The 55,501-nt window shown below is 63.0% G+C and overlaps 3 protein-coding genes across 9 annotated transcripts in view; 2 read left to right on the top strand and 1 right to left on the bottom strand.

Moving 5' to 3' along the window:
• The first annotated feature begins 4,898 nt into the window (after positions 1-4,898).
• On the top strand, positions 4,899-16,508 carry ARFGAP1 (ARF GTPase activating protein 1). Of its 7 annotated transcripts, XM_079945506.1 has the most exons (14): positions 4,899-5,045; positions 7,791-7,854; positions 8,038-8,147; positions 8,331-8,502; positions 8,868-8,968; positions 9,708-9,794; positions 10,252-10,348; positions 11,146-11,202; positions 12,326-12,358; positions 12,971-13,000; positions 13,700-13,756; positions 14,251-14,310; positions 14,856-14,932; positions 15,930-16,508. In XM_079945506.1, exons 2-14 carry the CDS (start codon positions 7,795-7,797, stop codon positions 16,273-16,275), a joined length of 1,287 nt encoding a protein of 428 aa, XP_079801632.1. In that variant the 5' UTR covers positions 4,899-5,045; positions 7,791-7,794; the 3' UTR covers positions 16,276-16,508. The 7 variants fall into 7 exon arrangements, with proteins under 7 accessions (XP_079801632.1, XP_079801634.1, XP_079801633.1 ...); XM_079945508.1 differs by lacking the exon at positions 12,971-13,000 and having other exon boundaries at positions 12,326-12,346; XM_079945507.1 differs by lacking the exon at positions 12,971-13,000.
• A 5,014-nt stretch (positions 16,509-21,522) lies between these two features.
• Positions 21,523-48,493, top strand: COL20A1 (collagen type XX alpha 1 chain; the record flags this gene model as incomplete). The annotated part of the gene is made up of 34 exons (XM_079944594.1): positions 21,523-21,604; positions 24,084-24,194; positions 28,806-28,949; positions 29,123-29,266; positions 30,601-30,759; positions 31,095-31,214; positions 31,801-31,965; positions 32,617-32,781; positions 32,963-33,132; positions 33,357-33,486; positions 34,201-34,346; positions 34,436-34,559; positions 34,720-34,859; positions 35,323-35,452; positions 35,646-35,788; positions 35,940-36,072; positions 36,386-36,528; positions 36,712-36,841; positions 37,877-37,912; positions 38,556-38,694; positions 39,916-40,058; positions 40,220-40,329; positions 40,771-40,929; positions 41,020-41,097; positions 41,635-41,721; positions 42,402-42,455; positions 44,692-44,745; positions 44,871-44,924; positions 45,204-45,257; positions 46,067-46,138; positions 46,551-46,586; positions 46,692-46,758; positions 46,946-47,092; positions 48,309-48,493. 34 exons carry the CDS (start codon positions 21,523-21,525, stop codon positions 48,332-48,334), a joined length of 3,795 nt encoding a protein of 1,264 aa, XP_079800720.1. The 3' UTR covers positions 48,335-48,493.
• A 5,524-nt stretch (positions 48,494-54,017) lies between these two features.
• CHRNA4 (cholinergic receptor nicotinic alpha 4 subunit) overlaps positions 54,018-55,501 on the bottom strand; it is a gene marked incomplete at its 3' end in the record, with an annotated part of 13,820 nt that continues 12,336 nt past the window's right edge. Inside the window, exon 6 of the mRNA XM_079944851.1 lies at positions 54,018-54,143. Within this exon, the coding sequence (XP_079800977.1) occupies positions 54,018-54,143 (126 nt within the window). The remainder of the gene's footprint in view (positions 54,144-55,501) is intronic.

Here is a 55,501-nt window from a genome sequence, read left to right as displayed (position 1 = left end):
AGAGAAGAGGAGACAGGCAGAGCCCCACCCAGGCCTCCCCAGTGTTCGTACCACGCTGGCTGGGCTCATGCTGGGCCCCGGGGACACAGAGGGGAGCCACAAAATGCCCACCTCAACCTCGGCCACAAGGAGAGCTCACCTGACCTTCAGACTTCTGTTTGGGGTCCTTGCAGTCCTGGGAACCTGCCTCCCCTCTGGGGCTCCAGGGCTGGAGCTCGGGGCTTAGATGCCACAGATCAGCACATTCCATCCCCTTGGCCTGTTATTAGTGTATCCAAGCTAGTGAATCTTGGGGTTTTAGCTGGGATGTGAACAGGGAGCTTACAGCCTTAGGAGCTGCATTTTGGGACCTTCGGGTGAAAATGGAACAGCAGAGCAAAGATACAGAGAGAAACCTGTTCTCAGTGATACGGTTGAGCTGCTGGATCAAGCCTCACCTGAAAGCCAACTTACCACTGGACTTTTCACCACATGAGTCAATAACATCCCTTTGTTGCTTAAGCCATGTGGGGTTGGGTTTTCTGTCTCTAACAACTAGAATCCGGATAGGCATGGGAGGGGCTAAGGCAGGGGGTGTGTGGGTCTTCCTGTCATAGCCCTGGGATCTGAGCCCTCGGGCCTGCAGGCTGAGAAGCTGGCCCTGTCTCAATACATTCCTGGCCGTGACGCGTTAGCCTGTGTGACCAAGTGTCATTCGGCGCAGCTGCAAGTTCCTGGGTGTTTTAGGAAGAACGACAGCTCTGGGTCAGGAGCAGTTGTGCTCCGTAGAGATGCACAGCCTCGTGAATCAGCAGGACCACATTCTGACATTCCTTCCATTTCCTTCATCCTGGGGCCCAGTTCTTCCTGTGCATCATTTAGAGGCAGCAACAGGGGTCGGATGGGTGGGCATCGCGGCACCCTCTGTGCGCCAGGGCCGGCATCGGGACCAACGCTGCCCGGCAGGCGCCCCTCCCTCTCTTCCTACCAGCGCCCAGCAAACAGTCGGCTCCATCCGCATCGCTGGGACAGAGTGAACAGTCCTGATCTCGAGCCCTCCCGCTGGGAAACTGGGGCTGCTTCCATGTACCTGAGGCCCTGTCGGCCTCAAGTGGGTCTAACTGCTCCCTGGAGCCCAGCGGGGGCCGGGTGGCATAGGCATATCCCCTTAAACACTGGGAGAAACAGCCCTGCCCCCGAGCTGAGCCCAATATGGGAGCGATTTCAAGAGGAGTTAAGAGTCCAGAAAGAGACCGAGGGCTCTGGTGACATCCATGGCTGGCGACCACCTCTCCAGGCGGCCCTGGAGCGCTGGCCAGTCAATGGGATTAGATAGTCATTTCAAGATGCCCCCAAGGTCCTGCCATGCCCCAGGCGCATGGAGGCCCACAGAATGGCTGATCTTTAAATATAGGCAGCGAGACTTCCTGAGAGCCACCCTCCCAGGCAGGGAAGGAGCCTTGTCCTCACGGGGCCCCACATGGCCCCTCCTCAGCCCACACTGGTTTCAGGAACACAGACCTGTGGGCCATGCCCGGGGTGTGGGGCGGAGCAGTGCTCCTGGGGACGAGGTGGACACAGCCCTGGCTTCATTTCTCCCCGCGCGCAGGAGCTCCGGACGAGCACTGCTGGGGTGCCTCCGGGGTCTGAGTAGCCTGGGCCCGCATCTGTGTGCTGCTGCCACTGGCCGGGGCCAGGGCGGTCTCTCCGACTCCAAGCTGCAGCCTCTGCCGCTGTGCAAAGCGGGTATGGCAGACTCTGCTTCTCTGGGAAGTCCTGTGGGCGGCGCCTCTTTTGGGCACACCCCAAAGCCACACCTGTTGTCTCTGTGCGCGTGGGGGACTCAGTACAATGACCTTGAGCCTAACGAGCCTTAAGGCACAGACCACACATGCAATACCGTGCACACATGTATACACACATGCACCAATCACATGCACACTGCACACACGTGCAAACCCAAACATGCTCACAGATGTGTACACTTACACACATGTACACACATGGCCCTCACCAGTCCTGGGTAGCCTCCGTTGTTTCTTTAGGCTCTGCCACCCCTGATGGCAGCTGGCTGGACCCCCGGGACCCGGCGGTGAGACCGTGACAGGGTCACGGTTCACCAGTGCTCACGGCCCAACCCAGTTTCTCCGTCACTTGCACATGTCTGGAATGAAACTGACCTCTGAGACTGGTGCTGGGTCAGATCAGAGGACACAACTGCGCCCCCAGTGGACGCTCGCCCCACACGCCCTTCTACTCTGAGGAAGATGTTACACAGGCTGGGTACCAACCTCGCCTCCACCACTTACTGCCTTTTCGACCTAGGGCAAATTGCTTACTTGTTCTGTGCCTCCATTTCTTCACCTGAACAACAGATGCACATCAGGAAGAGCTGCACTGCTGTGCAGTTTACACAAGATCTTCCTTATCGAGCCCAGGGCCTGACTTCAGACAAGCAGGCAGGAAGCGTGGGCCCCTGGCCTGGAAGGGGAATTGGGGTCCTCCTTTCACAGACGGGGAAATTGAGTCCAGGAGGCAGTAGCGATGTGTCCCGGGTCCCACGGTGACTTCACGGGTGAACTTGTGTGGCCCAGGCCAGCCCCAGCCTTGCGCAGCCATTTACCCCGAGGTTTGCATATTGCTGCCCTCGTATTCCCTTCAGTTTTACTCATATCGAGAGCTTCAGCAGCCCTGGGGAGGAAACCACAAAGATGATCACATTACTCTAACTGGAAATTAAAGTACTGCCGGCAGGTCTAGAAGAAAACCAAATTATCTAAGTATTTCAGATGGGGTAATAAAACATTTCCAGTTTGCAGCTGCGTGTTCTGCTCCATTCACCACTTCAGTGCCCAGATGGATCCTCTGTTACTTGGTCACTGAGCCAGCCTTGAGATGGCAGAGAGAGGCAGGGGCACAACGGATGCTCTGAGGAGGCAGGCTTGCCCTGTCCTTGCAATGGCCACCTCCCTGCTCTTGGCCCTGCGGACGAGCATAGCCCCAGGCCTCCAGAGCCTGGGGTGGAGTAGGGGTTGACCTTTTAGCTTTATGATCAGAAAACTGAAAGTTCAGCCTCTGCTCGTTGTCTGCACTAGCAGTGCCAAATGTTGGCTTCCTCTGTGCCCTTTCAGGGACCGCCTTCCCTTTTCCTCTCCTCCCTTTCAACGTCCTTCAGAGCCCGCTTCCTCCAGGGAGCCCACGTAAGGAATCCAGCACGTGGCTCTCGCTCTCTGAACCTGTGGAACCCACACAGTCGCAGCCCCAGGGTCTCGTGCCGAAATCTACACTGTCTCACATTGTCCTTGTGTAGACCCTATGGGTGCCCCGTGCACATCACCTCAGTCCTCTTGTTTCTGTGATGCCAGTGGCTTCTCACTGCAAGCCCTGCTGGCTCCTTCCTGAGGGCTTCCCCTGGCTGCACGAGGTGCTCATGCTAAGCTGGGCACAGGGTGGGCTGGAAGGGCCAGGAAGCTAAGATAATCCTCCAGGGCAGCTTTCAACCAGCAATGGAGGGAAATGCAAATGAGATAACCCAGCATACACGCCAGACACTGGAGCTCTCACACTGCTGGTGGGGTGTGAGATGGTACAGCCATTTTGGAAGTCTGCTTCACAATTTCTTATGAAGTTCAACATACACCTCCCCGATCACCCAGCAACCTAACTTCTAGGTAATTATGCACAAGAAATGTTAAAATATACCCATGTGAGTTTCGGGGCAGCTTTATTCACAATACCCAAGACTCAGAAATGACTCCACTGTCCAATATGTGAATGGATAAACAAAGAGTTATATTCATTTAACGGAATAGTGTTCAGCAATAAAAAGGAATGAAGTGCTGACATGCTATGACACGGATGAACCTTGAAAACATTATGCTAAGTGAAAGAAGCCATTCAGAAGAGTACTTATTGCATGATTCCATTTACATGAAGTTCTAGAACAGGTAAACTAAGAAATGGGGATAAAAGTAACAACAGTGGTTGCCTGTGATGGAAATGTTCTATAATTGATCATGGTGGAGGTTACACTGCAGTATGCATTTCTCAAAACTCATTGAACGTAAATTGTTGAATGTAAATTATACCTCAGTAAAAACGTTCGTACTTGATCACTCCAAAAGTTCCATAGATCAATGAAGAATATGTGGAATACACATAAGAGCACAGAGCAAAAACAAAACCAAAACTCGCTTGCAGTTATACTCCCCAGAGATCATCACTCTGGACAGTTTTCTTTCTACAGTCATATTTTCCATATTTGAGATTCACACTGCTTTGCAGCCTGCTTGCAACGTCTCCAGCTGTCCTCCGTGCCCACCCCCTACCCTTCTCCACCTCAGACTGCACCGGTGGGCCTGGCCAGTGGGAGGCAAAATCGGGAGACCAGAGGGTGAGAGGCCAGAGAGGCCGGTGTTTATTCCTGTGCCGCCTTCTACTAGGTCACCTTGGGCTGGTCATGCCCTCAACAAAAGATGACAGCTCCTCTTGGGCAGTGGCCCTGAGGACACTGCCCTTCCCGAGTCCGGGAACCCCTCCTTCCCTCTCTTCCTTGGAGTCTACTGACGTCACAGCTCTGCTGCTCCAGCCCTGGGTTCCCGCAGAATTCCTGCGGTGCCCTAAACCCGCGCATACCCTCCTAACCAGCCCCCTTGCGAGTAAACGCCCATGAATCGTTCTAATCTGAGCAGGCCATCAGTTTCCCGTCTGATCCTGACGGCGCACCGCTGGTGAGCACGGCTGTCGGTCCCCAGGCTACCGCGGTCCCCGCTGGACTAGCAGCTCTGACACAGCAGCCCGGAGGAGGACGCGTCCCCATAGCTACGGGGTGAGGCAGCGCTTCCGGCCAAGCAGGAGGGGAGGAAGGCCCGCCCCCGCCGGCCCGTCCCCGGCTTCCCGTGAGGCGTTGCGAGGCGCGACGTAGCCGGAAGCTGGTGGCGGTGGGGTGGGTGGTCGGCGGTCGTCTTCGGTGCGGTTCGCGGCGCGGCCGACCCCGGCCGGGACCCCGGCCCTGACCCTGGCCTGGCCCGGCCCGACCCGGCGCGCAGGATCGAGCCCTCTGCCCGGTAAGCGCGCGGCCGAGGCCCCGAGGCCCCGGCTCCCCTCGGGCTGGTCCACTGCCCCTGCCGGCGGCCGCCTGCGCCCAGACCCCCACCCGCTCCGAGGCCGCTGTCCGCAGGACCTGGAAGCGCCTCCCCCAGCCACCCCGGGGCTAGTCCACGGGCCCCCGGCCGTCCCCCCTCCTCTGGCCGCCCCCGCCTGGACCCACACGCCCCCGCAGCTCGCCCCCGGCCCCCAGCCTTCTTTCCTCTGAGGCTGTCACGGGCCGCTGCCCACCAACACCCCCTCCGTGGGGCGAGCCGGCCCTGCCCCGTCCCTTCCTTCGGAACCAGGAGCTGGTTTGGACACAGGGTCCCGTCGGGCCGGGTCTGAGCTTTGAAGGGGCTTCCACTCCTAAGAGGGAAGGGTCCTCCCCCTCGGTGTTGGAGAGGCCGGTCTGATCGGAAATGGCAGCCTCACCCTTGGTGGCCGTGGGTGATCGTCTTGGGGGAGGGAGAGGAAACCAAGAAGGGACTTTGGAATTCTCCGTCAGTGTCCGTGCGTTTAGGTAGAACTGTGCTTCTCGTCTGCCCTGTTCAACAGCTTCGTCGCTGACCACCCATGTGAGAGTTAATTGTGTCGTTTAGTGCAGGCCTAAGGGTTCCGCCATCCTCTGTTTCTGTGCCAGGTGGGGCTGTGATAATGGCCCGGGGGATAATTAGCATTTAAGTTGGCTTTGGCATCCCTTCCTGGGACCATTCCCTGCAGAAGTTCAGAAGTGATGGTGTTTTAAGTGAGAAACGATTGTTCTTCGGTGTAGGTGCTTCGGGGGCCTCAGGTGGTTTCTGGGAAAGATGAGCAGGATTTCTGCCTGTGTAACAGCCCCAAGCGGTGTCCCTAAGTCATCCCTTTTCATCTCAGGCATTGAGGAAGTCCCAACTTGAGGAACAGCGTTCTGCCGGCTGACAAGTGGCTTCTTCCTGTAAACCGAGAAGTGTTATTTGGTTCACCGTTTACTGAGGCCACGTTCACTTGCACAGAGCTGGGTTTGGTTTCAAGCATTAATGCAGGAGTTCTTGGATTATATTTCAAGACGAACTATAGTTTTGAAAGTTAGGGAGTGTTTGTTTTTTATGTATTAAAGTTAGCATTTCACAGAAGGAAAGGATTCTCACGTCCAAAAAAAGTTCCTTTTAAATCCGAGCCAAGTCATGTAGTTTTCACGTATTTCCCTTGCTGTACTTGTGCAGACACTCTCTCTGCCTTCTTTTACGCAGTTAGAAATTCAGGGCAGGCTCACCCCAGTTCTGACTTTTGTTTGCCTGGGTCCTGTTGGCCAGAAGGGGAGCCTCTGGGCAGGCACAGTCCTCTGGAAAGAGCTCCCAGGGGCCACCCATTTCTGCCTTCGCCCTGTGGGTGACTGGAGCTTAGCGTGAGGACAGGGTCCCGCCTGGATGGATTGGGCCGGGTGCTGGGTGCTGGGCAGGATTGTGGGTTCAGGTGTTTGCCTTCGAGACCGTCATGCACAGCACAGAGAAATACAGAGCAGAAAGGTGCCTCCGGCGAGCCCTTGGCTTTGTTTCCCTCAGTTACAGAAAGCAGACATTTGTCTCCTAACCTCAGCTGGCTCAGAAGTGGGCGTTGTGGGCGTTAGGCATCCTGGGGCTCCGGATTCAGGAGGCCTGGGTGTGGGGAGAGGCAGGGTCTCCTTGGGGAGTAACCGAAGGTGACTGCTGCTCCTGGGACTTTCACGCTCAAGCATTGGCAGGGAAGCTGGTTGGAGCAGTCCCTCACAGACAGCGGGGTGCAGGGTCGGAGGCTGGAGACACCGCCGGCAGCCCAGGCGTGTGGCTCTGTCCCTTAAGCGGCCTGTGTGTCCTGAGAGGATGCATGCTGCCGGGGGAGCTGGAGGGACAGCCTGCAGGTCCTGGTCACGAGGGAAGGGCCAGCCTGAGAGTCAGGCTGGGCATCCGTGGGGTTACTTTACTGCCGACACCACGCTGGGCTCCCTCCCCATCTCCCACCTGAAACTTACCGGGCCACCACTTGAACTTGAACTTTGCCGAAGCTAGGAGATCTATAAAGAAGTAAATGGGTTTTCTGTTCAGCTCAGGCTGTGTGGCTGCTGTTCCCCGGCAGTGTCCCCCTGAGATGCAGTGGCAGGTCTGCTGGTCCATAGGCCCCTGTCCTTGCCCTGCTGTGGCCATGCTGTCTGTCACCTCCATCCTTCAGATGGTCCCTGGGAAGCCAGCTTCTTCCCGTGTCAGGCGGCGCCACTGCTTCCGCCCCAGGCCAGGAGCCTCCCTGCACTGGTAGAAGGTAGAGGGGCTGCGGGGGCCGAGAAGGTGGGGCTCCCTGGCTTCGGATACTGTCAGCCTAAGTCTGATGTGTCGCCCTGAAAAGGGGAAATGAGATTTAACAGCCAGTCTGAGCACGTTTTGTGAAGACCACCCCTTGCTGTGAACTTCACCAGAAGACGGGTGTTTTTATAAATCGTGTGGTCTTGATGGTACATGATGAGCGGCCTCCAGTAATTGCGCATTGCCCCGAATAATCACGCTGTGGTTGGCCCAGGAGCGTCCAGACTGATCTCGGCTTTTCTTAGCACGTGGAGAGCAGGTTCCTGCAGTAAGTAGCCCTGTTCCCCGGTAGCTTCCAAGCAGCTTCACGGAATTTCTCGAAGTCATACTTTGTAGTGTGTTTGCGCCAGAAGTTGATCTTCTTGTGAAGTGACCTATTTGGAAGTTGAAAAGTTTGCTTTTCTCTTTCAGCGCCATGGCCAGCCCGAGAACTAGGAAAGTTCTTAAGGAAATTAGGGTGCAAGATGAAAACAACGTAAGTGTCCGCTTTTCCTTGACACTTGGCTTAGGTTTTGGGGTCCTCTCAGAGTCCTCCCTCCCTGTCACCGTTGGCCTCCCAGCCAGCCTCCCTCTGCCCCCTCTGGGGGCCCCCCATTGGGTCTTCGGGGTCCCCGGGCCCTGCCCCACCCCGGGTGAGTCGCCTGGGCGCTCTTCGCAGGTGTGTTTTGAGTGCGGCGCCTTCAACCCTCAGTGGGTGAGCGTGACCTACGGCATCTGGATCTGCCTGGAGTGCTCGGGGAAGCACCGCGGGCTCGGGGTGCACCTCAGGTCAGTGCCCTCTGCTCCTGGCCTGCCGCCTGGCGGGTGACGGGAAGGTGAGGGCCACCCACAGGCCAGCTCCTACCCGCTCCGGCGCTCTGGCACAGGAGGTGCACGTGTCTAATTCCAGACCGTTTGGGGTGGGCTCTTGGATGCTGGTACTGGTGGCGAGGTCGGCCCTCTGGTGTGTAGCTTTGTCCGGTCCGTCACTATGGACAAGTGGAAAGACGTGGAGCTGGAGAAGATGAAGGTCGGCGGGAACGCTAAATTCCGGGAGTTCCTGGAGTGTCAAGAGGTCTATGACCCCTGCTGGTCCCTGCAGGAGAAGTACAACAGCAAGGCCGCCGCCCTCTTCAGGGACAAGGTGAGCACAGGCCACCCGGCCGTGTGCAGGCTGCTCCGGCCATCGGCTGCTGGAGTGGTTCCAGGGGCTGAGATCTCCTGTGGGTTCTGACACGACACGGAGGCCATGTGCAGTCCACACACAGACAGGACGCGTGGCCCCAGCTCGCCCCACCCAAGGGGAAGCAGGTGGCCTGTGATTAGGAGTGCTGAGCCCTCCTCACAGCCTCTGGGGAGCGCTGCATCCATTCGGGGGGTGCAGAGGGGGCCCAAGAGCTTGCTCACTCTGCCCATTGTGAGAGCCCTGGCCCGTGGCAGCCGAGCCCAAGGGGCTGTGTGCAGGGCAGGCGGCATCCACGCTGCCTGACGCCCTGGCTCCCTCTGCAGGTGGCCACTCTGGCCGAAGGCAGAGAATGGTCTCTGGAGTCATCGCCCGCCCAGAACTGGACCCCACCTCAGCCCAAGACGCTGCGGTCCTCTGCCCACCGGTAGCTACTCGTCTGGCCTGTGGGCTCTGGGCTGGGTTTGCCCGGCTCTGACCTTAACTGTGGCTCAGAGTCCCTGTGCTGTTGTGGTAACAGCTCCAGTTGTGAGCCGTTTCTGAAAGTCAGTGGGAAAAACAACTTTTTAAGTTACAATTCAAACTTTTAGTAGAAATTCAACCAGTAAAGGTGCGTCTGAAGTAGAAGCGCCAGCTCTGTGCCCGCAGCACACGGCGTCTCTGTAGGACCCAGTTGGCTGCTGTCTACGTCTCCTGTCCTACTGAGGGCTGCCCACGTCCCCAGGGTGCCCCGCCCCCCTGGCGGGCCTCCTGTGTCCTCTCGTGGGTTGGAGGCTGGTGTTCGGGGTGACTGGTCTCAGAGAGAGCTCCCTGTTGACGCCAGGGGTGCCCAGCGGCCCTCCCCTCCACCTCCCCGTTGTGTGGCGAGACTCCGGTCGCAAGGGCTCCAGGTTCCTGCCGAGCGCTTGCTTTGGCCTCGACCCCTGCGGCCTCCCTGCAGGCACGGGCAGGCGTGGAGCTGCTGTGCCCCCCACCCCGGGCTGCAGCACCTCCCCCTGCTTCTTGCCGGCTTCAGCCACCGAGCCGAAGCCTGAGCCACCCTCTGCTCCACGCTTTGGAGGAGCCAGGTGTGAGCAGGTGGGCGTGACGGCGCCTCCCAGAGACCCCGTGATCCTGTGAGCGTGTGCCCACCCCGTCGGCCTCTGACCTCTGACCCTCCATTGCAGAGCCTCTGGCCAGCTGCAGAACTCCACCCCCTCCGCGGACAAGGCTTTCGAAGACTGGCTGAACGATGACCTTGGCTCCTATCAAGGGTAAGGCCTCCGGAGGGCTTTGGGGAGCTGGGGGAGGCCCAGGCAGACCTGGCCCCTGCGAGGGTCGGGGGAGGCTGCTGCCCACATGTGCAGGGGGTGCAGAATCGGCAGGCCTCCTGGGGTTCCGCCTGGCAGCCCAGGTTCGGGTGGGGGGCTTGAGTGGAGAGAAAACCACGGCTCACAATGCTGGGGAGCAGAAAGGACGTGCTTCCTTCCTGGAACCTGCCTGACCTGTGGTCGAGCCTGTCCCACTCTCTGCAGTGACTGGCTGTCGCTTTGGGTCTCGCCAGGTCCTCTGGCAGGTGCAGCAGGAGGGCCTCGTCCCACCAACAGGAGAGCCTGACCCCACACTGGGGTGTGGGAGCCGCACGTCCTCCGGGGTGCCCGTCCCGGGTCTGGGCACGTCTGCACCCCCAGCTGTCGGGAGCAGCAGGGCTGTTGCTTGTGTCCCCACCAGGGCCCAGGAGAACCGCTACGTGGGGTTTGGGAACACGGTACCGCCTCCGAAGAGGGAAGACGACTTCCTCAACAGCGCCATGTCGTCCCTGTACTCGGTGAGGATGCCCGTCCTGGCTGTCCCCCGCTCCCCAGGGGCCTCCTGGAACCTGGCCGTCCTGGGATCCCGCGCTGGCCCGTCTCACAGAGGCCCCCCTGCCTTTCTTTCACTGACGTCTCTTCTTAAAGCGCCGTTTATGGTGTTTAATCCCACGCGTGTTTTGTCGTTCGTTTACTTTGGCTACAAAACACATCCCTCAGATTTAGCAAGGCTCGTTTCCTCTGAGTGGAGCCCGCCTGGCCGCCCGCTCCTGGCAGAGTCTCCCAAGCATGTGGGTTCTGGGCCAGGGCTGCCCCAGGGAAGAAAGGGGCCGTCGGCCTGGCCCGCCGTGCAGGAGCCCGTTCTCCAGAAGCGCCTCCCAGGCTGTAGTGTGTGTCTCCGTGTCACCCCGCCCCGCCATGGGGAAGAGGCCGCACGCACTTGTCTTCTCAGTTCCTCGCGAGGGTCCCTCTGCGTCTCCTTCAGGTGGAACAGGCCGAGTTGGGATTTAAATGAAGAGTTTCTATTTCCAAGTTGCTTTCATCTATCTCGGAGGCTTAGGGGAAACAACCTTGGACTTAGAGGAAGGAGGACAGCTTTCAGTGCCCCCAGCGCCCCGTGGTCTGTCTGGAGGGGTGGCGGGGCGCTTCGGGGGAAGGCATGTCTCCAGGGAGCCGGGCCAGGAGCTGCTTCTGGGGCCCTGGCTGTGTCCTTCCCACAGACGTGGGTGCGAGGCGGCCGGCGCGTGTCTGAGGAGCACCCCCTTGGTGGCCACGTGTGGAGCCGCCACGTGGCTTGTGTGTCGCTTCCTTTCAGGGCTGGAGCAGCTTCGCCACTGGAGCAAGCAGGTTTGCCTCGGCAGCGAAGGAGGGTGTAAGTAGCCCGTCCCGTCACGCGGCCGCGCAGGCCGGTGGCTCTGGGGGACCAGGGGTCCTGACGGGGCTCAGGCCGCACGGCCATCTGCCCTGAGGGGGTTTCGGTGAGCAGCCTCTCGCCCTGGCGAATCCCCCAGGCCCCACGGACGTTATTTGTTGTGACGGTTGGTGGTGTACCGGGCAGAGCGGAGCTGCCTGCAGGGGCTGGGCTGGCTGCAGAAGGCAGGTGCCGGCGGGGCGTCAGGGTGACCCAGGCTTCCCTGCCTCCCCCTCCCCCGGCCCAAGCAAAGCCTGGAGTTTCTGCTGCTGAGTCTCCAGGGTATGGACAGCCCGAGTTTCCTCTTGCCCTCGCCTGCTCCTGGGCTTGAGGCGAGGCAGGATTTGGGGGTTTTGCCAGGACAGGCAGCTGGGCCGTGGGCACGTGCTCGGCTCCTGGCAGTGACTGGGTGGAGGCCAGGCGGGAGGGGCCAGGCCAGAGGCGTGTGCGAGGGTACGGGCCTGGCGAGGAGACCGTGCCGTGGCGGGGACAGGAACGCCCGGAGCAGGGACGGGAGGCCGCCTGGCAGGCTGACCCAGAGCACACGGGCCCTGGAGAGGCCAGGACGGGAGTTTCTGAGGGCTAGAGCCCAGGGAGGAGCCTGGCGCTGGGGCACCAGCGCTCTGCCACGTGGCCTCTGCTGATTCTCTCCGGGGCTGTGCGGGGCTGCGGTGGGGATCCAGGCCTTTCCCTCTTTGCTTATTATGAGAGCGGCCGGGGTGCTGGGCAGAGGTGAGAGGTGTGACCAGACCGCGCTCGGCAGCGAGGGGGAGAGCTCGCTGGAGAGGGACCTGCCCCACCTGTGGGCCCGTGGGCGGCCTGTGCGCCCTGCATTCCAGAGCAGGGAGGTGGGCGTCGGCCCTGCTCCCTCATCCTGGCTGCCCCTCCCCTGACGGCCTTCCTCCAGGGGAAGCGGATGTGGTGGGCAGCTTTGCAGGGCCCCTTAGAGCTGCTGTGGGGTGAGCACCAGTGCCTCGCGGCCGTCAGGAGACCAGCATGGGTGTCTGGGCCCCAAGGACGTGCAGCCCTGGTGGCCAGCGTCAGGCGGCTGACCAGAAAGCCCTCTCTCTGTGTTTCCTTTCAGGCGACAAAGTTTGGATCCCAGGCAAGTCAGAAGGTAACAAAGGAAGCCGCTGCATTCGCGCTCTCAGGGTTGCCCGTGCGTGCGTTCAGCTCCTGGCTCACATGCCACGTGTCACTTCGGGCGCCCGCGGGTTAGCAGGCGGAGGACGCTTAGACCCTGCCCCGTCCCTGGTAGGCGGGCAGCCATAGGCCCCTGGGCCCTTGGCCTCGTGGGGGACGAGGCTCTGTGCCATGTCTGGGCAACCGCACACGGGAGGCCCAGCGCCCCCCAGGGCACCGGGGTCTGCATCCTGTGGCAGCAGCGTGCCTCTGTCCCTGGTTAGCGCCCTCCCTTCTCGTGGGCGGCGTCTCGGGCCCTGGTGTTCGTCTTTTTCTCACACCTTGGCTGGCAGCCCCGGCGGTCCCGGCGTGGTGCCAGGCCGTCCAAGGAGCCTCTGGGGCCAAGGGCTGATCTCTTTGAGCCCCCATCTCAACTCCCTAACCGCTCGCTCCTACCGTGCTGGAAAGCTCCCAGGTGGGAGGTGCTGGGTCTAGAGAGCGTGCGGCGCCCACGGGACCGTGTCCTGGTTGTTGCCGAACACCGCTCCCACCGCCTCGCTCTCTCTCCCACCCCCACCCCCCGTCTCCCCATGCTGTCTGGGTGAAGTTCTGGGGTTCCAAGCAGCAGCCAGAGCTGGTAAGGCCGCGTCCATGCTCGTGCACGCCCCCCCCCACCGCGTGTCTGGCGCGTGCCCTGCTCTGAGGTGTCTGTGCCGCGGCTGCATGTCGGTGCTCCCTGTCTTCACGCTCAGAGCTGCTCCCCAGCCCGATGGGCTCCCGCGTGGCCCATCCACGGTGCTCGGGCATCCGCGTCTCAGGCAGGAGGCGCGGGATCCGGATCCTGAGGCTGCTGCTGCAGCGGTGCTGGGGAGTCCTATGCCAGTGGCGAGGGCCCCGCTCCGTGGTTGCCTCCCCTGTGTCCTGCCTGCCCCCCACCTGAGCTGCTGGCCTGGGCTCGCTCCCCAGCTCCATCCCCTTCTGTTCGAACTCCCGCAGGGCCCCTGGAGGGCAGGTGGGGCTTGGGATCCACCCGTTTGTGTCGGGGGGATGCCAGGGGCTGTTCTCCTGGGATGGATCCTGTGGGCTCCGACGGGCAGAGCCTGATGGTGGCCACCGGATGGGGTGGGCTTCCAAGAGCTGGCTGCCGTCCGAGCCCCTTCCCAGGGTGCGTAGGCCAGGGGCAGCGGTCTCCAGCCTCTGCGACAGCGCGGAGCATCGGGTGCTGGCGGGCTGCTCGCCGTCTGCAGCCTCCCCTCCGTGGGCAGGGCTCGCAGTCCTGGGGTGAACGTGCTGCCACGTACGCGGCTTTTTCTCATCGCATCTGTCCTTCCAACAGGCATCAGAGTTGGGCCACAGTCTGAACGAGAGTGTCCTCAAACCTGCCCAGGAGAAGGTAACGCGGGGACTCCGGTACTCGGCTGCGTGCGTCTCCCGTGGGCCTCATTCGGGGGGCGGTGGTGCTGGGAGGCGCTGTTCGGGCTTCAGACTCCCGTGCTCACTCCCCGTGTCCTCACGCATGCGTTGTGCCTATGGCTCTCGTCCCCCAGCCCAGCAAGGCCTGGCCTTTACTCTGCTCCCGCGTGGCTGTGTGTGTGGCCGGCCCCTCACCCCGGAGGAGGCCAAGGCGGCGAGAGAAGCTCCCAGGGGAGGGGGCGTGCGGTTTGCGGCCAGCGCCAGCCCGTGCTCGGGAGGCCAGCGGGGGAGGGTCCGGGCGAGACCGGCCCGGGCTGCGGTGTGGTCGGCTTGCTCCTCGCCCTCACTTCTGGGGAGGGGGCGACGCGGCGTGGAGACAGGTCCCCTGACAGGTGTCGGTGGGCGTTGTCCTTTGTCAGTAATGGGCAGCGGGGCATCTGCCTCGGCTATGACGATGCTGTTTCGATCCACCAGGTGAAGGAGGGAAAGATTTTTGATGATGTGTCCAGTGGGTTCTCTGAGTTGGCGGCCAAGGTAGGGAAGCCCCGCCTGACAGGCGGGCTCGGCTGAAAGCGTCGTCTCCATATTCCAAGGAGCCCGGAACCGCGAGCAGGAAGGGCTGGGCGCTTCACGCCCCGTATGGCTTCTTGGCCCGAGGGGCCTGTAGGACGTGAGGAGGGTCAGGTAGACGCTGCGGTGCCGACAGCCTGAGGAATATGGAAACGGCTTGACGGGCGCCCGTCACAGCCACTAACCTGTTGCTTCTTTTCTTTCTGCCCTTGTCTTGCTGCTGCCGACCTCCCCTGGTGAGTGCGCTGGGGGCGGCCGCCTTCTCTGCCTTAGCGCCGCTGGGGGCGGGGAGGGGCGGGTTGGCGTTTGTCCTGCTTCCCACCCAGGAGCTTCTCCGCTGAGCTCCTGGGGCCACAGCCTCTGCGTCCACACAGCGGGCATCCCACCGTCCCCAGCGCCGGGGCGAACCGCCCGAGCCCCGTGGTGTCGCCATGTTCCTAAACTTCACCCAGGTCTCAACTCTGCACTTGGCGTCAGAGCCCAGGCTGAGCGCCTACGTCTCCTTCCAGGTCCAGGGAGTCGGTAGCAGGGGCTGGAGGGACGTCACCACCTTTTTTTCTGGGAGAGCGGAGGACCCGTTGGACAGGTATACTGGCCCCCCTTCCCGAAGTGGGCCCCCTTCCGTGGCATTCTCCCCTGGGGTCTCTGGGAGGCAGGTGTGTCTCGCCCAGGGGCTCAGGGCTCACAGTGCAGAAACCCCTGGAGCCCTGGGGGTGCAGAGAGGCACGTCGGCCCCCTGACTTCTCGCTCTGAAGCCCTGCTTTCGACCTCGTGGGAGCTGCCACCATGCAGGGCTGGGGAGGGAGAGTCTCAGCCTCGCCTCTGTGGGACAGGCTGAGGGAGAGGGGGTGCGGCTGGGCTCTGACCCCCCTCCCAGGACTCCGGAGCATTCAGGGCTCCCGCCCGGGCCTTTCTGCTGCGAGCCCAGACTGGGCAGCCTTCTCCTTCTCTGACCCCAGGTGGGACCCTGGGGATCTGGTGGGGGGATGGATGGTCTCGGGCCAGGCCCAGAGCAGCGGCCGCTCCGGCAGTGGCGCGTGCTGTCCTGTCCGTGTGCCCGAGGCCTGGGCGTGTTTCCCATGCTCGCGGACGGGATGCCTCAGCGCTTCCCCCTCTGCGTGCTGTCCGCTGTGCTCAGTGGTGTGACTGTGGTTTGAGGGACTGAGGGACTCCACGGTGCAGAGAAGGGTCTGGGTTTTTTTCCCCCTTAATCGTTGCAGGAAACCAGCGCTTTACATTTTCCTTCAAAACATCCTGCGTTTGGGTGGGACTGGTGGAGAGTGGGCTCTGGTGGCAGGAGGCCTGAGTCCCTCCCACAGGTTCCACGGCCTCAGCTCTGTGGTGGAGCCGCCCTGAGGCTGGGTTTCCTCTGCCCGAGAGCGAGAACAGCGGCTCTGGGACCCTGAGTGGCACTGGCTGAGTGCCCTGGTTGGGGGTGGGGCTCTGGCTGGGGGCTTGGACTTGGCCTTGACCCCCGTTCTCTGGGGAGGAGCCTGGGGAAGACCAGGCAGCTCAGGGCCACGACGGCAACCTTCTGGACCTCCTGGTTCTGGGAGCCGCTCAGAGACCGCTCTCTGTCCCAGAGCCCCGGAGGGCCGGAGCTGTCAGAACAGCGGCGGGGACAGCTCCCAAGGCACTACCGACCGGAACTTCTGGGAGGCCTTCGGGAGCACCGACCCTGCTGGGGCCCACAGGTCCCCAGGCAGCAACAGCTGGACGTGTGCAGACCCCTCCGCGGACAAGAGGAGCTCGGATGGCTGGGACGCGTGGGGCTCGGGCCCCGCGTCTGCGCCCAGCAACGGGGGCGGTGACGTTGGTGGTCGGGAGGCCTGGGGGGCCGGGGTGGAGGGCAGGGCCAGGGCCAGGGCCGTCAAGGAGGCGGCACCGCCGGCCGCCGTGGACGACGGCTGGGACAACCAGGACTGGTAGGGCACAGCGGCCGCACCGCCGCCTTGCTCCTTTCCACCCAGGAAGCGCCGGCCGCTTGGGAGGACAGCCTCGGCCGGGACCCCAGGGGCGTGTGCCTACCTGTCCTGGCTCTCCTGGAGCCCCGGGCCGGGCGCTGTCGCAGGAAGTGCTCCCTGCTACTGCGGGGGCCACCCACGCCCAGCCACCACCCCCAGTGCGCTCGGTAATAAACGCCCTCCCCAGTGGCGCACGCGGCTGCCCAGTGACCGTGACTGAGGCCTGTCTCCTTGAAGCAACTTTCACTTCTCGGTCGCTCTCGTTCTTTCTTCCTCTGGAAGAAACTGCCTGGCGTTTGAGAGCCGCCACCTGCCCCCTGCCCTCCGCTCCCCAGTCTGTCTCTGCACCAGTGCTGGCCAGCGTCCGCCCGACCCGAGCACCGCCTTCCTGGCCTTGCCGTCACCCTAGAGCCCGTCATCAGCTCGGGGGGGTCGTGCAGCGGTGCCCTGGTACCCCGGCCTTCCTCGCAGCCCCTCTTCCCGCCTCCTTGCACTGTGATTTGGATCTCACTGTCGCCCAAGCCCACTCGACTTTGATGGCTGTGCGCCGGCCACCTCGTTCTTACGGTCCGGCGCTGACAACCACGTGACACGACGCCGTGCTCAGTCCTCTGTCCCCGCGCTTGTTTCTGCCGGCCCTCAGGCCATTCAGCCGGGCTTCCCCCAGGCCTCCTGTGTGATTTGTGGGCCACGTCCCTGCTCCCTGCCCCGCGGGACGGGCCGTCCCCGTGTGGACAGCCAGATGGCAGTGGCTCATGTGGCAGGTCTGCAGCACGGCCACCCACACTTCTCCCCAAGGAAGACGCCCAGTGGCCAGCACCTCTGCCTTTAGCTGACCCTGAGGGTCTCAGTCACTGAACCAGTAGTCTGCCACACGGATCTGAGGTCAGAGATCAGGCTTAGGGTGATGAGAAAACCCAGGTCAGCCCGGGAGCCAGGGTCAAACGTGGCCTGCCAGCCCGAGACCAAGTGTCCCAGAGCAGAGGCACTCAGGAGGGCCAGGTGTGAGGTGTGGGTCCTCACCAGGGCTGGTGGGCTGCACTGCAGGCAGCTCTCAGATCAGCGCCGGGCCGGACGAGGGGGTGCAGTCTGTCCTGACACTCTTGTTTCCACGCTGTTGGGATCGGGACTCTGGGGTCCCGCCCCGGCCCTGAAGGCTTCGGGGGCACCTCGTTCCTGTCGATTCTGGTCCAGGAGGCCCTGCCCCGCAGGCCGTGTTCAGCTGGAGTAAGTTGCCCTCTGCCCGGGAGCCCCTCGCGCTGATGCGCATGGCCCTGAGGCTGACTGGTCTGAGATGTGCTCTGCTCTCAGGCATCACGTCAGGACACTAGGTGGGTGGCCCGAGACCCCTCACGGGCAAAGGACAGGCGCCCCTGCCGTTCTGCAGTTCTGTTTGCTGGGCCTGGATAGTGCCAGGCCCTCTCCTCCCGGCTGGGTTGGCAGTGAGGGCCTGAGCATCCAATCCAGCTCCCTTGCCACACACAGAGGCATCTGCGCGGCACCCTCGTCCGGGGGAGAGGGCAGTTCTATAAGGACAGTCCGGCGCTCCCCTGGCCCTGGGTAGACTTGGGGCCGCCAGCTGGCGGTCAGCCAGCCTGCGTCATCCTGAAACTGCCTGACCGAGGGCACCTGTGGCCGCCACGCGGGGCCGACTGGAGGCTCCGGGCTGGAGCTGTGTCTTCTGGGTGGTTCTGTGCTGTCCTGTCCCAGAGCAGCGCTATGGGCAGGGGGGCCCCGTGGTGAAGGCAGTCGGGTCTGGGTGGGGAGGCGGGTCGGGAAGCCAGGGCGCCGTGTAGGGCGGTCCTGGATCCTTTTCTCAGCTGAGCCCCGGTCATGCTGAACACACGGGGCCTCTGCCTCTCCGGACAACATACCCGTCGGCTGTGAACCTGCCCTCGGCCCCCTGGCCGCTGCGTGCTGTCCTCCCCAGATTCCGGCTCCAGGAGGCCAGGCCAATCCACCAGCTGAGGCCTGGCCAGCTTCTGTCACCTGTTTGCCCCAGACCTTCTGGCCAAGACACCACGACTGACCAGCAGACACCTAAAGGCAGCCCTTGCCCAGCTTAGCTTCCTTTTCCAGAGCTTTCGCAGGTGACCTGCGCTACCCAGTCCAATCATCTCTCCAAGCCAGATGGCCCTGCCCAGCGGGCCCAGGCCTGCGGCACACCAGATGCTGGTGGCTCTCCTGGGACTCCACGCCCTGAGCCAGTCCTGGCAGGAAGATGGGGAGTAGGGCTTCTTGGGCACCGTCTGCGGGGCTTTCTGGGCAGTGGGGGTCCTGCTCTCTGCACCTCCTCCCCAAGGGGCCGGGGAGGCTCTGCTCAGCACTGAGGGCCGGCTTCTCGACCGGTCAGGGCTGGGACTCCTGGGGCCACCTCCCCACTGCTGGGGCTGGGGGAAGTGGGGCCGTTGTTCGGGGTCCCCACCTGCACTCTAGAGTGAGGGCCGTGACGGCCGTGCCGCTTCCAGAAGGCCGACGGGACTTGCCCAGCAGGGGCAGCCTGGCTCTGTCCTGCCTTTCTGAGCTGTGACCGTGAGCAGCTTGTGCCCTGGCTGAGCCCTGACGCTGCTAGGTGGGCTGCGCGGCCTCGGGCCTCGGGCGTGGAGCACGTGCCAGGTGCAGGGACTCCTGGGTGGGCACATGGGTCGGGGGCTGCCCGGAGTCTAGCCAAGAGCGCTCAGGACCCGCTGGCTTGCGAGCGTGGAGAGCGGCACCTTGGTGGGCTGCGTGAGTGTGCACACGCATGTTCCGAGCGCCTGTGAGCCGTGGACGTGGACAGACACGTGTATGCCAGTGTTTGTGTGTCTGCGGCCACCAGGCCAGGCGCCCTCTGCCGGCCTCCACTCGGGACTGCAGGGCCTGCCTCTCCCCACCCCCCCACCCCACCCCCACCCCCACCAAGCGCCGGCACCCAGTGCAGGGCATCCACCGGCACTGCGGCGTCCGGCGTCCAGCCATGGGGCCGCAGGCATGGGCGGCTGGCTCCCAGGCCACGGCAGGTCTCAGAACTACCTTCGCCTCGGGTCCTCAGGCCCCTCCCAGCTGCAGGAGCACCAACCGCAGGGCAGGACTGGAGGCCAGGAGGGGCTCTGAGGGTCCTGGGTCAAGGCCGGGAGCTGGCTGGATCCTGCAGCGCCTGCCCAGTGGCTGGGGGTCGGAGAGGGGGACAGGAACCTCCAGGGGCGTTGGGAAGGGCCCTGCCCCTCCAGCAGCATCCAGCCCCCGACCTTTGGCCTCTCCCAGTCTCCAGCGAATGTCGACTGGCCTGTGCTGCGCCCACCTCTCCCAGAGCACCTCTGCCTCCAGAAGCTGAGCCCAGAGCGGGGGCGGGGTGTGTGGGGGGGTGGGGCCAGAGCCACCCTGGCAGCCACAGAGCAGCTGGGGGGAGGGGGCCGGTCCGGTCCAGGTTGGGGTAGGGTGGTTCTGGGGGGTGAGTCCTGGGGTCCAGTAGGGGTTGGGTGCTTGGGGCCCAGGCTGGGTGCCCCCCCCCGCCCCCGCAAGCCCTGGTTACTGGGCCCAGCCTGCGGGGAGCCTAGTCGGTTGGGGTGGGGCCTTCCGGGTGGGTGGGGAGGGCTGGGGGAGGGGCTGTGCTAGGCGGGCCCTCACGGACTGCGGAGGGTTGTAGAGAAGGGGCAGGTGCGGAGGAGGCGTGGGGGACGGGGCACTGGAGAGGAACCCGTGAGTGGCTTGGGTTTGGGGTCACGGGTCTTGGGGCGCGTTGTGAGGCTGGCGTGACCCTGGGGTCCGGGGGCTGCTCCAGGCTGCCAGAGATCCCCATGCCCATCACCCACAGCTTGGTGCCCAGGAGCACACGTGTGACCTTGGTCCCTGAGGTGCCCGCCTCGTGGGCCTCTTTGGAACAGACCACGTGGAGTGAGGGATAAAGGTGTTTGGCCCCTTTGTGCCTTGGATCCCGCCCTGCGGTGCGATGGGGTCCTTTACACTGGGACCTGTGTCCCCCATGCTTGGAGAGCCGTCCTGGGCAGCAGATGGGAAGAGTGGAGAGCTGAGGAGGGGGGCCAGGGGAGGGGGGCAAGCCGCGGGGTGGGCGGGGGGTGGGCCGGGCAGTGACGTCGGAGGAAAGGGGCCTCATAAGCCACGGCCTCCCTGTGGATGCAGCAGGACCAGGGTAGACGGGAGTGCGCGGGACGGAGGGACGCTGCTCTGGGACTGGAGCAGGTTGGTGACTCGCCTCAGGGCCAGCTGGACGGGGAGGGGCCACCAGGGGAGGCACCCAGGTCTGTGATCTGAGGATGACCTTGCCCTTCCAGACAGGGTGGGGGCAGGCTCAGCGGGGGCGGGCTCAGCAGGACCGGATGCACAGTGTTGGGCTGGGGAGGGGGTCTGGCCCCCCAGGGTCACAGGGGTGGAGGAAGGAAGGCGCTGCGGAGGAGTCCTGTTCACAGCCTTGAATTCTGTGGGGAGGGGAGGGGCCTGGCTTGGGATCTGGGGTGCCCGGATAACCTGTGCACCATCCTCTAGCCCATGTGCAGCCCCGAGGACCCCCTTGAGCTCCACTGCCCTGGGTGTGTCTGCGCCGGGGCTGGCCGGAGGCCTGAGATCCTGCACTACGTTCCCCTCTGCTCTGTCAGCAGAGGCCCAGAGGCAGCCCCCCAGGACCCAACCCCACCTTTGGGGCTCCCCCCACCTCACTGAGAGGCCAGCTCTGGAACCAGGGGGCTGGTTGTCCTGGGTGGCCGGTCCTCAGCCAGGACACGCCCCTCCTGGGGCCAGCAGGGGGAGCGGCACAGCTGGGGTCCTGCTCCAGCAGGGGTCCCGGTCCCAGCTCTGATGCCACTCAGGGCTGTGGGCAGGGCCGCCCCCCACCTGGCCTTGGTTTCCTCCCCAGACCCCCTGGCCCTGACAGTGGCCACCCCAGGCTGGTCTAATGACAAGTGAGTGACCAGGGCAGCAGCCAGGCCCCGAGCTGGCCTAGCTGGCCTGTGGAGAGGGTCCGGAGGGCGGGACGCAGAGGGTGCGGGTGGGCAGACGGAGGGCAGCTGACCTCCCGATCCAGGAAGCTCCCCCAGGCCTGTGGGATGCTGGCCCCTGGGGACAGGAGGGCAAGTGGCTGGAGGCCTCCGGGTATGGGCTCGGCCCCAGGCCTACACAGGCGCAGACAAAGAAGCTCTGGCTTCGAGGTCAGGAGGGGACAGAGGGACAGACGGACAGATGGCTGAGTGGCCTCTCCTCCTCCCGCAGGCCACACACCATGAGCATCCGTGTGTGCCCCCGCCTCGGGGTCGGCCTCTGGCTGTGGCTGGGTGTCACCCTGGGACTCGGCCAGGGACAAGGTGAGGACACGGGTGTGGGCTTCCTGTGGCCCCTGCCTGCCCCCCACCCCAGGCCGTACCTGCCCAGGGCACAGGTCCCCCAAGGGACCAGCCTCCCTCTGGCCCTGAGCCCCCAGCAGCTGCTATTCTGGGGGGACAGATGCTCAGGGGGCAGAGACGGGAAGAGGGGACAGCTCTGCCCACGGTGTCGCCCTCAGCTGTGGCTTGACCATTTGGCCTTGCGGTCTTTCTATTTCTTTGGGCTTTTTTTGTTTTCCGGTTGTTGTTGTTTGGGTTTTTTTTTTAACAGTTATTAACACACTGCGTGTGCATTTAATTCCCTCTTATATTAATATTTTTTCCATCACCCCCAGATGCCTTTTCAATGTGAAATTTTCAAAACAGCAGAATCTAGAGTAAAAAGTGATGCCCCGCCCCCAGGAGAGCCCACGATGCTGCCTCCAGCAGATCCCTGCTCATTTAAGCTCCTCTAAGGCGCACATCACATCAGCCCCCTGCCCCCTGCGGGTAGCACCTTGGGCGGGTACACCCCATCCAGCGAGGGGACGCTTCTGCTCCCTACTGGACGTTCACAGTGTGTGCCTTTCGGGGTAACGCTGGTCGCAGTATCCTTTGTAACACCCCAAACCCGTGGGGGAGGGCTGCGTAGACTGACACTGGGAGGTGGTGTCCACGTCCCAGGGGCCGTCCGAGGCTCCACCCCTGCCGGCCACATCCCTGGCGTGCACCTGGCTCCCACGGGTGATGAAGGGGCAGGAGACTGCCGAGGGCTGGCCTCATCGGGGGCGGCAGGGGTGCATCGTGCCGCCACCCAGCCCGGAGCCCCGGCTCTGGTAACCGCCTTCTTACTGGTGGTGCATCTTCGAGGTTATACTTTTGCACGCAGGTGGTCGGGGCCCTCTGTCCTTGGGGCTCTGACAGGATCACCCCGAGGGGGCCAAATCACTAAGGAACCCCTACAGACACTTGAGTCCAGACAGCATGAGGTCCCTGCAGGCTCTGGGTAGACAGGGGAGGGCTAGGGCGGGGCGGGGCCCCACATCCACGCTGCCCTTCCCCGAGGGTGGCCTCGTGGGGGGTGCCCCTGGGTGGGTGCTGTCTCCCAGGCGCCCCACCAAGGCCCTGACGTGCAGACTCAGAAGGCAGCTGGGGATGGCCCCCAACATGCCAGGGGCGCGGGAGACAGAGGCTCTTCATGAGCTGGGCTTCCTGTTCACAAGTGGCTTTTCAAGGCCCCCGCTCCTGAGGCGTTCCTGCCTTTCAGCCCAGGCCCCAGGGATCAGCGGGGCCCGCCCAGCAGCCCGGCTCAGCTGTTCCCTGCTCTTAAGCGATCATTGTGTCTGCCGTGGGCTCCCCCCGGCCCTGCCCTTCCCCTGTGCCCCAGCTCTGAGGGGGACCGCCAGAAGAAGCCCAGCTCTGTCCCCACTTTCCAAACTAGCCGCCTCTGCCGAGGAGCCCCCGGAAGCCCGGGGCCAGGCTGTGCCTGAGGGCTCGCTACCCCGTCCTCCCCCCAGGATGGAGCCCCCGGAAGCTGGGGGCCAGGCTGTGCCTGAGGGCTGAAGCCTCGCTACCCTGTCCTGCCCCCAGGATGGAGCTCCTGTCCTCCCCCCAGGATGGAGCCCCCGGAAGCTGGGGGGTCAGGCTGTGCCTGAGGGCTGAGGCCTCGCTACCCCGTCCTCCCCCCAGGATGGAGCTCCCGGAAGCCCGGGGCCAGGCTGTGCCTGAGGGCTGAGGCCTCGCTACCCCGTCCTCCCCCCAGGATGGAGCCCCCGTCCTCCTCCCAGGATGGAGCTCCCGTCCTCCCCCCAGGATGGAGCCCCCGGAAGCTGGGGGCCAGGCTGTGCCTGAGGGCTGAGGCCTCGCTACCCCGTCCTCCCCCCAGGATGGAGCTCCCGGAAGCTGGGGGCCAGGCTGTGCCTGAGGGCTGAAGCCTCGCTACCCTGTCCTGCCCCCAGGATGGAGCCCCCGTCCTCCTCCCAGGATGGAGCTCCCGTCCTCCCCCCAGGATGGAGCCCCCGGAAGCTGGGGGCCAGGCTGTGCCTGAGGGCTGAGGCCTCGCTACCCCGTCCTCCTCCCAGGAAGGCCAGGCCCACCCCAGGGCACCCCACCCTCATGGGCTGTGTGAGCCTGGTGGTGACCTTGGGGTCTGCAGCTGCGGGGACTCGGCGGGGACATCCGGGCGGGATGGCAGCTGCAGTGCTGGCTCAGTGCCCGCGTCTCCGGTGGGGCAGTTACGGTCACTCCGGGAGGCTGGCCTCAGTGCACGGGGGCGGGGGCCTCCCTGGACAGAAGTCCGCCCTCCCGGGTGCTGCCAGGCGGTCCCAGTCCTCTTCAGCCCCGGGTGGGGCCTCTTCTAGAGTTCCCCCAGGTGGGACTGGCCCCCTCTGACCCCTGATGGGGCCCCAGCTGCTTCGGGGCCCCCACAGCTGGTTGGGGCGGTTGCCAGGGGGCAGCCCTGACCCCCGTCCTGCCTTCGCAGCAAGCAGCCGCCTGAGGCTGGCGGTGCTGCCTGAGGACCGGCTGCAGATGAAGTGGAGGGAGTCGGAGGGGAGCAGTCTCGGCTACCTGGTGCAGGTGAAGCCCAGGGCAGGTAGGGGCCCGCGCCTCCCCTCTGCGCGCACTGATGGTGACCACGGTCAGCATGGCGGTCGCTGTGCCCGGCTCCTCGCAACTCTGCCTCCCTCCTCCCCCCCTGCCCCACTAACACGGGGAAGCTGTGGCAGGAGAGCGGGGCCCCTGGAGTCCCCACCGCCGTATCCCGCGCCTGGCGCACGCAGAAGGCGCTCGCTCACTTGGAAGAAACAAGGATCCTCCTCAAGCTTAGAGCTCTTAGGGCTCTGCCAGTGCCCAGCGCCAGGGCAGACTCACGGTATCAGAGCGCGTCCCACAGGAGGGCAGGCGGCAGAGGCGCCTGGCAACCCGACACAAACCTCCAGACGGGATGAGGGCTGCGAGTGTGAACAGCCTTTCAAAAGCTGAGGTTTGACGCGCAGACGAGCCCACAATCGTGGGTGTGTGATTGCAGAATGGGTACATGCACGATGCAAAGGCAAACTGGAGCTCATGCCCTGGGTGAGGAGAGGCCCGTTCCGGTCTCCACCCCCTCTGCTCCCAAGCAGAACCCCCTTCTTGACTCGCCTGTGGTTTTCTACTATCTCAACTAAGCCAGATTTATTTACCTTATTTTTCACATCTTTTTTATCTTTGCTGATTTCGTGTGCGTCTACTTATCCCATTAGTTCCTGAGAGAAGTATTTTAAATCCCCCATCGTGACTATAGATACACCTTTCTGTGGTTTCTCACTAATCGTTGTTTTATACATTGAGGCTCTGATGTTAGGTGCATACAGATTCAGAATTATCACATTTTCCTAGTAGATTGAACCTTTTTCATAATGAACTGTTCTCATTATCTCTGCGGTTGCAGTCTTTTCTTATAATCTCTTTTTTGTGAGATCAGTGTTGGTCCACCAGGAAGCGTTTGCACTGAAAACCTTTTCCCATTCATTTACTCAATTTTTCTTTAGCCTTTCATTTTAGATGCATCTTCTAAGAAGCATAGAATTTGTGTTGTTTTTATGTTACAATCTTTGTCTTCTAATTGAAACATTTTTCCACCTACATTTAATGAAGTTACTGATATATTTGGGTTTAAATCTACTATCTTCCTACTTGTTTTCATTTTGTTACACTATAATTTTTTCCTCTCCTTTCTTGTCTTTTTGTGGCACTGAATTTTTATGGAAAATTTTAAACACATGCAAAAGAAGAGAGCGTGATGTAATGAAGCCTCATGTTCCCAGAATTTAGCTTCAACAGTTATCAACGTACGGCCACTATTGTTCCATGTCTGTCTCTCCAACTCCTTCCTTATAGTGTATTATCTTAAGGCAAGTCTCAGACACTATATAATTTTGTCTATAAATATTTCAGTATGTTTCTCTAAAAGGAAGGACCAAAAAATAACTCTGGTACCATTGGCATACCTAAAAAGTAAAAATATTTCAGAACCATCGATAAATAATTTGTTGTGTTAAAAATCTTCCAGCTTGCCTAATAAATATCTTTTGCAATTGACTTCTTTGCACTGAGATCCCAACAGAGTCCTTACACTGTGCTGTTCCCGTGTCTCCGGTAATGTTCCAGCTACAACAGCTCTCCTCCTTTTCCTTGACACTTATTTGTTGAAGAAAGAAGGTCGTTTGTCCGCCAGAACTTCCAACATTCTTTGTTCTGCTGATGGCATCCCCGTGGTGCCACTTTTATTGCTCCCCTACCCCCGTCTGTCCTGAAGATTGACAGGTCCCAGAGGTTTGGTCAGATTCAGGTTTGATTATCTTTTGTTGACAACAATCCTTTATAAGTGGTTCTGTGTCACTCCTGCTGCGCCACAGCTGGAGGCCCGCAGCGTCTAGTGTCTCTTTTTTGTGTGTGAAGTTAAGATTGATGGGTAGGTGGGGGACGATTGAGCGCTGTTTATCATCCCATGTCCCCCTCTGCTCAGTAGTTACGTATCCCTTTACTCCTGCAGTGATCACCCAGAGACCGCCGTGCCATCCTTAACTTATCAACGTGTAACATCCATGAAGGCTACGTTACCTTTTCCCACACAGGAGCAGCACAACTACATTTATCCCCTTTTCATGCATGTTAATCTATATCCATATTAAATCTCATAAAACATTTTCATTTGCGTAGTGTATAAATTCGACGTGAATTTGGACCAGCTCACGTGTTTACCCTTTTGTTGTTCTCTTTTCCTTCCAGCATGTCTGGGGTTATTTTTCTCCTGCCTGAAAATGTTTCCTTTAGTAAGGGTCTGCTGGTTACACATTCTTGTGTTTTGGGGGGTTTTGTTTGTTTGTCTGAAAATGTCTTTATTCCGCCTTCATTCTTGAGGGATATTATTGCTGGGTATAGAATTTCAAGTTGGAACTTTCCTTCAACACTTTGAAGACTCCTTTGAACGTCTCTTGGTTTCTGTTGTTTTTCCTGAGAATTCAGTTATCAACCCAGTTGCTGTCGTAACGTCTTTTTCCCTGGCTGCTTTTGAGACTTTTTCCTCTGTTTGGATTCTCAGCACATTTAATCTGATGTTCGTGGGTGTGGGTCTCTTTTCTCCTGCTTCAGATTCACAGGACTTCTCAAATCGGTGTCTACTGTTTTACAGTTCTTTAGCTGTATCTCCTCAAACATTGCTTGTGCCCCATTCTCTCTCTGTATCTGTGCCTTTTACTCTTTCTTCTATATTTTCAATCCCTGTATCTCTCCATGCTTAACTTCGTGTTTTTTATTCTGACTGATCTTCCACCATTTATCTCTTCATTTGTGTGTAACAAGCTGTTAGGTCATTCTTTGAATTTCTAACATCATGTTTTGTGTTTTTCTCTTTCTTTTTTAAATTAAATTTATTTATTTACTTATTCTTGGCTGCGTTAGGTCTTCGTTGCTGCACACGGGCTTTCTCTAGTTGCGGCCAGCGGGGGCTGCTCTTCGTTGTGGTGCATGGGCTTCTCATTGCGGTGTCTTCTCTTGTTGCAGAGCACGGGCTCTAGGTACATAGGCTTCAGTAGTTGTGGCACGCGGGTTCACTAGTTGTGACTCATGGGCTCTAGAGTGCAGACTCAGTAGTTGTGGCACACAGGCTTAGTTGCTCTGTGGCATGTGGCATCTTCCCAGACCAGGACTCGAACCCGTGTCCTCTGTGTTGGCAGATGGATTCTTAACCGCTGCACCACGAGGGAAGTCCCTGTGTTTTTCCATTCTAGAATTTCCATTTGGAAATTTCCGTTTGGCTTTTGCATTCAAGGATTCCTTTTTTTATGGTTTGATACCTGAATTCATAGGCTCGTCTTTTAAAATTTCAAACTACTTAGCATAGTTATTTGAAAGTCTCATGACTCCAGTATCTGGGAAATCTGTGGCTCTCTTTCTGTTGTCTAATGCTTCTCTTAACATTCAATCACATTGCCTTGCTCCTTCGCATATCCGGTTACTTTTTACTGCATACCAGACATTGTGACAACTTATAGAAATAATTTATGGCCTTTGATAACATTGCCTTCCTTCAGAAACAATTTATGTTTGTTTCTGACAGACAGTGATGTGAACTAGCAGTTTTGGGTCATCTTCACTCTGTTTTAGAAGTTAAGATTATTTGAAGTTGGGCTTCAGTCCTTTCAAGAGCCAGTCTATCCTCATTAACCCTTGCTCCTGGGTGGAGCTCTTCAGTGTCTCAACCCAAAGAATGGCGGGGGCGGGGGGCACATGCCAAGGACTCACTTCCTCAAAGGGCCTGCCTGTACATCCCTCCCCTGTGCAGGCGGGCCCAGGAACCCAACAGACCTGGGTTTAAATCCTGGTTCTACCACTGAGTAACTGTGTGACTTGATTTTCCCACCTACAAAATGGGGGGATGGTTTTGTGAGAATTACGCAGCTCGAGTCATATGAAGCACCAACACCCGCGCCCTCCCGGCCTGTCCCACCTCCCCACGTGGGGCTGGACCCAGGCTGGGGGCCATCCGCCCCGCAAGACAATGGACTATGGGGCGGGCGTGCAGGTCCTTCCTCTGTTATCCCCTTCCTAGCTCCTGAGACCCGAGAGCCGCTAGGTGCTTCCTGGCCTCTGACTGCAGTCTCTCCAGTCGGTTCCACGACTGCCTCCCCTGAGAGCGTGGCAGTGTCTCCTTTGGAATAGTTTCTTTTTTTAGACTCACAGAGTCACAGTGGGACATGTTTGCAGGTTCGCTGTTGTGTGCCGTCCAGCCCCCTGCACACGGGCAGGTGGGGCCTTTCTCTGTGTGCAGCCCCCGTCTTCACACCTTCACGCTGTCCCCAGGGCTGTTGTGCTGGGCATCTGGAGGGCTTATGGGTCCTCCCTCTGGGGAGGATAAGTCCTTCTGGGGAAGCTTTGTAAAGGCATCTTATTCTGCTGCCGCAGAGATACATTCTTTCTCCATTTGTTACCCAGGAGGTCCTGGAGAGGGCAACAAAGACCTCTCCCCTTTTCCCCTCCCCCGCCCCAAGGGGAGGAGCTGGGGGAGGGGGAAGAGGAGGCGCCTGCAGGATTTTGCCCCTCCCTGACATACCTGCAGGCACACGCAGGACAGAGTGGGCGCAGCACACCTGCACGCACAGGTGCACACGCGCACACAGCATCCACCTGGGCGGGCTCGACAGCTCTCCCCACCCCCACCCAGGGGACCTGGAGCAGGAGGTGATGCTGACTACCAAGACCCCCAAGGCCACGGTGGGGGGCCTGAGCCCCTCCAAAGGGTACACCTTGCAGATCTTCGAGCTCACGGGCTCAGGGAATGTCCTGCTGGCTCGGAGGGAGTTTGTGAGTAAGTCCCTCCGGGGGTGCATGTGTGCAGGGGAGGCTGGAGCTGAGCCCTGGCAGCCCCTCGACTGGGAGCCCCATGGAGCCTGGACGAACCCTCGCGGGGAGGGTTGTGGGCAGCCCCAGGCCTCTCTGCCCTCCCCGGTGGTCCTGACAGCCCCTCGCATCTCTGTGCAGTCCAAGATTTGAAGAGTAGCTCTGCGAGCAGGAGCAGCCGGAGGCCACTGGGGGCAGCCCTGCAGCCCAGCCCCTCCCACGAGGGGAGCCCAGACCTCGAGCCCCCAGTGGCCTTGGCCCCAAGCCGAGACCTGCCCACGCCTGGTGGGTCCAAGCCGGGGGACGGTAAGTGCCTGGGACGAGGAGCGGTCCTGAGCTTCCCGCGGATCCTCTCCATGCGGCCAGGACGTGCTTCCTCTGACCTCACACTCCCCAGCTTCACTCAGGCTTGGCTGCCGCGCTCCTCGGTTCACTAAACCCACTGGGGCAGGTCATCTGCTCGGGGCGTCCTTGGGGCCCCAGTGCCTGGTCCCACCACCCTGACCCCTCTCAGGAGTCCCCCAGCCTGAGTGTGGCTGGGGAGAGCTGACACAGCTGTGGCCACCCCCCCCAGGAGTACCTGGTGAGGAACAGCCCCCACCCAGGGGCCCTGAGGGGGAGGCCCCTGCCCAGCGCACCCCAGACCTGGAAGAGCACAGCCACGCCAGGGCCTCGGCTGGAGGGAGAGAGAAGCCAGGTAAGATGGCCAGGGTGCCAGCCTCCGCAGGCTAGCGGGATGGGACCACAGCGCCGCACTTCCCTCGAGGCCCTGCAGGCAGGGCTGTGCCCCCCCCATCAGACCTGAGATGTCTCTGATTTTGTTTCTCCCATCAGACTTGGAATGGAAGAAAGTACCTCCTTCCTTAGCCTCACGTGGGGTCCTGGGGTCCGGGCCGCCTGCTGTCTCCCAGTGGACTTGAGGCCAGGGCCTGCCTCCCCCACTGGGGGGGCATCTCACCACACCTACCCTGCCCGGGAGCCTCAGGTGGGGTCTGGCCCTGGCTCTGGGGCTTGGCCTGCGGGCACTGTCTGTGCAAAACTCAGGGAGCCCCAGATCGAGGGGTGTGGCTTTGTCTCCAAAGAGCTCTTGGGTCCTTTGGACAAGCCCCCTCACCAAACAGTGAGGCCTCAGCCCAGAGCTGGCAGGGTGGGCAGCTGCCTGGAGCTGTCCGTGGTGCTGACGCAGCGACCCCGGTTGGCACCCCGTTGGGCAGCCTCTGCCCGCTGGGCCCAGGTGTCGTGTCGGCCGGATGAGGAAGGTGGAACCCCCCTACCCCTGCCATAGACAATCGCACAGTGACCAGCACCACCAAGGCTGATGGAGGGCAGAGGTGCCAGAGCGGCTGGATGTCCTGTGAACCCTCTCTGGGGGGGCTCGGAGGGCCTGGGATGATGGGCTGAGTTCCAGTGCGGTTTTCTAAGTCTGGGGAGACCCTAGTGCCTGTCCCCCAACACCCAGCTGCTCACCTCACTTGAGACCGGAGTCCTGTGGCTCCTTACCCTCTACCTGTCCCGGGGAAGGAGATGCTGGGGCTGCAGCCCGCCTCCGGGGCGGATCAGGGTCCTGCAGCAGCAGCGGGTCTCGCCCAGCACCTCGCCTCCCTCCCCTCCTTCCCCAGCCGGACCCCAGTTCCGCTGCACGTCCCCCACACCCGTGGACATGATCTTCTTGGTGGATGGATCCTGGAGTATTGGTCACAGTCACTTCCAGCAGGTCAAAGACTTCCTGGCCAGCATCATTGAGCCCTTTGAAATCGGGCCAGACAAAGTCCAAGTAGGTAGGTCCCAGCCCTGCCCTGCGCCCCACCCGGGGTGTCCTCACAACTCCTGCCAGCCCCCAGCACAGGCGATGCTTGGAAAAGGGAGTGAGAATCGGGGAAGGAGACACGCAGCCTCTGGGAACTAAGGCTGAGTTCCCACCTGGACAGGCAGGGGTGGGGTCCCGACCTGCACTGGGGGGACAGCTGGCTCCTGGGGGGACATTGTGTGGAAAGCGAGGCTTTGCAGATGTGCCTCCCTGGTGACCCGGCGAGGCTGTGTGTGTCCTGCCCGCCTGCTGTGTGCCCACCCCTCCCAGCCTGACTCAGTACAGTGGGGACCCCTCCCCTTCCAGGCCTGACTCAGTACAGCGGGGACCCCCAGACCGAGTGGGACCTGAATGCCTTTGACACCAAGGAGGAGGTGCTGGCCGCCGTGCGTGGCCTCCAGTACAGAGGGGGAAACACGTTCACAGGTCTGCCTGGCCCCAGCCCCACCCTCGGGGTCTATTCAGGTCTTGTCCTGAGGTCGGCTGCCCTCGCGCCTTCCCAGCCCTCGCGCCTTCCCAGATTTGGAAACGTGTGTTCTGAACCACGCCTGAGAGCTGTGTATTCACGCCTTTGCAAAGGACAAGTCCACCTCGTTCATCCATGGTGAACGTGGTGTGCTGGGCAGTCCTGCTGAAACCAGGAGACTCCTCTGGTCGGTAGAGGCCCCCGGGAGGGCCCACCAGTCGCTTGGGGGGGCCCTGCCAGCAGCAGCCCCCTCAGGGGGTCTCGCTCTGGCAGACCCCTGCCCCCACCGCAGGTCCCCTCCCTGTTTCCCGTCCTGGGGCCTCACTGCTCTTGAGAAGACAGCAGGGTGTGGGGCACTGGCCCCTGAGTCTCTGGGTGCCTTTGAGGGAAGGAGAGGGGGCATCGCTGCCCTCCGGGCCCCCGCAGCCTGAAGGGGCCAGGACCGGCCTGGTGGGCAAAGCAGGGGGCCAGCGGCTGGTGGAGCCTTCGCGAGTGGGCAGGGAGGGTGCTCGGAGCTGCCAGCACTTTCTTCTCACTGCACCCAAGGCCTGGCCCTGACCCATGTGCTGGAACAGAACCTGAAGCCCGTGGCGGGTCTCCGTCCGGAGGCGGCCAAGCTGGTGATTCTGGTGACGGACGGCAAGTCCCAGGACGATGCCCGCACTGCTGGCCACATGCTCAAGGGTCTGGGCGTTGACGTCTTTGCTGTGGGTGAGCAGACCCCAGGCTCTCACGGGGAGTTTTCACAGCAGGTGGCTCCCACGCCCCCACCACCACCGCCCCCGGGGCTGCAGGTCTTGTGGCCTCTGAGCCCCAGCCCGCTGTCTGCGAATGGGGAGGACAAGTCCCTGCTCCGAGGCAGCCGCGTGAGTCGGCGTGGGCGGCAAGGCCGCTCTCTAATAAAGTGTCTGTAGACGTGTCCGTGCCCCCTCCTGTCTGCACGGGCCCTGTGCACGGCCCGGAGGCCTTGCTCTGCTCCCTTAACTGGCCGGTCATTGACTCTGTTCCTTGGGAAGGAAACTCCAGACTTGGGGGCAGGGATTCCTGGAGGCAGAGACCGTCGTCCTCGGTGCCTGACCCCAGCCCCAGGGTGTGCAGGACGCCGAGGAAAGCACACTGGCCTCCCTCCTGGCCCCAAACCCACAGACAGCCAGGCAGGCATGCACAGCCTGAGGGGGACCTTCGGGTGTCTAGCCCCACCTTCACACCAGCCCGTCTCTCGCGGGGCCCGGCCGGGTGGCCCCGCTCTGGGCCTGTGGAGTCTTGGGTCTGTGGCTTGGGAAGGAGCCTCTGCCGGCTGGATGCCTCGCAGGGGCCCAGTGGTCCTGGCTCGCGACGGACAGCTCGCCCCACCCGCGGCAGGCGTGAAGAACGCCGACGATGCGGAGCTGAGGCTCCTGGCGTCCCAGCCTCTGGACGTCACCGTGCACAGCGTGCAGGACTTCCCCCAGCTCGGCTCGCTGGCCGGCCTGCTCAGCCGCCTCGTCTGCCAGAAGGTGCAGGGCAGGCGCCCGCGCAGCGGCCCAGGTGAGCGAGCAGGGGTGGCACGAGGGCAGGGCCGCCCATGCTTGGCCGCAGCCCCGCCAGGCCCCGCCCACGTGGTTCTCAGGGCTCTGAGGATACCTGGGGGAGCGTTGTCCTTCCTGGAAGTGGCCCCCAGGGGCGCAGGCAGAGCCACTGTCGCCAGCTGCCCCCTCCCGTCCCACAGTTACACCGGCCGCAGCCGCTCCGGCCCTGGACCCCCTTTCCGCTCCCACCGGCCTGGTCCTGACCCGGGTGACCTCCTCCAGCATCCACCTGTCCTGGACCCCAGCCCCGCGGCCACCCCTCAAGTACCTGATTGTGTTGCGGCCTTCTAAGGGCGGCGCCCCCAGGGAGGTGAGAGGGCCCCCCCTCACGCAGGCAGGGCTGGACCCGGGCCCACACGTGGAGGAAGAAGAGTGGCAGGGGCAGGGGGCTACCAAACCGCAGCCCCTTGCCCCCGCAGATGGCCCAGACCTGGACAGGGACGCAGCCGCGCAGAGAGCGCGGGCTAACCCAGCCCTCCCCAGCCCGCGCCCCCCGCCCCCGCCCCGCCCACTCTGTCGAGGCTTCTGTTCCAGGTGGTGGTGGAGGGGCCCGCCTCCTCGGCAGAGCTGCACAACCTGACCTCCAGCACGGAGTACCTGGTCTCCGTGTTCCCCGTCTACAAGGCCGGCGTCGGTGAGGGCCTGCAGGGCCCGGTGACCACAGGTGGGCGAGGGGGCACCTGGGCTCAGGGTTGTAAGGGCTGCCCCCGCCTGCAGCCTCCTCTCGGAGCCTGGCACCGGGGCAGTCTTAACCCGGGTGGGGCACACCCCCAGCCTGTGACCGAGGCCGAGTCACTGGGCCTCTCCGACCCTGTGTCCTCTTCTGAGCACAGTGGTGTCGTTTGTGTCGTCACCCCGGTCGTGGCTGGGACCCAGTACTGCTGCTGCCTGCACTCTTGGGGCTCCCGCCCCGTCCAGCCCGCAGGCCCCCAGGGCCTGCGTGAGCCACCCCCCAGCAGCTCTACTGAGATACACCCCACGACCCTCCCATTTACAGTGTACCAGTCGGTGGTGTCCGTCTGTCCCAGCATCGCACACCCAACACCTTAGCAGTCACCCCCAGTCCTCCCCTTCCCCACGGCCCCTGCCCACCCCTGATCTCTTTTCTGTCTCTGAGGTTTGCCATTCCTGGACCCTCCATATAAATGGGACCACACAGCATGTGGCCTTAAGTGAAAGCAGGGTGGCCCAGGGCGAGCCGGGACAGGGACTTCAGTTGTCTGTGCCCCCCACCCGCGCTGGTCTTCCCCCCACCGTGTCTCATCAAGACACACCTGGCCTGCGCTGCCTGAGACCCTCTGTCCCGCTGGTTTATGGGGCTGAATTCTGCCTGTGCTGCGTTTCTAAAGCCCCCCCACGCCCGCCCCGTCTCCCCCAGCGCCCCTGCCCCCACCCCAGGCGCTGACCCTGGCCGCAGTGATGCCCAGAGCCATCCACCTCACCTGGCAGCCCTCGGCGGGGGCCACCCAGTACCTGGTGCAGTGCTCACCCACCTCCCCCGAGAGCACGGAGGAGGGGAGAGAGGTGCGGGGCCGAGGGGGAGGGGAGGCGGGGGAACCAGCCTGGGCCGGCGGGCGGGGGCGCAGGCAGGGGCCAGCGTGAGCCTCCCGCAGGTGCGGGTGGGGCAGCCCGAGGCGCTGCTGGATGGGCTGGCCCCGGGCAGGGACTACGAGGTGTGGGTGCGGAGCCTGCGAGGGGCAGAGACCAGCGAGGCCCAGAGCATCCGCGCCAGGACCCGTGAGTGCCCCGCCCGCAGACTGCTGCCCACTCTGGCTCCCCGCAACCTTCCACGGGTGGGGGACCCCGACCCCATCCGGTAGTCCCATCAGCCCTGGCCATCGCCCGCCATTCCCCCGTACGTGTGGGGCGGTCCCTGAGGCCTTGGTGTGCCCTGCAGCCGCCCTGGCCCCCCCCAGGCACCTGAGCTTCTCGGACGTGAGCCATGACTCGGCCCGAGTGTCCTGGGAGGGCACCGCGAGGCCTGTGCACCTGTTCAGGGTCAGCTACGTCTCGAGCAAGGGCGGCCACTCGGGACAGGTGAGGCCAGCCCCTGGCCGGGGCCGATGTCCTGGGCTGTCCAGGGGCATGAGTTGTCCATGGGGACCCAGCGCCCTCCGCCTCCCCCACTGGGCACCCTGCATTCAGGGTCGGTGGGTGTGGCCAGGTCTCCCCAGGCACAGCCTCAGCCTGTACAGGGGAAGTGGAGGGCACCTGACACCACCTGGGCCCTCGTGGGCCCCTGGGGGCGGCAGACGTGGAACAAAGAACCGCACACGAGAGCCCTCGTGCATGTGGGCGGGGGGTGCGTGGCGTCACGAGAGGCGAAAACATCGGCTTGTTGGGCGGGCTGGTGGGCAAGACCCCACCCCCGTGCCATGGATCCTGCGCCCCGTCCCCGTCTCCCCAGTCTGGGGGTGGTCACGGGGCAGGCCTGGGTCTCCCTCTGGCAGGCGCTGCCCCCTCCGCAGCTGCCCATGTCCCCACCCCCACCCGCCTGCAGATGGAGGCTCCTGGGAGCGCCACCTCGGTCACTCTGGGCCCCCTCTCGTCCTCCACCGCCTACACGGTCCGCGTCACCTGCCTCTACCCTGGGGGCAGCTCCTCCACACTGACTGGCCGCCTGACCACACGTGAGTGTCCCCAGGCTGCTTCCCTCTGCGCCCCTGGACACTAAGATCAACATAGCTGCTCGGTGTCTGCTCTGTGCAGCACCAAGCCAGGTGAGGGCGGGTACCTGGGCAGGTGTGACAGTGGGCCCTGCGGGCACTGTGCGTGAAGACTGGGGGCCCCTCTGCCACCCCAGCCTCAGTCTCCCTCTTCCAGGGAAGGTCCCCAGCCCGAGCCAGCTGTCGGTGACAGAGCTGCCTGGGGACGAAGTCCAGCTGGAGTGGGCGGCCGCAGCGGCGTCCGGCGTGGTTGTCTACCAGATCACGTGGACGCCCCTGGGAGAGGGGAAGGCCCATAAGGTGTCGGGGGAGAAGACCTTCCCCACCCCAGCTCCCGGGGTTCAGACCCCCATGCTGCACCCTGGGGACATTGGCCCGCATGTGGCCCGGGCCAGGCCCCAACGTGTGGACACAACTCCACGGCTGGACACGCGGTCCCTCCTCTCCACAGATCTCTGTCCCGGGGAACCTGGGCACGGCCGTCCTGCCCGGGCTGGGGAGGCACTCGGAGTATGAGATCACCATCCTGGCCTACTACAGGGATGGGGCCCGCAGTGACCCCGTGTCCCTCCGCTACACCCCCCGTAGGTGACCCCTGCTCTGCCCCAGACCCCTTGATCTGTGGGCCCCCGACAGGCAGTCCCCCGAGTCCCTGACCCTGCAGCTGGACCACTTGGGTCCTGAGCCGTCCAGGCAGGCATCCCTGGGATGGCCGAGGGTCCAAGTCACCTGGAGTGACACAGTGCCCAAGACGGTCCTGGAGCTGGCCTGGTGACCCTGTCTTGGCCAAGGCCACTGGGCAGCGTGGCGGGGCCGTGGATGGGAGGGTGGCGGACGTGGTGCAGAGCGGGGGACGTGCTGCCATCTGAGGCCCCCCCGCCCCTTGCTCCCCCGCAGTCAGCTGGAGCCCACCCTCCAACCTGGCCCTGGCCTCGGAGTCGCCTGACAGCCTGCGAGTCAGCTGGACACCCCCGAGTGGCCGTGTCCTCCACTACCAGCTCTCCTACGCGCTGGCCTCAGGCTCGGGACCCGAGAAGTCGGTGGGTCTCCCTGGAGCCGGGAAGCCATCGTCCCTCGTGGGCCCCTGGGTCCTGGGCCTTGGGGGAGACAACGTCCCACCCTGCCTGTTAAGGGGGCCACTCTTCCATGGCAGGACCCACAGGGAGCTGAGACGCCCAAATGAGCAAAGACGCTCAGGTGACCATCTCCCCCGCACCCCCCAGATCTCCGTTCCAGGACCCAGAAGCCATGTGACTCTCCCTGACCTGCTGGCGGCCACCAAGTACCGGGTCCTAGTCTCAGCCGTCTACGGAGCAGGGAAGAGTGTGGCAGTGTCTGCCACGGGCCAGACGGGTGAGTGGGCACTAAGACCCCCAGGCCCCAGCAGACCCCAGCCGGACCCAGGACCCTGGCAGGTCCCCGGGAGTCAGGATGTGTGGGCCCTGTCACTCCTGGAGGCACCCTGCACTGCAGACCTTAGCGGAAGGAGATCCGGTCTTCACGCAAGACCTTCCTCGGTGTAGAATGCCAACCGGGACCCCAAGGGTTAAGGCCACTGCAGTCCAGCTGAACGCGTGCAGGCTGACGCGGAGGGGATCGCGGCTGTGGCCCGGCCTGCAGGTGCCCAAGGCTGGGGAGCGGCCGGTGTTCTCCTGGATCTGCGTCTGGGAGGCGCAGGGCAGACGTCCAGCCTGCAGGAGCAGGAAGCCGGACGCAGACCACAGACGGGGCGGCTGCAGCGGAGCCCAGGGCCCATGCCGGGCTGGCCCCACCCTCGGGGTATTGGTTGTCCCTGGGGTCCCACCACCTGCAGGCCAGGGCCCGGCTGAGAGGAGTCTTTTGTTTTGCTGCTTTTCTTGGGCAATCAGACGCTCGGAGTAGAAGGCCCTCAGAGGCCAGTTAGCCGACCGCCCCAGCTTCCCTCTGTGTCCCCTCCGTGGGGTTGCCTGGTTTTGGCTTGAATACCTCTGGGGACGAGGGCCTCACTACCTGAGGCTCAGCACCCTTCCTATCTTTTGAGCGGGGAGCCGCTTCCCGCCCTGAGGGTCCTAGTTTCTGCACGCACTCGCCTGTGAGCGATCCTGAGCGCCCACGTAGAGCTTGGCAGTGGGCAGGCCTGCAGAGCTGGGTCCCGGGATGGCCGTGCCCCGGGCACGTCCTCACACCCAGGCATCTCCCTGGCCCTGCCGCCTGGGGCGCATCTCCTCTTGCGTGCAGCCCCCAGTGGCAGCACCCAGCCGGATGCTGTCTTCCTGGGGGTGGAACCTGAGGCAGCAGGACACTGTCCCTGTCCCATCCCCGTCCCTGAGGTGTGGGGACCACAGGGCATGGTGTCCGGCCACAAGGGGCCCCTCCCCACTGACCCTGACCTCTGTCACCTCTCAGCAGCCTGCCCGGCCCTCCACCCGGATGGCTCCCTCCCAGGTAGGTCCCCCCACCCTGTGTGGCAGCTGCTTCCCACCAGCCCCTAGCCGCCCCTGCTCTGGGTCCTTGTCAGGGGGGTGGCCTGGGACTGGGGTCAGGCAATGCTGGAGGCCCGGGTCCTGCATGGCCTCCGTGAGCCTCTGCTGACCAGAAACGGGGCGGGCGAGGGGCTGAGCCAGGGTCCCTGGCATCGCATCTTTACTGCTGTGGGTCTGAGACAGCCAGAGGGAAGGCTGACACGTGGGCCCCCGTGGTCAGGGAGACCTGCCAGGTCGGGGCGGTGGGGTCGGGCTGCAGGCGGGGGCCCAGCTTGGGGCGGGGTCTCCCGCGGGATGTCCAGCAAGCTGCTCAGCCCCGGCTGCAGGGCCGGCGAGTGGGGATGGGGGTGGGATGGGCGGGTCCGGGCACTGAGGGCCGCTGGGAGGCGAGGGCTGCGGGCAACAGAAGGGGCAGGACGGTGCTGCTTGCGTGTCCTCCCCCAGGCCAGGATGGAGGGAGAGGGGGAGGAGCAGGCCCCCGAAGGCCTGCGTCTCCCTCGCTGCCCCTGCTGCCTCCCCTCACCTGACACCTGGCTTTCTTCTCTGCCCCCTCCCCCACCTCCCCTCCCGTCTCTGCTTGTCCCTCGCACCCCACCCCTCCCCAGGCTTTGACCTGATGGCAGCCTTCGGGCTGGTGGAGAAGGAGTACGCCTCCATGCGTGGCGTGGCCATGGAGCCCTCGGCCTTCGGCCCCATCAGGACCTTCACGCTCCTCAAGGACGCTCAGCTGACCCGCCGGGCCAGGTCGGGGCGGCGTGGGCCTGGGAGCAGGAGGGCACCCTGCGGGGGTTGTGGGGGGGGCGTCCCCCAGGCCCAGCGGCTGCACCCCAGAGCCAGCCAGGGAGCCTCCCGGGGGGATGTGGGCTCCGGGAATCCGAGTTCCACAGATTAATAAATCTCTTGTGGGCGGAATGAGGACACGGTTGGGGGGGGTCCTTCTCCCCATGTGGCCCAGGGATTGACCAAACGTGCAGACTTCTGGGCGGGGGCCACCAAATTTGTCTCCCTGAGAACTGCCTCCTTTGTGCTTTCATTTGATGCTGCGAATATCCGGAGTCTGTAAGAAACCACTGCTTCGTGACTCACCACGATCAAGGCTTGTGATGACCTCCGAGGTCTAATAGTTGCCCCACTTCGTATATGGAGGTGTCTTTAATCACTCATTGGAAATTCCACACGCACAGCATAATTTTTCTTAAGTTAAAATGTTTTACGTTGCAAAGGCAAATCACGTACTTTGTAATAGAAATTTGAGCAATACAAAATGCAACCCTGGGGCTGCTAAGAGTGGAAGGGGCTCCTCCCTGGGTCAGGAAGGCTCCCCAGGAGGTGGCAGAGGGTAGGAGAGAATGGGAGAGGGGAGGGCGCTCAGGAAAAGGAGCAGCACGTGCCAAGGCCCTGGGGTCGCTTTGCTTAAAGAATTGCAGCCATGAGGCTGGGCTGTGTCTTCTAGGCCCTTGGTTATCCCAAGAGCAAAGGAAGGGCAAATAGGGAGGCTGCAGGCCATTAGGAGCGATTTTATTGGGTGACTCAAGACCCTGTTCCCTGCCCCTCCCCACCGCTGAGCACCAGGGTGGGCACGGCACCAGCACAGACCCCAGCTGCCCACCCAGTCTGAGCAGCTCCCAAGGGCAGAGCTGCCTCTGGGCTTGTGGGCTCCTGGCCCAGGAGACAGGCTCAGAGACTTTTCTGGGAGCCCTCGACCTGCACCCTCCCCACCCACGCAGAGACCCTGAAGAACGATCATCGTGGACACTGGCCGTGGTCCCTGCTGGGCCTTGGGGGAGCTGTTCCCGTTGAAACCTGACAGGCCCAGGCCGGGAGTCCTGCCCCTCACACTCCCCGCGTTACTCATGGGGAAGCTGAGGCAGGAGAGGCTCAGCCTGGCCCCAAGGACACCACTCTGCGGTCCCAGGGGTCCGGCCTCCTCTCAGGTCTGCGGTCGCCCCTGCTGTGTCCCCACAGCGACATCCACCTGGCCACCCTCCCCACGGAACACACAGTCGTCTTCCTCCTGCGCCTGCTCCCCGAGACGCCCCGCGAGGTCTTCGCGCTGTGGCAGGTGGCGGCCGAAGACTTCCGGCCCGTCCTGGGGGTCCTGCTGGACGGTCAGTTGGAGGGGAGCGGTGGGCCCCGGTCACTCCTCGAAGGCAGGGGCCACTGGTGCAGCACGGCCTCTGAGGCTTTGCACGCCCATTGCGGCTCCACTCCGGTGCGTCCTCCTGCCTTTCGCCTGAGGGTCTCACGTGCTCCCTGCCCCGCCCCCCAGCCAGCAGAAAGTCGCTGACCTACTTCAGCCGTGACCCCAGCGCCACCCTGCAGGAGGCCACCTTCGACCTGCCCGAAGTGAGGAGGATATTCTTTGGGAGCTTCCACAAGGTCCTGGAAGGTCCTGGAAGGACCCACGCATGTGCCTCCCTGCCTAAGACCCTCCTGGCTGCCAGGTTCTGGGGCAGAACCCCATGGGGCTCTGCAGGACACAGGCTGCCCACCCCCGTCACCGTGGCTCCCCCTCTGCTCCTGTGGTCCCCTCCACCCTGGACGTCCTTCCCTTAATTTGGGTCAAAGAGCTTCCAGCCCTTTCTCCTGCGTCCCACAAGTCCCTGGGAGGGGCTGTGCGGGATGTCATTTGGTCCATTTCACAGGAGGGAAACTGAGGCCCCGCGAGGGGGGTCTCACGAGACTTGGGGTGGAGTCAGGATCCTGAGCCCAGGCCCCAGGGGATGGTCACCTGCCCCTCCCCGCTCTGGCCCTGGCCTGTGGGCGTGGAAGGGAGCCCTTCTTGGCCGGGGCCGCAGGAGACATCCTGGTGTCTCCCAGGTGCACATAGCCGTGGGCCGCTCCAAGGTCAGGCTCTACGTGGACTGCCGGAAGGTGGCTGAGAAGCCCACTGGGGAGGCCGGCAGCCTGCCCACCACCGGCTTCGTCACACTGGGGAGACTGGCCAAGGCCCGGGGCCCCCGGAGCAGCTCAGCCTCGGTGAGCCAGACAACCCGGGGCTGGCGGACCCCCTCCCGCCCCCTGACCCAGCTGCGCCTGGCCGACCCTGCCCCTCCCCCCCACCTGCAGTTCCAGCTCCAGATGCTACAGATTGTGTGCAGTGACTCCTGGGCAGAGGAGGACAGGTGCTGCGAGCTCCCGGCTTCGGTAGGCGGGCAAGTGCCCACCGAGGGCAAAAGATTCTGGGGGTAGACTGGCCATCCAGGTCATTGCCGCTCCAGGAGAAATCCAGACAGCCTTCCTGGAGGAGGCGGCCCCCAGGGCTAGAGCCGGAGCTCAGGGCGACTGGATGTGTGTCCTGGAGGCCCTGAGGCAAGGCAGGCTGGAGCAGGCCTGGAAGCTCCCAGCCCCAGGGGTGGCTGCTTCCACGTACTCAGGGCCACTGCCCTTTTCTGTGGGCACGGTTGTGGGCAGGGGTCCTTACCGACTCCCCTGGGTGCCCACACCGGGCTTGGCCATGCTGGTGGCCTGCAAGGGAGTGAGAGAGGGAGTCCTGTTGGGGGCTTGTGTCAGGCAGCTTGGGGGGTGGGCACCCAGGACCAGGTCCTCCCCCTCCCCCCCAGCCTCCCAGGGGTGGGTTTGGAGGCTCCCTGGACCCTGGTGTCCGTGGATACCCTGAGCTCTAGGGTCGAACAAGAACTGAGGAAAGGGTCCATTTAATGGTGGGGGTCTCCTTTCTCCCAGAAGGATGGAGAGACCTGCCCTGCCTTCCCTTCTGCCTGTGCATGTTCCTCGCAGACCCCTGGGCCCCCGGGCCCCCAAGGACCTCCCGTGAGTCCAGCACCTCCTCCCTGGGGTGACCAGGGGCTCCTGGCATATCTTGCTGCCAGCGGTGATGAGGGTGGCCCTGCATGCCCCAGCAGCCGTCCCTAGGCCCACCACCCAGATGGGAGACTTCATGAGTGTCCTGCCCGCCTCTTCCACCCCCCCGGCCCACAAGTCCCCTCCTGCAAGCCCCTTCCCTCTCCCAAGCAGGCCCCTCTCTGGTGTCGGAGCCATCCTTCCCCACTGGGGTGGGGGTCTGGGCCCAGCAGTCTGCAGCGCCGCGCTGGTCCCTGGCCACAAGTCGCAGCCATGCAGGCAGCCTCTGTCCTGGGCACGCTGGGCTGTAGGGTAGCCCTGAGGGGCCTTTCCCCAGGCCTCCAAGGAGGCAGCTCCAGGCCTGGGCCCCGCTGTGGGGCAGGTCCAGACCCTCTGGCCACCCTGGGGCTCCAGGACCCGTTCTAGCTGGTGGTCCACAGACCTCACCAGGGAGGGTCCAGGGCTGGAACCCAGACCCGCCTGAGCCCATGAACGCGGTAACCAGTTGGCTGTGGGAGGGCAGGGTGGGCCAGGACACCCTCGCCCCCGGAGCCCCTTCTTCTTCTCCCCCTAGAGGTGGGGACTGGAGTCCAGGGCTGCTGGGGAGGCCAGCGTGCAGCCCGGCCTCAGCCTCGCTTGTGATTCTGCAGGGCCACCCCGGGAGGGACGGAGCCCCAGGAGAGCAGGGCTTCCCAGGGCCCAGGGTGAGTTGTGAGGCATCCTGGCGGGGGGGTGCAGGACTGAGCCCCCCGCAGCCCAACCCCAGGCAGGAGCGGGGCCCCCCAACCGGGCTACGGTGCCCTCCCCGCGGGGCCCCAGCCTAGGGACCGCGTGGCGGGCAGTCTTGGGCATCTGGCCAGGACGTGTGTCCTCTGCCCTCAAGTGTGTTTCTCTCCCCAGTGGCTCCACCGGCTTTGAAAGTTGCTGGTGTTTTCTCGGACGCGTGGCCTCCAGCGCCCGCTCCGCTGGGTTACCTCTTCTTCTTCGCTCGTGGGGCTCTAGGTTTAACGGAAACACCTGTGCCCTGAGTTGTGACTGGTTTACCCTGTTGTTGTCTTTTGACCTGGCCGACCGTACGCGTCTCCAGGCAGATTTTAGGATCGCCTCTGTCTAGTGGACCGCGCGGGTCTGTCTCTACGGCTCCTGGCTTCCGCACCGCGGTTCGAGGCTTTCCTCAGTCTGAGAGGGCCCACCCGCTCCTGGTCCCTTCTGTCTAGTGGACCGCGCGGGTCTGTCTCTACGGCTCCTGACTTCCGCACCGCGGTTCGAGGCTTGCCTCAGTCTGAGAGGGCCCACCCGCTCCTGGTCCCTTCTGTCTAGTGGACCGCGTGGGTCTGTCTCTACGGCTCCTGACTTCCGCACCGCGGTTCGAGGCTTGCCTCATCTGAGAGGGCCCACCCGCTCCTGGTCCCTTCTGTCTAGTGGACCGCGCGGGTCTGTCTCTACGGCTCCTGACTTCCGCACCGCGGTTCGAGGCTTTCCTCAGTCTGAGAGGGCCCACCCGCTCCTGGTCCCTTCTGGTGCCTCTAGCACCTTCCGACACACAACGTGCTTCCTCCTGCCTCCCCAGACCACTGCCCTGTCCGTCCTCCCAGGGTTGGGTAGCCACAGCCCCCGCCAACTTCAAATGCAGCCTAATCACATCACGAGTTTCCACGGACCCCAGAGTCCAAACGGCTGCCTCAGACGCGGGTCCTGGCGTCCAGCTCCGCCCTCAGCTTCCCCCAATCCTCCGTCCTCTCTGTGTACGATTTTTGTGCCCCCTTTATTATTCAATTATCTTATTTGCAATAGTTTTTTATTTTCAGATGGTTTTCTTGGAATTTCCTGGTTTAAATTTACATCACCTGTGAAAAATCACTTCACTGACTCCGATTTTTATTACACTCGCTTCTTTTTCTTTTTCTGTTTCTTGTTTATTTGTCTGGTGTGGTGACACTCCAGAGTTTGTCAGAGAACCGCGGTGAGAGAAGACGTCCTCCTCTTGCCTTTACAGAAATGCTTCTGGTGTTTACCGGTTGAGTGTGGGCCGGGCCTGGGAGCTGAGACAGATACATTTTGCCTCGTGATAGTCAAATCCTACCTTATTTTATTAGGAGATTCTAAAAATCAAGAGCGGGCGTTAAATAAGATTGAGTGCCTCATCAGCTGCTGTGGACGCAAACAAATCGTTTTTCTTCTTGAAGCTATTAGTTTGGTGAATGATTTAATCTCTCCCACGTTCTGAGCCGCGCCTGCTCGCGTTAAAAGCCGGCTTGGTCACCGCGCGCTCGCTGCCCACTTAACGGGCCGCAGGCTTCTGTGCGCTCAGGTTTTATTTGGGATTCTCGCGTTGCTATTCACAAATGGGAATGCCTGTGGTTTGCTTTAGTTTGGTGCATTGATATGCCTGACTCACGTGATTATTTGAAAGCAGGCTTTGTGTTTTTAAACTGCAAATCAAGCAGTTTAAATGGTGTTAGCGTCGTCTGTCCCTTAGAGGTTTGGTAGAATGTGCTGGTGTCTGGAGTTCAGGGCTCTGTGCTGGCCCGTCCGGAGGCGGCCCAGCTCCTGGCTATACAGTGGGGTCATAGCAGGGCCCCTCCCTCCCAGAGTGGTCTGCGAGGGTGAAGATGCCTGTGACAGGCCTGGGTCTGGAGACCGTGGGCCAGCAGGAGGGCGGGGTCGAAGGAGGGGCCACAGGACCGGCCACATGTCTTCTCAGCCCCACCACACACCCCCGTGTCTCCAGGGAGAGCCCGGGCCACCCGGACAGATGGGACCCGAGGGTCCTGGAGGTCAGCAAGGGTCACCAGGCACCCAGGGCCGAACCATCCAGGGACCCGTGGTAGGTGTTGCCTACCCCCCAGCACCCACCCCCCGGCCCTCTCCCCTCGCCCTCCCTCCCATCCCCCCGCCCCTCTCCCCTCACCCTCCCGCCCATCCATCTTCCCCGTCCAGGGTCCACCAGGGGTCAAAGGAGAGAAGGGGGACCATGGACGCCCCGGCTTGCAGGTAGTGGGTCAGACCACACTCGGAGCACCGGTGCTGTGTGCTCAGGACGGAGGTCTGGGGACAGGGCCTCCCCCTCCGGGTCGGACCTCGGCCCAGCCTGGCTGGCTGCCTCTGTTCTATTCCAGGGCCACCCCGGCCTCCAGGGCACCCCTGGGAAGGTTGGCGTCCAGGGACCAAAGGTGGGAGAGGAGCCTGGCCGGGAGGGTCTGGAGATGGAGGCTGTGGTGGGACTTCCTTCTCTGCCCCACACCCACCTCTCCCCCTATCCTGCCCCCGCCAGGGCCTGGCTGGTGGGAGGGGAGTGTCAGCCCACACAGACTGCCCGGGGCGGGGGCAGGCCCTGGGGTGGACCAGCCCCAGCCCGGCACAAGCACGTACCCCCGACAGTGGTGGGTTTTGGGGGTCACTGTGGGAGGGGCACCTGCCTCTGCCCCGCCCACTCCTTCCTTTGCCCTCAGGGAATGAGAGGCCTGGAGGGGACTGCTGGCCTGCCCGGACCCCCTGGCCCTAGGGTGCGTATCGTCTCCTCCGTGAGCCCCCAACACCACTCACCCCACCAGCCCTCCCCAGGTTGCTTGGGGCTGAGCTGAACAGTGACCGGGGCGGCCTCTCGGCCCCAGGCTGGGGCCTTGTCAGCGGCGGCGCTGGGCGCACGAGAGTCCTTATCCCAGGAGCTTAGCAGCAGCGCCCGCCCGCCCCCGCGCCCCCCTCCCCGCTCCCCGCATCGGGCAGGTTGGTAGGAAACGCCGCCATTCCACACGCAGGAAGGTGCCTGGGCTCCCGGGTGGGCCTGGCTGGGGGACGTGGTCGGGCCCCCCTTTTCCCTCTCTGCCTCCAGGCCGCCCTGCTGGAGGGCTGGGGGCACGGCCGTTCACTCGGAAGCGCCTTCCCTCCCAGCCTGGTGTTCCTGGAGGTCAGAGCGGAGCTCAGGGGCTGGGAGCTACTCTGAGTTGGGGGGCCGGGGCCGGCAGCCCAGACCCGGCCAGGATCTCCCGGGGGTCGGCCTCGCTGGGTTCCTGGAAGGCCGAACTGCCCCTCCTGCAAGAAGCCCCCGCGGGGGGCCCGTCCTGCGGTCACACCCGGACTACTGGGACGCGGGTGGGGACGTATTAGTGCAGAACTAGCGACAACGGGCGGGACGTGCAGGGGTGCTGCCTGGGCGCGGGGTGGGTAGGAGGCACAGCCTGCAGGAGGCTGGGGACAAGCTAAGGCGTCCCCTGATAGCTTGTCTTAGCTTTGCTCTTGGTCCAGAGCAGGCGGGACTGAAGGGAGGGACCCCCGCACCGGAGCTGCAGCCAAACCGGAACCCCCGCCTTTGCAGGGCTTCCAGGGCACGGCGGGGGCCAGAGGCAGCATTGGGGAGCGAGGACCCCCGGGGCCTGTGGGGCCCACGGTAAGCCCCTCCCTACCCAGCCCATCCGCCCGACAGCAAGGGGGGGGGTCACATGTGTGCAGACTTGTCCCCGCTGACCGCTCAGGGTGTCCTGCGACTGGCACGTTGGTAGAGCGAGGCTGGCACTAAGCTCGCAGGGGAGAGAGCCCAGGCTACCCCCTGCCCGGCCCAACACAGACAAGGTGGGGGGCAGGTGAGGGGACGTGGGCTCTGGGGGCCGGGGAGGGGCAGACCTGGGCCTGCAGGCTGGGTGGGGCCCAGGGGGCAGGGAAGCTCCCTCTCGCAGCGGGAGAGGTGGGTCCTCTGTCCTCTGGGGACTCCTGGGATGAGTCCCGCACGAAGCCTTCGGTTGGGGGGCGCGCTGGGCGGGCGGCCACGGGGTCCAGATGCTTCTCCTTTTCCTCCCACTCAGGGGCTGCCGGGGCCCAAGGGGGAGCGAGGAGAGAAGGTGAGTGTGGGGAGTCTGGGGTCTGGGCCGTCCCTGGGGAAGCACAGGGAGGCACTGACTCGGGCTGCTCAATCCACTGGCCACGTGGCCCGTCCTCCCTTCCAGGGCGAGCCACAGTCCTTGGCCACCATCTACCAGCTCGTGGGCCAGGCCTGCGAGTCCGCCATCCAGAGTGAGTGGCCCAGCCTCCCGTGAGGGCCCCAGAGCCTCCGCCTTCACCCGGGAGGGAAGGGACGCCCGGCGCCCGGTCGTTAGCGAACCCAGCCTTGCGGCCATTCTCCTGGGCCACGTGCCTCGGACCAAGGCAGAGCGAGGGAAGGTCTCCCTGCCCCGCCCCCTCTGACCATCCTCCCCCGCAGCGCACCTGCTGAAGCTCCACGCCTGCACCCACGAGAGCACCCGGCCCCCCATGCCCATCTTGGAGGCCCCCAGGGCCTTTGGCACGCACAGAGAGGCCCGGCTCCCCGGAGAAGTGGGGCACGGTGGTCCCCGCCCAGAGGACAGAGGTATTGGCCCCCGTGGGGAAGGGTCTCCCCCAGTCCTGGGGCCGGTGGCTCTGTGTGGCCCTCCTCCCCCAGGTGATGGGTGGGGAGACAGGCCCCCTGAACCCACACAGAACTGGGGCTGCCTGGCTGCCTGGGGCCCTCGAAACAGCCCCTCCCCAACTTCCCAGCAAGCCTGAGCTTAGGGCCTCCTCCCCAGCCTCTGGTCCCCTCCCTCCCGTCCCTGATCCGTCCCCCTCTCCTTGGCTGCCTCAGCGGGAGGCTTGGTCCAGTGACCTTGTTGTAATGAGTCCGCCCATCTGACTGGGGCTGCGGCGCTGTTCACGGCTCAGATGCTGATGCTGAGATGGATGGAGAAGTTGATGAGGGGAGACGGAGCTTGTGGCCTCGATGGGGAGGAAGGAGACGGCTGGGGGTGGGATGTGGCGGCTGGGAGGACAGTTCTGCACCGAGGGCGGGGGGTGGACGGGGATGGGTGGAGAAGGGACTCCCCCGACTGCACCCACCACAGTCCCCCAGACATTGTCTTTGCTGTACGTGCCCCCTGTTTGTACCTGCCGTCCAAAGCTGGCAGGTGCTGTCATGATGCCCACCCCAGCCCCCTCCCCCATCCCCACCGCACACTACACCCCGGCCTCTGAGACAATGATCAGTGCCTGTTTGAGGTCAGGGACCCCCGACCCTAAGCTTCCAGCCTCAGCCTGAAGGCTGGACCCGCTGCCCCCAGGACCCGCCTTCCCCAGGTCAGCATAGGCCCCTCGAGAAGGGAAAGCACTGCCGCCTGCACCCCTCGGGCCGGCACATCCCTCCTGCCCCTCAGCTGAGCCTGGAGCCCTCAGTCGGACAGGCAGCCCTGGGCCGCAGCGGGGGGCGGTGGGGGGTGGGAGCAGCGGGGAGCGTCGTGCAGGTGCCAGAGAAGCAGCTGGGGCGGGCGCAGTGGGGCGTGTGGGGGCCTCGGGGGAGCCGGCAGGACTGAGGTGGGTGCGGGAGACCGAAGCTGGCCCAGTGGGAACCCAGGGAGGCCCTGGTGGGGGTCAGCACCACAGTGGACACCCGGCCGGGGCAGGGGCCCAGGGGGCAGCGTCCTGAGGGGCGGGTCTGTGCAGACCCGGGACCCGGGGGCCTGGTCCACGCAGCTGCGCAGGCCGGGCGTTGCTTCCTGACGGCTGTCAGCTGTCCGCCGCCTCCCCCAGACCCACCCACCCTTTCCTCCTGCCAGGACGGTCGCCCTGCTGCCCCGAGTGAGCCCGAACGTCCCCCCACCGGATCCCGGACACCGAGCGCAGCTGGAGAAGAGGGTCTGGAGGCGGAAGGAGGGGAGGCAGAGGCCGGGCCCGGGAACCGTTCCTCTGTGCGCTTCCTGTTCAGATAAACCACGTGTACTTGTCAAGGAGGGTGCTGCTCATTGGCGGGGCCCCACGTCCGCCCCGTCAGGTGGAGTCCCAGATTCCCCACCCCCGTCTCTCAGAGAGGAGCCGCCATCCATCCTCGGCCTCAAGGACCCCCTGCCATAGTCTCCCTGTAACCCTGGGGCTTGCCCCCACTTCCTGTGAGGCCACTGCAGCCCCCAGGCCCCGGTGCCCCCGTGCCCCCGGCCGGCCCCTCCAGAGCTCAGGACCCGCTTGGGGGTCTCAGCCTCGGCTGCACTCTGAGTCCGCAGGGTGGGGGTGGGCTTGGAGAACGCTGGTGTGGCTGCCCCGGGCCCAGCCAGGGGCTCCCTGCCTCCCTAGTGGCGGCCCCTCCTCTAGAGTCATGAAGTCTGGCTCAGCCCCCGTGTGCTCAGGCCTCGTGGGACCCCAAGCCGCTGGCCCCTCGCCTCGTCACTGCCCCGCACGCCTCCCCCTCCCTGTGACCAGCCTGGACGCCACCGTCTGTGCAGTGCCCGTTCCCCCCCCGCCCCGCTCCCCATCCACCTGGGAGGCTCGCCAGCCAGCCGTGGGCCCTGGGGTCAAGCAGTTCCCTGAACACCAGGACGAACCGGGGGCGGGGCCAGTGAAGGCTCCGAGGTGACACTGGGGCAGAGACAGGACAGAGTGGGAGGAGGAGACCGTGGAACGTTCCGGGCAGCCTGGGGCCGGGCCTGGCTGCGCCTGACCCAGAAATGGCAGGAGGACAGAGTGAGCTGAGCACAGGCCAGGGAGGGGTCAGCCCGGAGAGCGGGGAGCGGGGCAGGGGCTGCGGGGCAGGGGCTGCGGGGAGGGGTTTGGGTTTTGTCCTCAGAGCGACTGGAAGCCCCGGGGTTCTGAGCAGGGGCTGCCGTGACCTGGCGTCTGTGTGAACGACCTGTAGATGAGAGTGCAGGTGGCCAGGTTGGGGGGATGCCCACTGGCATGGAGGTGGCTGGACTGGGGAGGTGATGGCTTGGAAGGGGTGGGTGGGGGCTGAGCCCTGGGCGAGGTGGGGTCCAGGGGCCCAAGAGCAGCCAGGTGGCTGGGTGGGTTGGTGAGAGTGGGGTTCATGGGGGCAGAGTGTGGGTGCTGCCATCTCAGAGCAGCAGTGAAGCAGACTGGGCTCATCCCAGGACTGAGTCTCTCGTGTCTCCAAGGCTGGGCGGGGAGGGCCGGGGGCAGCAGCAGGGGGGGTGGACGCTGCCAGAGACCACCTGTCAGGATGCGGCTGGCAAGGGGCAGAGGAGAAGGCTCCAGAGCTGGGGAACACCTGCTCAGGAGGCAGGCGACGCCCCCGCAGCAAGGGCGAGATGGGCAGGAGTGGGCACTGGCCCCTGCATCGCCTCTGGCCCTTTACGGTCTGAGCTGCCTCGAGGGCTGACATGAAGCCCTCACAGGACAGTAAACGTCCCTCCCCAATTTCCCCGCGCACACACACACGCGTGCATGCATCTCCCCGTGGGCACACGTGCTTCCGCACATTCACACGCGCAGCGCTGCTCCCGGGTCTGGGAGATGAGTTAACGGGAAACGCGACATGTGAGCCGCACGACCGCCGAGCAGGTCTCGGGAGTTGAAGGAGAATGTGGGTCCCCTTTCGTCCATTAATTTAAAATTACAGTATCTTCAAAGAGGGAAGGACGGGTAGTAATAACATGGAGCTGAAATGAACAGGTGCGAGGAAACGTGGCGTGGGAAACAAAAGGAGAAATAAAGTCGGTGAGGCAGGCTCAGTAATTACGGGCCCAACTTCAGACAGGCCGTGGGATTCGGGGGAGGGAAGCCACCCAGGGGCTCGGGGGAGGATAAAAATGGGAAAAGCGTTGCATCCTCATGAGGGGCTCCAAGAAGAAACAGGAAGTCAATGGAGGGGGCAGAATGTTGAAAGAAGTACTTTTTTAAAGATTTGAGAATTAGAGAAGGATTTAAAATCCCAGATGGAAAGTCTCAGAGGGTGAAGTGGGACCGACTTTTAAAACATACCCTTAGGGCTTCCCTGGTGGCGCAGTGGTTGAGAGTCCGCCTGCCGATGCAGGGGACACGGGTTCGTGCCCCGATCCGGGAGGATCCCACATGCCGCGGAGCGGCTGGGCCCGTGGGCCGTGGCCGCTGAGCCTGCGCGTCCGGAGCCTGCGCGTCCGGAGCCTGTGCTCCGCAATGGGAGAGGCCACAGCAGTGAGAGGCCCGCGTACCACAAAAAAAAAACAAACATACCCTTAGATTCACTGATGCAAAAAAACAAAGACGGTGGGGAAATTCTTTAAACGCTTTTCTACAAAAAGACAAGAGTCGCCCTACGTCAAAAGGTGGGGGAAATGACCTCAGAGTGTTGAAGGGGAAAGGCTCGAATTTTATGCCCAGCAGAATTACTACTGAAACGAACAGGGTGAAAATACATTCTGAGGCCCACAAAGTCTGAGAAGGCAGGTCACACGTCACAGGGGATCCTCTTCGAAATCTGGTTGGTGACGTTTTCTGCAGAAAGGGAAAGTAACCAGCACTTAGGCCCGATACACGGAAAATCCCAGGTAAGTAAAACCCTAGTGACATTCGCCGTTCACAGAATCGTCAAGCCCTCCCCAGACCATCACATCGGTGGCAACCTAGACTAGATTCCAGGCTGTTCCAGAATCCCTGAGGCAGCCGAGGTGCTTGCTTTCTTTGGAGGTGGGAGGCATGATGGAGACAGTTTTCATATCATCTTGTTAAGCTCTCGAAAGACACCAACACTCTAAGTTAAGAGCAGCCGCCAGCAGGGAAAACACTGAACGCATAACCTTCAAGATTAGCCAACGAGATCAAGTTTTCTTGTATGTAGGGGGACAGAACACATGCAAACAGAAAAATCAGAGGGACGGCCTAACCGTATCCCAGTGTAGCAGAAATGACAACAAATAGCGGGGAGTTTAACCCTTCAAAAGATTGCTTTCTACTTCTAGCCGTGATGGAGTAACCCACACTGGACCTAAAACCATTAAAAAGCACGGAAAATATACGAGGAAACTGTTTTTAGGCATTTTAATGTAGAAGGGTCAGTGTTTCAACAAATGGTGCTGAAACAACCCTCTCCCTGGTGTGTGAGGCCCCCAAGGTGTCAAAACATCACAAGACACAGAAAATGAAACACAGTCAACACTAAAAGGAGGAGGACGCCCAGCGGGACCTGCACGCCGTGGCTTGAGTCAGAATGACCGGACAGAGGCCAGCACAGGTGACAGAGACACAGACTTGCTTTAGTTTATTTGGACAGAAGAACACGACTCAGCAACTAACGACAAAACTGTTTATGGATGGAGACACAGCCATGGTGGGTGTGGACCGCACCACACCTGGTGGAAGACCAGGACAGAAAGGCTGAGAACGGGGGGTTCCACTCACACCAAGGTCAGGGACAGGCAGAGACCATCTCTGGTGAGGAAATTAGAGCCATCACTGCCACCGGGGCACAGGCTGGAGGGGGCTGGAGGGGGCTCTGGGGGATGGGGGCCTTGGGGTCGAATCTAGTAAAACTCACTGATCCGAGGGCGTAAGACCAGGCATTTTGTCATAGGTAAGTTTCATGTCAATCAAAACAAACCAAACAGAAACCCTGGAGGCAAATACCGCAGAGTAGCGGTCATGGTTAATTCGGTGGGAATGTGGGCGATGTATCCTGTGTGCAGATTTTCTGACTTGTGTTTGGGTCTCAAAAAACAGAAAAAGCGGAAACCAGAAAGGGGAAGCACCCCCATCCCTGGGGCTCCTGCTGTCTCCCGACCCAGAAAAGAGCATCTGCAGCTGGGCACCCCCAGGGCTCCCCACAGCTGCCCCGTATCTGGCGCTGGACCCGCTTACGTAAGGAGGATTGAGGCGCTGACATCTGAGATCTGCGTCCTGGCTGCATCCTCGGGGGCCTGGCCCTCCCCCGCTCCGCCGCCTGGTCCTGGGTCCTGGGGAACGCCCACCCGGGCTCTCCCCCAGCATCCTGGGATTGGTGCCCCAATGGCCCCAGGAGGCAGGTGCCGATCCGAGATGGGCAGATGGGGGCCTGGATGTCCAGGGGGCCGTCCCGAGCTTCACAGGCGGCGGGGTGGGGGGGCTGCAGGCTCCAGCCTCCTCCGACCTGGCGTTGCCCTCCAGCTGCACCTCTACAGCAGCATCTCTGAACTTCACTAAATTATTCGCTCCATCCTCCCCAGCACCTTGTGCGGGACCCAGGCACAGCCTGGGGAGTGGGGAGACCCAGGGCTCCAAGGGGGCCGGCTCCAACCTGCCAGCCACACCCCCCATGCATGGGGTCTGGGGAGGTGGGAGCTTGACCATAAAGGGGAGCGATTCTTTCGGCCTGGGGGGCCCCCCACCCAGGTGCCACTCCTGGGGGAGGGGCCACATTGTCCAGGACCCGCCTTGGCACCTGGAGCCTGAAGGTTTGGAAGAATCAGAAGATGGGGGGCAGCATTCGCCCACCCCGACACCACCCCCAGGGCTGGTGTTTCCCCAGAGTCTCCAGGGACACTGTTGGTGCCGCCCAGCGCTTAGCCTTGGGGTGGGGGGACACTGGGCCCCCAGGGCCATTGCCCGCGCACCTCCCCCCACCACCTCGGGCAGGGCAGCCCCCGCATGGTGTGATGTAGGGCTCCTGGGCTGGGGGGAGGCCTGTGGAGGGTCCCCTCCACCCCCTTGATGTTCTCAGGGGCTCCACCCCCAGGGACCACACTCCAGAGGGTCTCCAAGTCGGCCAGATGAGCTGTCCTCGGGTCCCCCCAGATCACCATGGCTACTGTGTCAGGGAAGTCCTACCTGTGTCTATGCCCCAGAGGGGAACCCACGGGAGGTGTCGGGGAGCCCAGTCCTGAACGTGGCTCTGGGTCCCTCACAAAGTACCAGGGCCCACGGGGGTCTGGGGGCATCACAGGCCCCTGCGAAGTGCTGGCCCGAGACCCCGGCACCCCTGGAAGGCAGACATCTGGACTCCCTGGGGCTGAGGAACCCTCACCCGAGGGGGACCTGCCACTGGATTCTCCTCCGAGCAGGACCACGTCTCATCACTCCGTCCCCAAGTCCCCGCAGGCACAAAGTCTGGGTTTTCGTTAATCTACTCAGAACAGACCAAGATAAAATCCCTGCTTGGACCCTCCCCTGGCAAATGAGGTTCGAATGTTTGCTGACTCGCCTCTGGGGTCAGAGAGAGCAGGTCTGAGGACCCACGGGTGCCCCAGGCCCGGGTGGGAGAGGCAGCCAGGCCTGGCTCAGTGCCTGGGCCTCGGGGATCCCACAGGGACGAGGGGCTTTGGGGGCTGAGAGGGGCTGAGCGTGGCCACGGGGCGTGGCCCTGGGACAGTCAGGGCTGCTGGGACATTTGCCGAGAGCGGTCAGACGTGCGTCCTGGCGGGAGGCCATCATGTCACCATGCTCCGGATACGCCGCCCTGCAGATAGACAGGCATTTACCAGCCTCCCGGGCAGGTCCCCAGGAGGCAGCTTCCAAGGCCATCTCACAGCAGACAGATGATGGGGGGCAATCTGGTGAGTGGCATGATCGCATCGAGTGCGGGGAGTCCCCTAGATCATGCCGGCCAGCCAAGGCGGCAGGAAGAGGCCCACCGTCCCCAGCAGGCAGACGAGAACGAACACCCAGAGGAAGATGCGGTCGATGACCATGGCCACGCACTTCCAGTCCTCCTTCACCTGCGGACAGACACACATGGTCACTCCCGGCCGCACCCTCAGGCCTCACCGCAGCGCGAACCTTCTAGAAGCTCTCTTCCTATCCTGGCCTCCAAGGGCACAGGCACACCTGTACTGGGGTGAGAGGTGGAAAGGGGCCACAGAGAAACGGCTTGTCCACCTCAAGTCCGGGCTCAGAAGCAGTGGGCTGCGGGGTCAATGCCCTCTACGGGGGCTGGAACGCAGAGCCACTGCAGGGGACAGGGTCCAGCATGGTGGCCCCACCTGACTTCACCTGCCTGAGCTCCAAGATGGTAGTGATGCCTCTGGAGGGATGCCAGGGTCCGCTCTGTCACAGTGCACAGTGCTCTGGGTTTGCTAAAGCTGGCGGCACCGTGGGGACCAGCCAGTACACCCCCATTTGCAGGTGGGCAAGTGAGGCGCAGGGAGGGGGCACCCACAGCCCCTTGGCTGTGCAGGGCAAGAGCCAGGAGCAGCCTGAGCAACGGGGCCTGGCCTCCAACAAAAAGCCCAGGGCAGGCTCCACGGTGGACGGCGTCCCAGGAGTGACAGCTGAGTCCCAACTGCCCTTCACTCCTGCCCCCTGCCCCGGGGGTGGCACTCACGGCCGGTTGCCCATGTGGCTTGAGCCCCTCATGGGTCAGGGGGTCTCTCGGCTCTGTCCCTAAAGCCGCTTGAGGGCGAGGGTCACATGTGAAGGAGGGCACAGCCCTGTGCTGCCTCTGAGCCGGGCAGCTGCCGGGGCAGAGGGCTCCATGCAAGGGCGAGCGGGGACCCCGGGCTTGAAGTGGGTGCACACACGCTGAGTGCAGCACCTGTGGTTGCTGCCTTGGACTCGACGAGGAAGGTGACTGCACCATCCCGTCTGCAGGTGGGACCCTGAGGCCCAGGGCGGCGCAGGATGGGCCGTGGTTACACGTCCACACTGGGCGAGCAGGTCCCGGCCTCCACCTGGTGTGACCCCACGGCAAAGGCTCAGGGAGGCCACAGGTGGGTCCTGGGTGGGCAGCTGTCAGCCCTTGAGTGACCAGAAAGGATGCGGCCCCCAGGCTCAGGCCAGCCAGGCGCCAGTGGGTCTGATGGGCCTGGGCAAGGGCAGGCTTGTCACACCCCGTTTGGGGGCCGTCGAGGGAAAGAAGACTTCTCACTGCTGTTTCGTGCTCTGATTTTTAAAGTAATCAGAGGCGTCCTGATGGTTTTAAGCCAAAGTTTATTCTCAGGAAACCAGAGCAAGCGGGGTCACTATAAGCGAGGGAGCACCAGGACCCTCTGTTCCGGGAAGCAGCCCCGCGGCGCGCGGCCTCCGCGCTACCCTTCAAACCGCCCCTCCTCCCAGGATGAAAGGCTCGCAGACAAAG

The sequence above is a fragment of the Stenella coeruleoalba genome, assembly GCF_951394435.1.
Source record: "Stenella coeruleoalba genome assembly, chromosome: 15".
In the NCBI taxonomy this organism is placed as follows: Eukaryota; Metazoa; Chordata; class Mammalia; order Artiodactyla; family Delphinidae; genus Stenella; species Stenella coeruleoalba.
This window is presented reverse-complemented; position numbering and strand designations above follow the sequence as displayed.

Coding starts and splice junctions, on each gene's coding strand:
- ARFGAP1 (XM_079945506.1), top strand. CDS start 7,795: ATGGCCAGCCCGAGAACTAGGAAAGTTCTTAAGGAAATTAGGGTGCAA. Junction 11,203..12,325: donor CCTCGGCAGCGAAGGAGGGT/GTAAGTAGCCCG, acceptor GTTTCCTTTCAG/GCGACAAAGTTTGGATCCCA. Junction 14,933..15,929: donor GCGGAGGACCCGTTGGACAG/GTATACTGGCCC, acceptor TCTCTGTCCCAG/AGCCCCGGAGGGCCGGAGCT.